The sequence below is a fragment of the Martes martes genome, assembly GCF_963455335.1.
Source record: "Martes martes genome assembly, chromosome: 12".
NCBI classification, from domain to species: domain Eukaryota; kingdom Metazoa; phylum Chordata; class Mammalia; order Carnivora; family Mustelidae; genus Martes; species Martes martes.
Genome location: NC_137900.1, coordinates 92,957,526 through 93,023,294, shown reverse-complemented (window position 1 = coordinate 93,023,294; position 65,769 = coordinate 92,957,526). Strand labels below are relative to the sequence as shown.

Below are 65,769 nucleotides of genomic sequence, written 5' to 3'. Positions count from 1 at the left end.
ACGCACCAAAGGGCCTATCATGGGTGGTGTCCAGAGCCGGGGCACCGCAGACCCAGAAAGCTGCCGGGGGCCGGGGGCCGGGCGGGGAGACTGTGAAGATAGGGTTTCTCCTGAGCTGATGAAAATGTTCTAGAATTGATTGTGGTGATGCCCGTATTTATGAACACACTAAAAACCGCTGAATTGTAGACTTTAAATGAGAAATTGTATGGCATGCAAAGTACATCTCACTGATGTCGTTTAGACAAAAAAAAGCTTTGCAGGCCCCCCGCGCAGGGCAGGCTGTCTCTCCATCACTGCGGCGCGGGAGCCAGGGGTGGGCGGCTGTGGAAGGCCAGATGGGCTGGGAGGGGGATGGCCTGGGCCCGGCTCCCATTTGCGGCGGGCACTGTGGTGTTTGTTCAAGAGGCCCAGGCCCTGCTCCTGACCCGGCTAGAGGCCTCCTCCCAGCCTGCCCTTCTCAGATCCTTCCCAGAAGGATGTTTTTCCAGCGACCTGCTGAGCAAATGGCATTTGGATTCTGGCCTGGGAGCCTCGTGGGGAGGGACCCCACGTCCCAGCCCGCTTGGGAGTGGCCTGTTTCCTCCGGACACTCGGATCTGGCCAGAGCCCGGCTCTGCGTCTTCTCAGTCCCTCTGAGCCATGGGATCCCTGGGCTGCCAGTCCATGGGTTATCCTGGGTGTCAGAGAGGCTGCGTGCAGGGCCTGAGCCCCTAAGTGGGAAGCTTTTTATCACTAGGAGGGCCTAGGGAGGGATTCAGGCAAACCCGATGTGGTCCTCCCCAGGGACAGCGGGTCCTGACTCAGCAGGAAAGGCCAGTGTGCAGAGCTGGGGAGGTCCAGGGCCGGGTAGCCTCAGTCTGGAGGCTCAGAAAGCCCAGCCCAGCGGCCCAGGAGGCCAGGAGGCATCTGGTCCCTCCCCTGGGTCCCCTTCTCCTCCGCCAGACCCCAGACCCTAATTATAACCACACTTCCCACAGCTAGCCCCCACTTGGCCAAGCTCCACACCATCCGGATCTGCTGGGGGGGTGGTGGGAGTTTTCCCAGAAAAGGGCCTGTGAGTCACCAGCCAGCCCAGGAAGTGGCTGCCTCCTGTCCAGCCAGCTCACCACTGGGCCTCCGTTTGGACCAAAGCGCAAGAGGCCATTCATGCATGACCTCAGAGTTGACCAAGAGCCTTCTGCACCCAGGCCTCAGAGAGCTTGGCGGGAGGTGGGCCTGCGAGGCAGCTGTGGTGGGCCCTGGGGGGCAGGGAGGGCCTTCCCAGTGGGATCAGCTGGTGGGGAGCCCTGCGGTCAGAGCAGACAAAGCCCAGAAGGGAGGCCCGGAGGCTGAGCTAGACCACTTCCCAGCTTGGAAGGACAGAGCCACCAGAGCCTTGCTTTCCTGGCCCTTAAGGCCCTCCGTGCCTACCCTGCAGCCAGACTTCCCCTGCACACACTGCTCCCGCACTACCTCCGAGCCCTTGCCCCCCTCTCACCCCTACCCTAGCCTGGAACGTCCCCTCCGGCCCGACGCAGCCTCGCCCTGGCCCTCGCTCTGTCCTGTCTCTCTCTGCATCCATGGCCCTTTGGGATCCGAGAGCACAGATGGCTAGAGCCATTGGGGAGCTTTCCGTGTACCTGGGGGACACTGAGGCAGGGGAGTCCAAGCGCTCGCCCAGCGGACAGACGGACCTCCGCTTGCCTCACCAGCCCAGCTACACCCATGTCCTGGTCCTAGCTGCAGACGGGGTGGGGGGCGGGGGTTGCACACCTCTTCCCGGTGCTCCAGAATGTGCCCACCCCTCCCCTGCTTTCCAGAGCCCCAGCCAAGGGGGGTGGGGGGCCCAGGGCAGGAGTTTCTCCGTCGCACCTGTGCCTGTCCTCTGCTGCCGCCCCACCCCCCGCCAGAGGGGACAGCGATGGAAAGGTTGTTGGGGGGCTTTGCTTTCTGGGGTCAGGAAAACATCGCTTTACCCCCCATCTTCCTGCAGGCCCGGCATGTGAGTCCTCCCAGACCCCCAACCGACAGCAAATTCCGGAGCCTCGCCCTCCCTCCTCCCTGTAGCTGAGCTGCCCTTCCCGATGGAGGCGATTTCCTCTGCTCCGTCCTCCCATGCTGGCCTCCAGAAAGACCCATTAAAGCTGAAGCCAGAGCCGGGCAGGTCGCGGGCCAGCTCTGGGACCTCCAGCTGTGCAAACACTCCGCGGGGCTGGGGAGGAGACCGCCTGACCCCACTCCCGGCTGCTGGGGAGCGGCCAGGGGATGGGATCAGCAGCCGGGGCCTCGGGCCCAGTCCTCCCTACACTGGCCTGGACTCCGCCTGCCCCATCCTGGCTGGGGTTTGTCACCATGGTCAGGTTTAAGCCCTGGGCTGGGGAGACCCTTGGGCTGTGGGAGGTGGGGGAGACCCACAGCTCTGGGCCACCACGAGGGTGTGGAGGAACAGAGGGAGGGATGGGTTTGGAGGCAGGGATCATCCTTGGGGTCCAATGGGCTCTGGGCCCAGGCAGGCCTGGAGACACAAACCCCCTAGTGAGGAGGCCAGACGTGGTGGGGCGCATGGCTCTGAGCTCAGTGTGGGACCCACGGCGGAGAGTGGACACGTCGCCCATGGCCATGGTCTTTGCGGCCTTGTGCAGTGGGGCCCTCCCTGGGGGGAGTGCTGGTGTACACGGGATCGTCCGTGTCTCAAGCAGGCACTGGGACCACAGTGGGCCCAAGGGGGTCTCCTCCGGGAGGGGTGGGCTTCGAGCAGGGATGGATGGAGTTGAATGTGCCAGGATAGGTGGCTCCTGAGCCCCCCGAGGGAGGGGACAGGGCAGCTGGGTGCAGTACTCGATGAACCCAGGGTTCAGGGGTGGGGCCCCCAGGCGGAGGCGGCCCAGGCGGCCGCTGGTGGAGTCCTCAGTCTACCAGGAATGGGTGCTGCCACGGCCCGGCTGCCTGGTCAGGCTGCCTGGTGCGGGTGAGCTCACGGCCCGGAGCCAGCCGTCAGGAGCTCGGGGGGGGGGGGGGCGGCATTGGTGTGAGTGTCAGTGCTTCACAGAGGCCGTGGGTGAGAAAGGGGCACCAGGAGGGGTGCCATCCGCCGGGTGACTAGAGTGCGTCTGCCCCCCGGTCCTGAGATCCTCTGCTGGGAGCGGGTGCAGCTGCTACATGAAGGAGATGGTGGAGAAGGGGTCCTCCATCGGGCACGTCTGCAGGGCGATTGCTGGGTTGGGGTGATCAGGAGGCTTCCCGGAAGAGCAGGCCTCTGAGCCTGGACCCTGTGGTCAACTGTTCCGGGGGCTCCCTGGACGGGGTCTGAGCCGGGCCACGCCTGCGAGGACGGCAGACAGGTGCAGGGCTGGCCAAGCTGGGCGAGGCGGGGAACCGGCATTTCAGGGCAAGAAACTCCCCCACCAGCTGAAAGGGAGGAAGGAGAGGGAGGCCCGGGGCCTGCCCGGGCGCAGGCCATGCGCCCAGTGGCCAGGGGACCAAGAGCGTGGGCTACGGGTCGGCCCCGCTCATTACGGCGGAGAGAGGCGTGGAGAGGGTCTGGTCCGAACAGGGCTTCATGCTTTCAAAGGAAAAGATGCTGGGAAATCAGATTTATTGTCAGGCAAGATGTGTCGGAGCCTCCATAAAACGGAGAGCAGGACCGCGACGGGGCATCCTGGCTCTGTGCGAACCTGTGGGGGCGGGAGGGGCAGTGGGGATGGCGGGGGCGCGGGGTCCCGACTTCCTCCCTTCCTGCCTCCCACCGCCTGGCCTGGCTGTGCCGTGATCAGGCCCCTTCGGTCCCCGGCAGGAGACCTCTCCACGGTGCTGCCTGTCCGGCTTCCATGGCGGGTCCTCACGAGGTGACCCTCCCCCGGGGCTCGGACCCCAGCCCGGAGCCCCCCACCAGCACGCTGACCCAGGAGCGGGAGCATCCTGGCCTCCGACAGCCCCGTCACCTCCTGCGTCCTCACCCCTTCTACCGGTGAAGAAGCCCGGGAGAGCAGCGAATGGTTGGGGAGGGGCTCATGTCCCCCAAATCCGGCGAAGGAGGACAGGGAAAAGCCAAATGTACATACAGGCTCCAAATGGCCCCAAAGGGACCACTAGTGGGTCAGAAGGGCTCAGGGTGGCTGTGAGCAGAGGGGCAGCAGCAGCCAGGACAAGACTCCCCTTTCAGGGAGGCTGAGACCCCTTCTAGGTGGAGTAGTCCTAGAGGACTTCCTGGAGGGGGAGGAATTTCAGGGGCCCTCGGAGGCTAGACATCTCTCTGGGCCCTAGTTTTCTCCCCTGTGAGATGGGAAAAGAAGCTTGTCCTATTTGCTGCCTGGGCTTTTCATAGAAGGGAGCAGGTGAGCTCATGGCCACCCACCCCTCCCCCCGTCACACCATGTGCAAAAGGGATCCCAGAGCCCTTGTGTCCCAGTGAACGCAGGGACCCTGGAGGCCGAGCCCTGGACAGACTGAGGCTGGCTGGCACTGGGGATCCCCCCGGCCTGCCTCACCGAGCCCGGGAGCAGCCTCAGGGCCTTTCCACAGGCTCACGAGGCTGAGCAGTAGGAGGACCGCACCCCCACCGGCCCCAGCCGGGAGAGCTAGGTCCCTGCTCTCTCCCGGCAAGGCGTCCGCAGAGCAAAGAGGAAGTGGGGCTGGTGCGATTCGGTCCTTCGTGCCTGCGACCTCACAAGCTTGTGCAATGAGCGCGGCCCGGAAAGCTGGCTGCCTGAGGCCGCACGCAACAAGCAAGCCCAGGGGTCACCCGGGAGGCAGCTTGCGCCCTGGGCGGCCACAGGTCACCCTCGCCCAGCTGGGGCCAGTGGGATCCCTGCTCCTTCGGCCCTCCTGGCTGCCGAGGCCCGTGCCTGCCCCAGCTTCAGTGGCCCCTGCCGTGGGCTCCGAGGGCTGTTCTCCCCACGTGTGCGCGTGTGGCCACTGTCCTCCCGCTGAGCAAAGCCGGCCTGTGCCCTGTTGCCCTTTGTGCCTTGACCCCCCAGCACTGAGCAGGAGCCTGGCCCTCCGGGCGAGCTGGTCTTCGAGCCATCCTGGGTTGGAGACCCAGCCCGAAGTCTGCAGCAAGACCCTTTCCACTTACGTACTCGGGGGTCATGGACGGATCCACCAACAGAGCCAGAGGGACAGCCCTGAGACAAGGCCAGGGCCACACACCGGCCCAGGGCCATGCCCGTGGCCAGGTGTGCCCTCAGGGCTCCTGCTGGAAGAGGGGAGCTGCGAGGGGGTCCACACGGCTCTGGGTGGAGCATAGGTGGATGGAGCCAGGAGAGGTCCGGCGGGCCCCACAAAGGCCAGGGGGCTGAAGATGGGCCCAGTCCTGCCCGGCGGGCTCTCGGAGGAGGCCCGGGCTGCCCCAGATCCACCGCCGGTACCAGTAACACGTGGTGGGAAGCCAGCGCTCCTCCCACGGCGCCCGGCAGGCACAAGCCTTCCCAGGCTTTGCCCTGGTACAGAGTCAAGATGGCTTGGGCACCCCCAGGTGTGACGGCCCCCCCAGAGGACAGCCCAAGCCAGCTCGGGTCCGGGCTTGGGAGGGGCCGCGAGAGACCTGGTTATCTAGGCTCCCCTGACAGGGTGCTGGATACAGAGCCCAGAGCCCCCAGCCCAGCCAGTTATCAGGGGGCCGCTGCCAGCGTGACCTCACCAGGCCCACGTCGGGCCCGGGGGCCGGGGGTGCCCGAGGCGTTCCCAGCCCGCCCGGTGCCGGCAGCCTCGCCCGGCTGGCCGGAGATAGCTGCCCCAAGCAGAGATAGGCTGGGAACCCTGCCACGGGGCCGGCTCCCAGCTAGGGCCGCCGGGAAGGGCTGTGGGCGCTGGGAGGGGCTTCGCAGACTGGGTCCTCGGAGCAAGAGCTGAGCTTGTGTGTCTGTCGGAGAGACCAGAAAAGGGAAGGGGGTTGCCGGGGGCCACCGGGGTGTTTGAGCAGGCCCAGACTAGAGTTTGGTCTCTGGGTCCCTGCCCAGAGCGCCCTCCTCCCAGGACCCTGGCCTCTGCAGGAATTGGCTGGGTGCTGTCTCCCTCCTCGGGGGGGTGCTGCAGGGCAGAGGGGACAGGCCCGCTCCCACGGCGCCGGCCCCACACGCGGCTCCCGGCCACACAGCTCTGCCTGGCACGGCTGGCTCGAGCCGGTGCCCGAGGCAGTGCCTCCTCCGTGCCAGGCCCTGCGTGTGACTTGTGGCCGGGGAGGGGGAAGGCCACACCTGTTACACGCCCACCTCGAGCCCTGGGGCCTGGCCTGGGCTTCAAGAAAGCAGAGTGGGGCCAGCCCCCCAGGGGGATCCCAGAAAGCCCCTCTTCCCATGGGGACACTGGGCCCACCTTCCCGCCAGCATCCCTGCTGCCCTCATGACACCAGAGTGAGTGCCGGGCTGTGGCAGAATCCCGAGTCCCAGCTCAGGCCCTACCGTGTCCCCTCGGGCCCGACAGTGTCCCCTCGGGCCCGACCGTGTCCCTGGCTGCTCTGTCTCCAGGGCACTTGTCCCTAGGCGAGGAGAGGGAGGGGGCACCCGGGGCTCGGTTCCCCTGCGTCTCCATAAAGGCCTTGTCCCGCCGGTGGGTAGGGGTGTGAAGGACGGGGTCTGGGTCTGAGTCAGCCCACTCCCACGTCTCAGACTCCCCGCCCCCCCGTGCCTGGGACTCTGCCCAGGAGCCCCGTTAGATGCCTCGGGGGGCACCCCCGGCCGCAGGGGAGGGGGCAGGCTGTGCCGCCCCGCCCTCTGGCACTGACCCTCACATTCGGGACCCACGTACTGCTCGTCTCTTGGGAGCCGCTGTCGGGTAGGGCCCACGGGAAGGGGACCCTGGAGGCTGAGGGGAGATGGCGGGTTCTGCCCGGGCATGTCCAGGAGGCTTCTCCAGGACAGGTGTGATCAGAGCTCGGGAGAAGCGGCAGGTGTGGGTGGATGAGTGGGTGCTGGGGCCCCCAGGACCGTCCAGCCCCAGGCCCAGCCTCTTCCTGCACCCCCGGGTGGGAGGGCAGGTGACCTGCTGCCCTTGGCTTCCTGTTCCCAGAAGTGGCCACCGCAGGTGGGGCTGGTGACAAGGGCCTTCCTTCCTCCACCACAGATGGCGAAGGAACAGTGGTGACAGGAGATAAACAAGCCGAGGCCCCTCCCTGTGGGGAAGCTGCCGGGCCAGGGTCTCCCAGGTGGGCTCAGTGGAGGAGGGGGTCGGCCCTGCGGCCAGAAGCCCTCTGGAGGCCAGCCATCTCTGCACATCAGGACCAGGGCCTGGGGCTGCGGCCCACGCTGAACCGGGCAGGGTTGCCCTGTGTGATTGTGCAGGTTGGGCACTGCTCACGGGCTGCAGGTTGTTGGTGCCGCTGTCCTGCCTGCATGAGGCGTCTTTCTACAGAGCTCTCTAGAGCGGCTCCAGCCCATCGTGGCACCCCGCGTCCTCTGCCGGCTTGCGCCTGCTCGCCGCCGCTCTCCCTGCGTGGCTCCTGGGGCCTCCCCTGCACCCACCCACCATGGCTCTCAGCCAGGGTCTCCCTCTCCCGGGGAGTAGGTCCTGCTGGCTCTGTGCCCGCTGAGACATCTCTCCCCCTCCCCCGAGACGGAGGCGCTGAGTGAGCCTCTGGGCAGGGCCTGAGGACAGCCCCTGCTCTAGGTCCCGGAGGCCCCCCGCCGCTGACCTGTGGGGAGCAGAGCCCAGACCTTCTGTACAGGGGCCTGGGCGTCCCCACGCCCGAACCTGGGAGGTGCCTGCCCGGCCACAGGTATAAGGCCTGCCTGTCCCTCAGGGATAGCTCTGTTCGGCTGCCACACCGGGCCATCCTGGCCTTTGGGAGGCGGGACACGGACCACTTCTTCCCGGGAGCCCCCTGGGGTTCCTGGCCAGAGCCCGTGTCTCCCCCAGGGTCGCGGGACTCCTGAGGGGCCTCTGCGGGGCCTAGCCGGGCTCTCGGGACATTTGAGGCTCGGGGAGCATGGGAGGCCTTTGGCCAGGGTCCTGCTGTGAGGCAACCACGCTCGCTGACCCTGCTGGGCCCTCTGGCCTGCCCAACCTGCGCTCCCAGGCAGCCCAGAGAGCGGGCGCTTGCCCGGGCAGGGCTTCTGCACCCAGCGGCTCCGAGGATGGCACTCCCTTCCCCCTGCTGGCTTATGCCCCCTCAGGGGTCAGCGTTCAAGGAGCTGCCCACCCACACGTCACGCCACCTGGCTCTGGGCCCCCCTCCCTTGCTCACTCCTTGTCTCCAGCGTCCCAGCGATGCATACAGGACCCAGCATCACTCACAGGACACAGACACCAGACCTCGGTGCCCCCCGGCCCCGAGATACCACCCAGGAGCTGGGGGCCCTCTGTCCTCCTCTCATGCTGGGGGGCAGGGGTGTTCTCCAGGGGCTCTGGTGCCTCTCAGGCCTGCACACCTGGCCCCAGGGGCCAGCACAGCTCAGACTTCAGTGACTGGGACCAGGAAGGAAACGCTCTGGCAACGGGGCAGCCCCTCGCTGGCCAGTGAGCCACGCTGCCTGGTTCAGCCTCCTGGTGGAGACAGGCACCGAGCACCTGCTGAACGCCGCTGGGGGGTACTTAGGGGGCGCAGGGGGAACTGGGGGAGCTGCAGCCAGGGGCCAGGTCTGGAGGGGCCGGAGATGGCCGTGGTGTCTCCAGGCCGGCTCCAGGAAGGGCCAGGGCTGGGGTTGACCTCCTCCTCCGGGCACGAGGAGGGTGGGGGCTTGCTGGGACCCACACCCCGGCCACCTGCCACATCGGCCTCCTCGGCTTGGGATTTTCTCACGCTTGAAGCTGGCATGGGGGAGCGGGCCAGGCTGGGACTTGTCCTCCCGATCCCAGGAAGGTGGGCGAGGCTTTTCCCTGAGCCCAAGGGCAGGGGCCGATGCAGGTCCAGACGCGGCCTGGGGCAGGCGGGGGGGGGGGGGTGGGGTGCGGCTTGCAATACCGGCTGAGCAGCTGTCCCGGCCCGCCCCGACACCCACTCCCACGAGCCAGGGGAGGAGGCAGATGGGGGAGAAGTTCCCCTCCTTCTGAGATCGGATGCAGGGACACCGGCCAAGGCCCTGACCCTCTCCGGGCCTCAGTTTCTCCCCTTTGAGACTGAGGCTCATCGGGGCGGTTTGGGCACCTCCATGGGGTGATGTAGGCCCCCAACTTGGCACCTTGACAGAGCCTGTGCTGGGCTCACCCTGCAGACCTCAGAGCTCCCCTCTGGAGAGTGGGGTGCTGGGGTCGTCACCCATGCTGTGGGAACACTCCAGGAAGAAAACCGTGTGTGTAAGGCCTTCACCCTCCTGGCACTCCTGGCTGTGCTTCTGGGGCAGGAAGGACATCCCAAGGGCCCCTTTCTGATGGGCAGGGAGTGGGGGGCAGAGGCGGGTAGGCCCTGAGTCCTGGGCCTCATCCAACCCCAGGCTGAGACGTGGGATCCCTCTGGCCAGAGCTGGGGGCGTTGGCCCCACCAGAGGGGCCCTGCCCCACTCACCAGCCAGTCCTTCCGAAGCTGCCGACCCTCCTGGTGAGGGACCAAGATCCCCAAGCAAATCCATTGTACTTGAGGTCAGGACTGCCCATGGGTCTCTGTGCATCCCACCGGGTCCTGAGGGGCAGGGTCCGTGGTTTTAAAGACCAACAGGCCCCTCTCTGGGCACCCCCACTGCAGCTCCCGTGAGCCCCTGGCTGTCAGACTTGCTGCGGTGGGACACGGGGCAGGCTGGGGGATGCACTAGACAGACCCTCCCTGATCTGGTGTCACATGGGGAAACTGAGGCCCGGGCCAGTGCAGGCCCCCGGTGGGGTCCGGGAGACAGGCTGAGCCCCCCTGAGGAAGCACTTGGCCATTCTGGCCTTGGTGCTCAGGCGCCCATCTCGCCTGCCCCCTCGCTGGGCAGGACGGTGGGCGCCAGGGTGCGGGGGTCTGGGCAAGGGACCCCACAGGCTAGAAGCTGCTTCTGCCGCAGTCTTGGGCTGCTGTCAGAGGCTGGGGAGGGCAAGACGTGGGTCCCCTGGGAGGCAGCCCCTCGACACTCCAGTGCTCCCCAGCAACTCCCCAGGCAGGCGTGGGAATGTGACCGGCGGGGGCAGGCCTCTCCCCCGGGAATGAGCTGCTGGGCGCCAGCCAAGGACACTCAGATCCAAAGAGGAAGCAAAGCGTCTCGCGGCAGTTCGACGAGAGCCAATGGGGCACAGACGGACCCCGGCCAACCCCGACCCCAGGCAGCCCCGACACCAGCCAGCCCCGACCTGGCCACAGACTGACCCCGGCCACAGACCAACCCCATCCAGCCCCGACCCGGCCACAGACTGAGCTTTGACCATGACCGTGGACTGATTCCTGGTCCCGGTTACAATTTGACTCTTCATTCCTGTCACAGACTGAACCCCGACCTCGGACTGAGCAGAGCCCTGATCCAAGTCATGGCCTGATCCCTAATCCCAGCTGTAGACTGAGCCTGGCTCCCAGCAGACTGGCTCCTATTCCCGGGTACAGACGGACTCCGGCTCCAAGCAGAGCTCCAGCCCCATGTCTGCAGACCTCAGGCTGCTCCTATGGCCCCGTCCCCAGCTCCTCACAGATGGAGACGCCCCTGGGCCGCGCCAGCAGAGGCCAAGCCCCTGCACCTGGAAGGTGACCGTCCAGTCTGCTGGGTGCTGTGTTCCCTCCTGGTCCTGCATTTTCAAAGGGGACTCAGGCCAGCTAAAGCAGGGTGCAGAGGGGAGACCAGAGGGCAGGGGCCGGGTGCAGAGGGGAGACCAGGGCTGGCCTGTGTGCAGATGGGAGACTGGGTCACCCTGGTGGGACCCGCTGTTTGCTAAGCATTCAGTGTGGGTCAGCATGTCCCTCCACACGCTGTCCTCCCAGCCAGCCGTGAAAGGTGGTGAGTGCCAGCCCCGCTTTGTGGAAGAGGAACCTGGGTCAGTGACAGGGTCAGTGCTGTGCAATTGTCACGTGGCCCCACTCAGTGTGACCCGAAGCCGGGTCGGTCAGCCGCTTACCGCGTGGAGCAGGGGCTGCTGGGGAGGGTGGGGTGCCTTCGGGGGAGGGAGGTGCAGCCAGGCACCCCTCTCTGGGAAGTCCCAGTCCCAGCGGGATGGGGGCGGGGGTTCAGCCTGGGCTCTCAGGTCCCTGCAGGCAGGAGCTCCAGCTCCCTGGGCCTCCCGGGGTCCAGGCTGGGAATCCTGTGCTCGGGCTGGGCGGGGGCGGGGGGGGTGTGTGCAGCTGCTTATTTGCCGCTCTAATCTCTGTGCCTTATCGCTGCCTATTTGCCCATCGAGAGTTCAAACACGGCAGAGGTCACAGGGGGTGTGGGGAGGGGCTGACAATATTTGCTCGGCTTCTCCCAGCGGCGTGACAAATAGCAAGGAGCGTCTTGGCTTGGAGGGATGTCCCGCGGGCACCAGATGCCAGGTGGCGAGCCCGCGGTGTTGACACTGCCCGGCTCCAAGGCTGGCTTCCGATAGCGTCCACCAGGGCGCGGCTAGAGGGGCCGTTCTCATAGGAAAACGCTGAGGAATGGCTACACCTCGCCGCCCCAGCCCACACCTGCCCGCTGGGAAAATCCACCCCCGGCCCTGGCCCCTTCCCCTGGGCTGCCGCCAGCAATGCCCCCGGAGGAGGCTGGGCCCAGCCAGGGCTCCGAGCTCTTCCAAAGGAGGCGGCACGCTGGGGGCTACGGTGCTGGGATGTTCCGGGAGCCCGCATGGAACTTGTGCGGCTTGCTTCCCAGCTGCTACATGGGGTCCCTGGGGCCCCGCATCACAGAGGTGTAGGGAGACTGAGCCCAGCGGGCTCTTGTCCATCTCCCTCCCCCAGGCTGCCCCGGCCCCTCAGCCCCTCGCGTGAGTGGGGCTCAGCCCGCCCTCCCCTGGAGGTGTGCTTGGCGGGCCCGCACCCAGCCACACCCTGACTACTTTTCCTTCTGGGTTTATTGGGGTTTAATCACCATCACCCAGTTTACGTGGCCTCTGGGTCGCTTCAACCTTCCCTGGGCCCCCAGCGATGGGTGTCTGCCTGCCGCTCCTGGAGGCCCGGGGGGCCCAGCACACAGGCTCTAGCCCCAAGGGAGCCGCCCCGCAAGGCTCCCCGAGCTCACAACCTCACAGGGGCCACTGGACCCACACGGGGCCTCCGCTGGTCCAGTGGGCGCCGTGTGGAGCCCGGGCCAGGCTCACAGGTCTGGGCAGGCAGGTCCGCCCCGAGTGAGGGAGCCCATGTGGCCAGCATGGGCTCGGGCAGCTCAGGACCTGGGCTGCAGCGAGCCCGGGATGGGCCCGGGCACTTGGCCTTCCCAGGCCCCTACCTCCGTAAAAGACAAAAACGGTGAAGGTAGGATTCTATGGCTGCATTGGTCTAAAGACAAATATATTAATATTATATGTGAAAGCACTTTCTTGTTCTAAAAGTTTCATATTTTCCTCCTGACTTGACTTTAAAGACTTGGCGGGGAGGCGCTGGGACTCCGTCTCACCACGAGATCGCGACCTGACCTGGAGTCAGGAGTCAGACACCGAACCGCCCCGGCCATCCAGGCGCCCCCTCCCGATTTTATTTTTTATTTATTTATTTTTTGGATTTTACTTATTTATTTGACTGAGAAAGAGAAGAGAGAGAGCGCGCAAGCAGCAGGGCCCAGCAGAGGGAGAGGCAGAGGGAGAAGCAGGCTCCCCGCCGAGCAGGGAACCCAACGCGGGCTCGATCCCAGCACCCCAGAATCATGACTTGAGCCGAAGGCAGACGCTTCACCGACGGAGCCCCCCAGGCGCCCCTCTCCTCTCCTGATTACCCTGAGCCCCTGAAAGTCTCTTGGGCCCTAGTCCCTGGGCGTGATGAAGGAGTCTGCCCTGGGGACTTGGAGGTCCCAAGGAGGGGCCTGACCTGGGCTGGGGGTCAGGGAAGCAACTCAGAAGATGTGACACCAGAGCCGGGACCCAGACTGGGGAGGAGCCAGCTAGGGACAGGGGGAGGGGGGAGGGGAAAAGGGGGGGCTCCTAGAGTTGGGCAGAGCCTGGAGGGGGGCAGCCTCCAGGTAAGGAGGTTGAGGTGGGGCCTGTGGGGGGAGGGGCACGGGGAGGCGCCCTCTTCCCCAGGGGCTGGGGCTGGGTGGGCGCTGTGTGATGACACAGGGGCCCAGGGGGCTTAAGCAGGAGGCTACTGGACGCGTGGGGGTGGCTGTGAGGTGAGGGTGGGAGGCTGAAGTCACAGCCTGATGTTGGGGTGTGGGAGGAGATGCAGGGGTCCCAGCAGGAAAGGAAGTGAGCAGGAGGCTGGCTTTGTCCCAGGCCTCGGTTTCCCCACCTGCACGAGGAAATGGGCTCCAGGGAGGCTCCTGGAGGCCCATGGAAGGATCTGTGGCCCTGGGGGGAAAGGCGGAAGTTATCCGGCTGAGGGGTCTTCACCCAGCATTCCGGGAGGAAGATGGGGGGGCGGGGGCAGGGCGGCTCCCCACTGAGGCGTCCCAGACACAGAGCTCTGCCGCCTTCTGCCCTCCCTCCTGGGGCTGGCTGCCCGGCCGGATCCCCCCTCCACCAACAAGCGCCTCCCCTCCCCCGTCCGGATCCCTTGGCCAAACCGCCATCAATCAGGCTGGCAACACCTGCCGCTCTCCGCGTTCCCACGTTCCGCTGCCTGCCCCGCCTCCCACTGGACTCAGGGGAGCACAGGCGCCCAGCAGCCCCTCGAGGACCCCGAGGCAGGGCTGCCCGGGCCTGGAGGTGATAGCTCTCTGTCCCGCTAACCCCGGGGAGCGCCCCCAACCAGAATACTTCCCAGGAGGAGCCTGGCCCTGCAGACCCTGAGCGGGACTTGCCATCCCGTCCGACAGATGAGAAAACCAAGGCACAGACTCCCCAGACTCGCCTCCCCTCGGCTTTGCGCCTGCAGAGGAGAGGAACACAGGTGGGAGAGGGTCAGACACCCCAGATAGATGGGGACACTACGGGGCCACTGACAAGTGCTTGGGGAGCTGGACAGGCAGGGAGGGGCTGTGCTGGCTCAAGGCTGCCTGCTCCAGGGTTCCCTGCATCCTATTGGGGGGGCCGTAGCCCAGGCACCGCCCTAACCAGCTTCCAACCCTGTACCTCAGTTTCCTGGGCAGTACCAGGACCTGTGGCATCCCTGACCCTAAGCACAGACTGGACGACCAGGAGGAGACCGGCCCCCGGACAAGACCGCGGGAGCTTCCCAGCAGCTTCTTTCTGGGCAAACAAAGGGCCCTGCTGACCATATGCTGCTGCTCTGATTTGTCTGGGCCGGGACAGCGGGGACCGGCGTGCCCCACCCGCCCACCTGCACACATCACAAGCTCTCCTGAGCCTGTGGAGGCCTCCCTACTCAGGGCTCCCACACCCCCCGACTCCCCCCAGCCAACCAGGCTCCTTCCCCGGCTGCCTGGGGGGTGGGATCCACACCACACGGTTGGCGGGGGGCGCGGCTCAGCTAAGTCTAGCAGATACGCTGCCCTGCTCTAGCCCTGGAGAGAGGAGGGCAAGTGTTGGCTCCTGAAGCGTGGCCTCCCCCCCAGGGCCCCCAACTTACCCCCTCTCCCAGGGACGGAGCCCCAGGTCACAGCGCAGCGGGGTCCCCACCTGCTCTGCCCTGCCCCTTCTGAGCCCTAAGCCCCCAGACTCCTCCCTGTTCCCCTGCCCTTCTCCCCGGCTGGGCGGGTCCCTCTGCTCCCCTACCCCAGCACGGAGGAGGGGGAAGGTCCTGTGCTCTGTCCCTATTGGGAGACCACTTGGTGGGGTCTGCGACTCCTACCTGGCAGATGCACCCCCAGTCCTTGTCTCCAGGCCCCACTCCCCCCAGCCTTCCCCCAGACCCCCCCCCAGGGTGATTTGTTAAAGACTATGGGACGGGAAAACATCTCAGTGAGGCCTGGAAGCACCCCCACACTTCAGACCAGCTCTTGGGGCTCAGCCCCCGGTTCAGAGGAAGCAGTCCCCAGTCTCTTACCGCAGAGCCCTCCCCTACCCACCCCTGCACCTGCCCGCAGGAGCTGTTCCCAAGCTCCTGACGCCACCTGCCGGGCCAAGTCGGTGTGGCTGGGGCTCCGGCCGGCCGGGAGGGCTTCAGGAATGGAGGGCGCTCGGGAGGGAGCGGGTTGGGGGAGGGGCTCAGGAGAGGAGGAAGGGAGGGGCTGAGGCAGGGAGATGCTCAGGTGAGGAGGGTGCTCAGGAGGGGCAGGGCCTAGATGGGATGGATCAGAGGAGTCCTGCGAGAGCTTTGGGCACACACACACACACACACACCCGGCTCTTCCTGGCCCAGTGCTGCCCCCGCATCCCCTACTCCCCACCACCAACCCCTGACTCCTGACGGTGGGCCGCTCAGACTCAGCCGCCCCATCCCAGAGGGCCTCCAAGGATTGCCCTGGGGGTGGAAGCCACGTGGGGTATGGAGACCCCAAGGTCTGGGTGAGGGCAGAGCCTGGCGAGACTGGGACCCCTTGCTCTGACAGTCTGAGGCGGGGACGGGGAACCCTGGATCCCACATCTGGCTGCCCACCTCCAGGTGGGAAAAAGGGAAGAAAGGAAAAACTCCTTGAAAGACACAAATGACGATCACAGGCACAGAAGGCACACCTAACCAGAACCCAGCTGCACCTGCTGCAAAGACTCCACATATAACTTAAAACCTTGCCATAAAGAAAATTCCTGGCCCAGAGGCTTCCCTGGTGAATGCAACCACACGCTCACGGGGGAAATACCAGTTCCACGGAGGCTCTAAAAGAAAATTAAATATCACAAGGCCACAATATCCCAAGACCAAAACCAGATAAGATATCCCAAGAAGAGAAAATTAGGGACCAATATCCCTCCTATACATGGACACAGACATCTTTTAACAAAATAGGGAATCTAATCCAACAAGGTACAGAAGGGCTTCTACACCTTGACCAGGGAGTTTCCCCCGGGAAGGCAAGGCTGGTTCAACGTCCTCAAACCAATCCGTGTAAACCACCACGCTACGGCCTCACCAAGAAAACCCATAGGATGTTCTCACCGGGTGGGGAAAAGCATTTGACAAAATTCAGCACCATACATGGTACGGACTCTTAGCAAACTAGGAAGGGAAGGGAACTCACTAGCATACCGAGAGCTTCTGTACAAAACTGATGGCTCGAGTCTCGTTCGTGGTGAGAAGCTGCAGTCCCCGAGGCCAGGAGCAAGGTGGGGACGTCGGCTCTGCCCCGCCACGGCGAGAAGGCGAGAACAGGAATAAGAGATGTGATCTTATGGGTGGATCCTCCTAAAATCACGACAACAGGTGAACAAACAAGACAGTCTAGCAGCCAATTTAGAAAAAGGAGTTACATTTCTATTGGCTAATAACAAAACCCTGGAAAGTGACCTCTGAAAAACTTTACAATAGCATCAAGACATCACATGCATAGGAACTAAACTAATGAGGAAAACAAGCAGAGAAGAATTTCCAACAGGAAACTTGGCTGAGAGAAACCACGAAAGGCCTGAGATCTCACCGAGGTTAGAAAACCCGGTGTTTCTAAGAGACTGATTCTCTCTGAAATAATGGGTAGACGCACTGCAAATTCTATCAAAATCCCATAAGGCTTTTAAAGTTTTCAAAGAGGGATGCCTGGCTGACTCAGTCGGTTGAGTGGCTGACTCTTGGTTTCGGCTCCGGTCGTGATCTTGGGGCCCTGAGATCAGGCCGCACGTCAGACACCACGTGCCACGGGGAGTCAGCTTGGGATTCTCTCGCTCCCTCTGTCCCTCTTTCTCTTTATAAAATAAATTAATTAATTAAAAACAAAGTTTCCGATGAGATGATTCTAACTGGAATTGGAATTGCAGAGGATTTAGAACAGCGGAGAGAATTCTGGAAAAGTAGACGAGACCGAAGGGCCTACATCGTAAAGACCACCAAGCAAAGGTTGTCTGGACAGCACGGCGCTGGCGGAGGACAGATGAAGGGGTTCGTGAAGACAGAGTGAGGACTCCAGGAACAGACTCACAAACACGTGGCCGTCTGATTTTCGAGAAGCCGCGTCAACTCAGTGGGGAAAGAAAATCTCGTTAACAAACGGTGCTGGAACCACTGGATATCCACACAGAAAAAAATTGGGCCTCAACTCTCAGTCCCCTCCTTGCCCCAAAACGAAATTGGAGTGGATCATAGAACTGAACATGAAACCCAGAACCTTCTAGAAAAAAAAAGCATAAGAGAAAAACTTCTCAAGCTTGGGGTAGGCGAAGATCTCTTTCAGGTCACAAAAGCACCAGCCATACAAAAAAAATAAATAAATTGGTTCTTATCAAAATAAAAATTTTGTAATTTGTACTCCTCAAAAGATACCACTAACAAAGTGAATAGGAAATCTGAAAGCTGGGGGAAAATTCACAGCACAGTCTTTGACAAAGGATTTGTGTTGGAACATGTAAAGAGCGCCAATGAACAAAATACAGACAACCCAATTTTTTTAAGCAGACAAAATATCGGAATCAGCATTTCACAAGGAGATGCACAAATGGCCAGTAACTCACAGAAAGGTGCCCAGCACCTACAGAGGTCAGGGTAATGCACAGGAAAATCACAGTGAGACACTAGTACGGACCCCTGGAAGGGCTGAAGTCCAGGCTGACAGCGCCGACTAGTGGTAAGGACCTGCGGCATGGGCAGCGCGCGGATTTTGCCATGGGAGCTAAGACAATCCAACCACTCAGACTCTGGGAGAAGTTTCCCGAGTTAAGTGTGCATCTGCCCTAAACCCCAGCAATTCAACGATCGGGTATGCATCCTGGAGAAATGAAAACACGTGTCTCTATCAGTTATCTGTTTCTGGGTAACAAATCGCCACCAGCTTGGTGGTGTAGCACAATCCCACTGGTCTGCTCAGGGGTCTGTAGGTCACAAGTCCCGTCTGGGCCGGCTCTCACAAGGCTGAAATGGAAGGCGGGGTCAGGCTCCGCGGAGGCTCAGGGCAGAGTTGGCTCCCACGCTCATCCAGGTTGTTGACCGAATCCAGTGTTTGCTTTGCAGGACCCAGGCCCCCATTTCCATGCTGGTTGTCTCTGTGCCTACCGGGCTACCCCCACTCCTTGGCAGATGCACCCCTATACTGAAAGCCGGCGGCAGAGTCCCTCCCTACCTCCACCAAAGAAAACCTGCTTTTAACAAAATTATGTGATTAGATTATTCTCACCCAGACGATCTCCTTTGGCCCCGCGCGGCAGCCTGGGGCAGGAATAACATCTGGTGGCATTCACAGGTCCCACCACGCTTGACTCAGAGGGGACACAAGGGCCAGGTCATCAGGGCCGGTCCTAGAATCGGCCTAGCACAGTCACCAAAAACCTTGTACTAGAACGTTCCAGGAAGCCTCACTCAGAAGAGCCAGAACACGGAAGCCCATCGAGCGTGGGTGGGCGGGTGGGCAGCTCGGTGTAAGGGCTGCCTGGGTCCGGGGCTACACTGAGCGCTAAAAGGACCTGCAGGTGCACCGAGAACAGCGCAGGGGCAGAACTGTTCCCCACGGGAGCACAGGCAGCGGTTCTGAACGCACGACGCCGCGCCCCGGAGCAAGTAGGGTAGCGGCCAACGGGCGGAGGAGGCGGGCTGGTCTCTGTTGGAGCAGGACTGACAGCACGGCGGGGAGGTGCTGGTGTGCCCCAGTGGGGAAAGGTCCGCACAGGGCGCTCATGTTAGACTCCTATAAATGCGGGGGCGGGGGGCTCCCTGGGGAAACGAGTGTCCACACACAGGTCCTTGGGTGCATATCCACTGCCCTGCTCACCCGCTGAGAGCGTCTGGAAGCTGTGACTTCCCGTGGAAGCGAGCGCACCCGCATCCAGACCTGGGTGTCCAGCGCCGCCCCCCGCCGGGAGGCACCGGGGCTCCTTGCAGCAGCGCTGACCCTGCGAGGGGGCGGGAAGCACGCGCGGGGAACCTAGAACCTCTCAGCGCCAGAAAGTAAGGAAGTGCCCGCCCCCCAAATAAATGTGAGGGGTGTGTATCCAGGGGGAGCCCCGGGGGCACCCTGGGACAGAAGAAAATCTGAACAGAGCACACACTGCTGTGCCCGAGTTTTCGCGTCTGAGACCACCAAGGAGCCAAGCACCGATGCAATCACACGAGGGTTGATTTGACGAACTCAAGCTTGGGCCCAAGTACACCCGACGCAGCGGAGCAGGGACTTGGACCCCGAACCAGATTACAGTCAGAGGTTTTTGTTTTTGTTTTTGTTTTTTTTACAGTCAGACTTTTTAAAGGCAGAGTAGGGGTGGACTCAGCGGTGGGTGAGGACAAAGGGGGTTATGGATGATGTAAGTCTCCAAGGAGTTTTGGAAGCGAGGTCTCCGGGACCGTGAGGGGCTGTTGTTACCAGTAATAAAAATCTTCTCATGAGACCCTTTAGATGTGTATCAGTGGGCCATATGCTTGGGAATGATTCTCGACACTATCTTGGAGGTTTAGAGATAAAGGAATTGTTAAAGTAGACTTACAGGATTCTGGTCGGACCTGTTGGGGTAGGGGGTCGGTCAGGCTAGGATTGTCCTTAGCAAAACCTCAAGGTGAGGGCAGTTGAGTCCCCAGGGGAGAGCCACTCTGTCTGTTTCAAGGGCTTGTCAGTAGGTAAGGAATTTTAATGATTTTCTTCTGCCTCTGTTTCCCACATCAGCTAAACCTGAGGTGGGATGGCCTTAATGTTCTCAGCCTCCACAACACTTAGAGCGAATGATAATGTACATTCAGGGCTCGGGTCTACCCGGCGCACTAAGCCAGTGGAAGGAGCTAATAACGGACGTGGGGAGGAGACGCGTGGACCCCGGCGCCGCACCGTTCTGCGGCTTCAGTGTGAGTCTCGCCCTGTCCTAAAACAAACCCTTCACTTAAAGTGTCCGCCGCTAGGCTGCAGCTCACAGGCCGGCGGGGCCGCCGGGGCAGGCGCAGACTCTTAAAATCCAAGCTGCACTCCCAGCAGCTCAAAGTTTCTGCTTCTGGGTCAAAAACGTCAAAATGAAACCGCACCACGGGCTCCTTGCTAACCAAGCTCAGGACAGGGTTCGGGTCTGGTTTTATTTTATTTATTTATTTTAAATGTTTTATTTAGTTGTTTGTTTGAGAAAGAGCTCTCAAGCAGGAGGGCAGAGGGAGAACTCACGGACGGGGCTCCGTCCCAGGACCCGAGATCGAGGCCTGAGCGGAAATCAAGGTTCGGGTGCTTCGGGCTGAGACGGCCAGGTGCCCCCCGGGGCTGCTTTTCAAACTGTCCTTCTGGGTCACACCAGAAGAGTCCTCAGTCCGCCTGGTCTCGGTGCAGGCCCCGGAGCCGGGAGCGCCCCCGCAGTCTTCCTCATGGTGGAGGCCGCTCCTCCCTCGGGTAATGCCTTCCCTGTGTCCACTTCACTTTTTAAAAAATTGTTATTTTTAATTGTGGTAAAATACACATGACAAAATTTATCATCTTCACCGCTTTCAAGTGCAGTCCAGGGGTGTCAGGCCACTCACACTGCTGTGCGCCGTCCCTCTGTCCATCCCCTCCGTCCGTCCCCAGAACGTGGTCCTCTGCCCAGACTGGACCGCGTCCCAGTCCACACGGGCCCCCTTTCCCAGCCCCCGCCCCTCCCCCAGTCCGCAGCGCCAGCGCCTCTTGAGTCTTTCTCTTCCCGCTCTCCCTGTGTTGCGGGAAACACAACATCGCGTCTGCTGTCTTGACCGTTTTTGAAGTTTTGTGGCTCAGCGGTGCCAAGTGACCGGCCACCGGCCACCTCCGGGACTTGTCCTCGGGCAAGTAGGAAACTGGTCCCCGGGAGACAGCAGCTCCCCTCCCCGTGTCTGTGGGTCCCACGGTCCCGGAGCTTCACGGGGGCCGGTCCTGCGGCGTTTGTCCCTCTGCGTCCGGCTGCTCTCACGGAGCGCGGTGTCCTCCTTCACGGAGCACCGCGTGGGCTCCCACCTTCTAGGGCTGAGCCACGTTCCACGCCGTGGACGGACCACGTCTGCTTGCCCATTTACCTGCCGATGGACACCTGGGCTGCCGCTGCCTCTGGGCCGTTGTGAGTGTGGGGTTTGGATATCTCTTCCAGACCTTGCTTTGAATTCTTTTGTGCAGACACCAAGGGTGGAGTCATGGGGTCATACGGTAACTCTGATTTTTTTTTTTTTTTTGGTAACTCTGATTTTTATATTCTGAAGACACTGCACGCTCTGCCCCCAGCCGCCTCCGCGGTCCTGGTCATTCCTGCCCACCGTGCACGGGCTCCCACTTGCCACCGCCGAGTTTCTGAGTCTTGCCAGTAGCCATCCTCCTGGGGCGGGAGTGGTGTGTCACCGTGATTCTACTTGACTTTGAGGGTACGGAATCCAGGTCTCATAACTGCCCCGACGGCCTCCGGTGCTGACCGGCTGGGATACCTGCGTCAGCTCTGGGCTGCTTTGGGGTGGCTGGTCCCTCTCCTTGTGCGTCACCTTCTCCTGCTTCCTTGCACATCCTCTCCTTTGGCTTGGATGCCAGACGTTGAGTTTTGCCTTGTCGGGTGCTGGTGTTTTGCATTTCTGTCAATCTTGAGCTCGGTTCTGGGGAAGCAGGTGCGCTACCTGGGAACGGTGTGTCCTTCCAACCCTCGCTTTTCTGGCTGGGTAGGTGCCCGGTCCGGGGCCAGTAACTCCGCACCCTAGAGGCAAGTCCTTCCTGAGAGCTCAGCCTACACCCTGCAGACGGTGAGTCTCTGGTGCAGCCACTGGGAGCCGGTGCTGGGTTGGGGCATTGTTCCCTCTAAGGCAGATGCTTCCTCCCCTGCGCCCGGGCACGCCCTCCCAGGCCGGCCAGCCAGTCCTTCACTGGGGGCTGTGGACGGCCAGCGCTCTGTGTAGCTCTCCCCCTCTCACACTCCCTGGTATGAGCTCTAGCCACCTGGCCCCCAGACTGTCATCCAGGGGTCTGTCCCAGGCCAGGGCAACCCCCTTGAGGCAGTAAGCTGGGACAGACGTAGGGCGCATCCCGTTCCTGCCCCCGTCTCTCAGGGGCTGTCATCGCGTGTCACCTAGTGTCCAGCCTTAGAAGCTGCTGCTTCGTGTTTTTTGTTTGTTTGTCTGGTTTTGTTTAGGGTTTCCGGTGGGAGGGTAAATTCTCCATCCCAGCTGGAAGAGAGTCTCCTAGGGTATGGAGATACCCCACGTCTGGTGCTGCGGTGATCACACGTGGTACTCGATGGACAAAACTCTGAGCTCGTGTGGCCCAGCAATGCCATCTCTGAGTAAATGACCGGCAGCACTGCACGCAGGAGCACAGACCCTCCAGCTCCACGGGGCGTCCCTCACTGCGGCCACCACGTGGAAGCAACCCAAGCGGTCATTGATGGAGGAGTGGCTGCGCTGGACGTGGTCCTTCCAGACAGCAATAGCAACACTAGCAGTAACGGTAGCAATGACAATAATATAATGACATAATAATAATGACAGTATTATTCCGGTTTAACGAGGAAGGGACTTGAGACACCAGCCACCCTGTGGATGAAACTTGCGGGCGCTGTGCCCAGTGACTATGCCACGAAAGGACAAATCCTGTAGGGTTCTGCTCACGATCGGTGTGACGGTTAATTTGCGTGTCGCTGTGACTGGGCCACGGGTGCCCAGTATTTGGCCAGTGTCGGGCCGTTTCTACGAGAGGCGTCCCTTCGGCTCCGCGGACGAGCGGCGCAGACGTGCGGGCCGCATCCGACCAGACGACCCGACCACAACAAGGAGGCTGACGCCCTGAGCGCGAGAGCGGTCCTGCTTCCTGGCCGCCCCAACGGGGACACCTCCCGCCTCGGACCCCCAGGAAAGCCGGGCCCCCCTGCGCCTTGTTCCTGCAGATCGGGGGGCTGGTGCGCCTTCTCCACTGCCTGCGCCAGTTGCTTGAAAAGTGTGTCGTCTGTCCACCTCGGCTGGTTGCTTCTCTGGACAAACTGACTGTGACCGCCCTCGAGTCGGAGACCCACAGACGAAGGGGGCGGGGCCGACGGAGGGGCGGGGGCGGGGCTGGGGGCGTGGCGTGGCCGGCGGGGAGGGGCTGAGGGAGGTGGCAACGCCGAGCCGGGGGCGGGGCCGTTGCCGAGGGGGGGCTGGGGGCGGGGGGAGAGAAGGGGCGGGGGGGCCCGAGGTTGGGGGGGGGCCAAGGCGGGGCTGAGGGAGGGGCGTGTCGGGGGAGGGGTGCGTGGGAAGAGGGGTGGGGCAGGGCCGCACTGAGGGAGGGGCCAGGAGGGCGGGGAGGGGCGAGGGAGGGGAGTGGGGCGGGGCCGCGCTGGGGGCGGGGCCAGGAGGGCGGGGCGGGGCCTGCAGGAGGAGGCGGGGCCGAGCCAGGCGGGGGCGGGGCTGGGGGTGCGGCGCGGGCGCGGAGGAGCTGCGGACGCCCCGGGCAGGGAAAGGCGTGCGGGGCTGGAGGAGGGGAGAGGTCCGTGTGCCACCGGGCAGAGTCCGGGGTGGGCGGACGGCCGCGTCCCGGGGGCGGACGGGGCCGGTGCCCGCCGCGGGAGCGCTGCCGCCCCGACGGTGCGCGTGGGAGCGGGGAGACGACAGGGCTGCGTCCGCAGACCGCGCCCGGAGCAGCTCCGCCCCGCGGGGAAGGGTCGCAGGGCGCCGCCCGCGGGCCGGGTCCGGAAGTCGCTGCTGCGGCCGCCAGCGCCCAGGCCTGAGGGACGCCGCGGCAGAGGCCGATGGCCCTGTGACCGCGACCTTGCCTGCCGGCTGCAACGGCCTCCGACTTCCAGCAAGACCTGCGGCCCCGACCCGCGGGCGGGGGCTTCTTGCCCGGCTCGTTGCCCAAAGCCGCGTGGTCCGCAGGAGGCCGCCGCCGGGAGCCCTTGGTCCCCTGTCCCCTCCGCACGGGCCGCTCTTCAAGCCCACGGTGGTCCTGGGACTGCGTTTCCCGTCATCGCGGGGAGGCCCCCGTGCGCTCCCGCTGAGCGTTAGGGAGTTAGAGCCAGACGGGCCGGGTGCGGGGCCACTGTCTGTGGGACCCCCCGCCCCCCGCGGCGCAGCACAGCGGGAAGCCTTCGGCGAGCCACACGCGCGGGCTCCTGGGGGAGCGCCGGTCCGCGTCCTGCCCTGCCGCTCCCCCCAGGTGCCCTATGACCAGGCAGGGCCAGCAGACATGGGGCGCTGTCAGGGAGCGCATGGCGGAGCCGCTGCGAGGCCCAGCGCCAGAGAGCTGGGGCCCTGGGATCCCCCTGAGGCCTGAGGCTGATGCGCTTCCAGCGAAGCTGAGATCCAGCCGCTGGCTACTCGCGGGTGGCAGGACCTCAGGCAGAGGCCCTCGGCTCAGGCAGGGGGTCTGGCACCGCTCCAGGGTGAAGCCTCAGGTGAGCTCCCTGGGAGGGTGCCCCGGCCGTTTGCGGTGCAGAGGGGGTGCCCCACGTGCAAAGGGCAGGTTCTCACAAGCAGAAAGAACTGGCCTTGGCCTTCTGGACCCCTGCCATCCTCCCCACCCGCCCCCCCCACACATCTTGAGTAACTTTGGCAAGAAAGGACACAGAGGACCGCCCTGTACAGTTGCACAGGTTGTCAGGGGAATGTGTCTGGCCATACGTGTTCCACACTCAGGGTCCCAGGGCTGCCCAAAACCCTGTCCAGGGTTAAAGTGGCCCTGGCTGTGCCCACCGGCCCTTGGATATTTCCATGGCCTGGGGCCTTGCCCACGTGGTGAAACACCGCCACCCAGTGGGCAGTGGGTGAACTGCATGGGGCTGGACCCACTTGCTCCTTGCAGACTTCTGTAGGGGGGCGGCAGGGTCTGTGGGGACTACCAGGCAGAGAACCCTCCGCCTAGGTGCCGGGGCAGGGGCCCCTCACAGGCTCAAGGCCCTCCCTGCCCCAGCCCCTTCCTCCGGGCCTGGAGAGACAGGAATGGACAAGCCAGCCTGTGTTGACCCTCAAGGCAGGAAGGCTTGGGTGCCCCTGAGTGCCAGGCCCCGCGTCTGGGGTGTGTGCAAACACGTGACCATGTGCCAAAGGCCTTGCTCCCAGAGAGGCCCCTAACATGGCAACAGGCGCCAAATGTCCTGTGAGCCCCTAACCCTTCTCCGGGCAGCTAGTCCCAGAGATCAGAGGACAGCAGGGGGCTGGGGACAGGTTTTCCTGGGACACCCGGGTGCCCCCAAAGCAGCCCAGACAGCCAGGGTCAGCAAGGGAGGCCAGAGGCCATCAGGGACTTCCTCTGTCCCCTCGGGTCAACAGCAGCAGGGCCTCTATCCAGACTGGGTCCCAAGTGCGGACGTGCTCTGGACACAAGTCCCAGCCCCTCTGTGGCCCCCGTATGCACCCTGCCCGCTAGCACGGCACATGGCTATGGCCCACGCTGCTCGAGCTGCCGCCCTGGCCCCACTGGGTGGGGAGTCAGGCCCGGCAACAGTGCAGGGCCTCTCCGGCGGCAGCAGGAGCCTGGGCTGGGCCCCCTCCACTCCGTGGGTCAGAGGCCCCTGCCAGCACGAGCAGGAGGGACTCTCACAGCCAGACACTGGCCGAGCGCTGCCCACAGAGGGGGCACAACTGTCACCTGATCCTAGGTGAGGTCACGGAGGTCACATCCCACAGCAGAGGCAGGACGTGAGCCCCACGACCAGGCCCCCTTTGTTCTCCATGTTCAAGTGACTGGCCGGCCCCTCCCCACCCGCCTGCCCCGTTCGCCCAGAAGGATAAGCATCTGGGGCTCCTGCCGACGCCTCTGGGGCCTTCTTGAAGTCCGTGTCACTGGGACAGCCTGCGTGAGCGCGGGTGCCTGGGGCGTGGCCACCAGGACCCTGTTGTCCATGGCTGTGCACTACACTTCGTCCTGTCCCCCAAGGCCCGTCGTCCATTCCCACCGAGACAGGAACTCCCCACCCTGGCCTCACACGGGCACCCTCCAGGAGCTCCCAAAGCCCCCACTGGCCAGCCCCTGACCCTAGGGTCAGCTTCCCCAAGCAGCAGGACTGAGAAATCTCTCTGTACTTCGGTCGGTTTCTTAGGGAAATGGGAATGACTAGCCCCCTGCAGTTTACACCATGAAAGGGCATAGGAGCTGGAAAACCTTTCAGACAAAGCCTCAGCCCAGCCACAGGGGCGCCCCAAGAGACCCCAGCCTGAGGCCCCAGACAGGCTTGACCTGGGGCCACCAGGCTCCGGCAGGTGTGTAGGGGGAGGGGCGGAGCAACATCACCTCCAACCCAGGGCTTGGTGCTGGGGGGCAGCCACACCCACCTTTGGGTTTAATGTGCTGGGGAGATGGGGGGGACCATTGTACTACTCCTGACATGCCCCAGAGGACCAGCTGCGTCTCCTCCGAAGTCCCCAGCTGCTCCTGTGTCCTCCAGGCAGTGGCGGGGAGGGAGAGGGTCTTGTGGGTTTCACCTAGGGTGGGACACATGGGGGCTCACTGGGAGGCCTGCCGCAGCTGGGGTACAGCTCTGCTGATGGGCTTAAGGCTGGGCCTGGCCCCCCACCTCAGGGTGGGCAGTCCCCCGGCAGATTTCACGCCATACCCCATGCGCAGAAGGTCCCAGAAGACCTGGCTGCTCTGGGTCCCCCCACCCTCACCTGCCCCAAATCCTGCAAATCTGCACTTAGGAGGGAGGGGGAGGGGGTATGGATGCGGCCACCACGGGCCCCAGCCTCAGCCTGACCCAGTAAAATCCTGCATCCACCAGAGGGCAGCTGGGGCCTGGGGTGGGGTCACTGGGCAGCCGGCAGGAGGCTGGCTTGGCTGGGACCTCGCAGTTTCCTCTATAAAATGGAGCTCATGGCGCTTGCCCCCCAGGGTAGTAGGAAGGGTCCGCAGGACAAGGCTGGCCGCCTGTCCCCCCACCCCCACGGCTGATCCTGCGTCCTTGCGGGAAACCCCACCGAGCCCCCAACACCCGATACCTGCGGCACCTCCTCACGTGTGTCAGTCGGGACGCAGCAGGGGTGTGGGGCAGAGGGGGAGGGGGACGCAGGCTCCCCACTGAGCACAGAGCCCGACATGGGACTTGATCCCAGCACCCTGGGACCATGACCTGAGCCAAAGGCAGACACCTCACCCACCGAGGCACCCAGGTGCCCCAATCAAGACAGTTTTTATAAATAAAACAGAATGTGCAGACCCTGGGTGTACAGTGGGGTGGGCTGTAGCAGTGAGCTTCCCCAAGGGAGCCCCCATCTGTGCCCCCCCATCCCTGCTGCATATTCCCAGAGGGACCGGAGTGCGAGCTAGGACCTCGTCAGCCGCAGCCGCAGGATTGCTGAGCCTTTGACGGCACAAGGCGTCTGCCCGGCCTGGTTATTGTCCCTCGGTTAGGCCACAGCTTCCTCCTCTGCCCGCTGGGGGGTGGGGCGGGGGGACCGTCGGCTCTCCCGCAGCGGGCTGCGTGAAGGACGCTGACACTCCCTCGAATCACCGTCCAGAACCCTCGAGGCCAGGTGGCCTGCGCCCGCCCCCCCACCCCGTCAGCCCTGCCAGCCTCCCCTCTCCCCTGCCCAGTGCCTGGCGGGGTGGCCAGGCGCAGGCAGGAAGGCCGGCAGAGAGGAGCGTTTCCGCAGAGACCCGGCAGCCCGGCGGGTGCAGGCCTGATAAGGGCCCACATGGCCAGCCGCACGTCCGCCTTTTGTCCCCAGCCCCGGTCAGCCTTTCCTGCCGGGGCGGGAGGACCAGCGCCCGGTAGTGGCCCTCCTCCCCCTCCCCCTCCCCCCCACCACTGTGCTCAGAGGCCTGGGGGAGTTTGAGGCCCTGGGTGGCAAGGGCTCCAGGCCCAGCCAGGCCTGGGGCTGGGCACCTGGACAAGCTGCCCACGGCCACCGAGGCCTCCTGCCTGCCTGGCCCCCCGCCTCGGCCAGGGCCCTCTCCCAATTCTCGGGAAGCGGCAAAGTGGATCCCCAGCTCTCCCAGCCCCTCTAAGCTCACCGCTCCTGTGACTCAGGCCTGTCTCAGGGGCCCTCAGGTACAGATGCTGCCCATGCCCCCGCTTGGGGTCCCAGGGAAGCCTGGGCCTGGCTCAGCCCATGTTCTGCCCCTGGGGACCCACCCCCCCAAGCTATTCCACCTGCCACCTGGCCTAAGATGACCTGGTCATCATGAGTCTGACGACGGGCAGAGGGAGGACCATCAGCCGCCCCCCCACTGCCCACAGTGACCATGACTCTTGGCCACACAGCAGGTGTGGCGAGCTGGGCTGAGGGAAGGATCCTCCAGCCCTAGAAGGGGTCTCGTCACCCCCGCGGACTCCAGGGGTCACCCTCAACTGGGGGCCACCCAGGCCCGAGGTGGGCAGTGGGCAGCACGGGTGCTGCAGACAGAGCCCGGAGAGCCGGGGCCACACCATGCCCCTGATGTCTATTTCTGGAGCCCGGACAGAGGGCCTGGGTCCAGAAGATGTGCCCTCCTGTGCTGGGGTCCCCCTGAACATGCCCCCACATCTGAGGGGGTTAGTAAGAGCCAATCCCCAGATGCCTGCCAGGCCATCAGCAGGACCCAAAAGTCTGTCCTCTCCCCAGCCGGAAACTCCGGCACCCCTCAAACGCTGAGTGCCCAGGGCCCGCCCCCAGCCCCCACGAATGCATTTCCTGTCCCCACGGACTTGCCTCCGCCCCACAGCTCCTGTAAGTGGAACCAGACGGTGTTTGTCCCCGTGTCCGGCTTCTCTCATTCTGCAGGTCCTTGAGGCCCGCCCCCGGCTGTAGCGAGGGTCTGTATGTCTTGCCCTTTCATGGCTGAATAACGTTCCACAGTATGAAAAGGCCCCGGTCCCGCTCACCCGTGGACGGACGTTCGGTTGCGGTGAACCCCGCAGGCCCTAGGTGTCCCGCGCGTCTACCCGAGCGCCCGCGCCCAGCGCCTTCTGTGCGCACTCGGGAGCGGAACGGCCGTGTCAGACGGAAACTCAACGTTTGCTCTTGGAGAAACCATAAGTGAGCCACTGGTTTTCGAGTGCATCCGTTACAAACCACTGTCTGACCGGGGAGTCCCACCCGGCCGCGGGCAGGAGCCCGGCCCAGATCCACGCACAGCACGGAGGGTCTCAAAGGCGCCGAAGGAGCCGAGGGGGGGGTCTGCGGGGCAGTTCTGAGCAGAGTGAGTCTGAGGGAGTGTGGGGTGCTTTGGGCCGGGCCGGGAATGTCCCGAGATTCCGGGGGAGGGGAGCCCCTGGGGGAACACGTTGACCAGAGCCATGAAACCGAGCACCGGGCACACGCGCCTCTCAGGGTGCTTGGGCAGGAAGCACACGGGTCTGTGCCACCACACGTCCGCCCAGACCTACGGGTGGACGCCCTGGCGCGGCCCTCGTGCACACTCTGGACTCTGGGCGGTGACCGCGCGGCCCTGTGGAGTCGTGGCGACTAGTGCAGCATGTGGCAGGCGCTGATGGGGGCAGCCAGTGGGGGAAGGCGGGGCATCGGCAGGCACTCTGCGCTTTCCTCTCAATATTGCTCGGAACCCGAAACTGCTGTAGGAAGTCAGATCTACCCGAAAACGTGCCATGCCCGGTTGTGAGCGCCGAACGTGACTTGGAGCCTGGTGCACTGGACCTCGAGGACGCAGCGGGTCCCGTCAGCCACGGGCCTGGAGCCGCCGTGCGCACCCGGTGCTCTCGCTTCTGGGCCCCGCAGGGCACTGGGGCGTGCAGGAGCCCCGAGAACGGCGGTTCCTCCGTGCTCCGAACGCACCAGCTCTTTCGAAAGCTGCTCGCGTGACTTCAGAGCCTGGACAACACACAGAGAATCTTTCATTTTGGAACAGCAAAACATGATCTAAATAAGGGGCCCCCGGCCCAGAGAGGCCTTCCTGTCCCCCCCAACCAGGGTCCGGCTGACTCCCCAGGGCAGAAGCCTCGTCCCCGGCCTGCGTCCCTCTGCGTGGAGGCTGGGGTCCAGCAGCACCTGGCCTCGGGGAATCAGCCCGGGGGAGGGGAGAGGCGCATGTCTTCCTTCTCCATTTGGCTCCTTTAAAGTGGGGGGAGCTGATGGGGGTGAGGGTTGGGGCGCTCCCAAGCGTCCTGAGCTGGACCATCCCACACCTCCCCAGCGTGGCCCAGATGACAGTCCGGAGCCCTCTGCGCTTCGCCCCATGGACCTGGCAGAGCCTCCTGGCCGGGACCTGCTGGAGCGGGGGGGCAACCCTCCCTGACCACAGAGTGAGGGTGGGCCTTGGGCATGATGGCCGGCTGTGGCCTGCTTCCTGATCGCCCAGCCAGCCCCGTCTCCCATGGGGCGGTGCTGTGGTCCACCCAGAGACGGCCAGCCAGCAGGGCCCTCGGGGCCACCGGGAGGGCTGGCGCTCCCGCAAAGCAGCCTTCCCACCTCTCCCAGGGCCACACGTGGCTGCCTGGACCACGGCCTGAGCAAGGCGTTTCCGGCCATTGTGCAGAGCAGGGCTGGCTCAGGAAGCTGAGATCCGCAGGCAGGGCCTGGAGGGGCTGCCGTGGGCTCCGGGGCATCCTGGCTGAGAGGCTGGCTGGCGTCATCTGGGACGGGATGGCGGTCCCCAGACTTGGGGCGACCCCCTCACCTGTCGCCTGCTCGGATGCTGCAAGCAGGACTGAACGGGACTAGGGACAGGACGGCCCTGCTTCCCCTCCCCCACCCAGAGAAGGGCACGGGGACACCTTCACAGGGTCATGCACGGGGGCAAGTGGGGAACGTCGAGCTGTTCCCCAGAACAGGGATGGGGTGTTGGTGGAGAATACACAGGGGGTCAAGGACACTGGGGACCCAGCAGCAGGCACCCGGCTCGGCTCCCCGGGGACTGCTCTGATCCCAGAACAGGGTGGGAGGACAGTGAGTGGGCTCCCGCTGTGTGGAGGGCCCAGGGTGGCTTGGATTCTAATCCCAGCTCTGCAGTGAGCCACACGACCTGGGGGGCACTTGCTTCTCTGAACCTCAGTCCACTCCTGGCACAGGGGGGGTCAAGGAGGAACCCTAAGATTTACCACGGGGTGGCTGACGAAGGACCCCGGGGCTAGAGAGGATGGGGGCTTGCCCAGGATTGCCCTGGACCCAAGGATCCTGAACGCACAGCCACACACCAGACCCCAGCTGTCCCCAAGCTGGTGGAGGGGCCCCGCCTTCCTGTCCTGGCTTCAGCTTAGGGAGTGAGGCTGGAGACACTTCCCAGGCTCTGAGAGGGGACAGCGAGACGTTAGGCAGGGCCGTCCAGAGGACGTTCTGAGGGGCTGCTAGGGAAACCTGCGCCTCACAGGGGCTCCACGGCCAAGTCCAGCACGTCCAGGGCAGAGACAAGCTCCCGTGGGGTCCAGATTTGACCTCTGACTCCAAGTCTGCAGAGAGGGGACAGCCCACAGGCTGCGTGACATCCCCAGAGAGCCTCCTGGGGCCTCAGTTCCGCTCCGAGCTGGCCGGGAGGAGACCACAAGGTCCACACCTGCCTGTGCTCTTCTTATTCCGTCCCAGGGTCCCGACGGGAGCGGAGCGGCCCCTCCAGCCGTCCTGGGGCTGGGCAGGGGCAGAAACCACTGGGTCGGGAGGGAGTTTGGGGCAGCTTCTCAGACAAGCAAGCACAGAGCTGCCACCCGACCCCGTAACCCACCGCCAGCCACGTCCCTGGGAGAGGCAAACACACGAGTCCACACAGAACTTCGCACAAGGGCTCATGGAGGCAGGGCTCACGACAGCCCGTGGTAGAAACCACCCAAACGCCCCTCAGCTGGGGGCCCCGCACACAGGAGGAGGCAGACCGACACGGACACATGCGGACGTGCACGGACACGCATGCACACGCGCGCACACATGCCCACACGCACACACGCTGTGGCGTGCACGAGCCTCCAAAACAGCAGGCGCAGTGAGAGGAGCCGGACGCCAAGGGTCACACAGCACACGACATCACTTGCGCGACCTTCCAGAACGGGCACGTCCAGAGGCAGGACAACAGTGGTGGCCTAGGGCTGGGGGTGGGGACAGGACCTGAGGGGGAGGGTAATGACCGCTAAGAGGTTCGGGGTGCTTTTGAAGCAAGGAAATGCTCAAACTGGCGGGACAGTGGCCGCCGGGCTCTGTCACTGGACTGAGAGCCGCTGCCTTGCACGGTGGAAATGGGCGCACAGGGTGCTGGGTGAGCTCCTACCCCAGAAAGCTGCCCAGTGCTGGAAAGAAGAAGCCGGCAGCTGCGTCTTGGTTCTGCAGAGTCACAGCCCCCCTGGAGCCCCTCCTGAGGTCACACCGCTATGGGGACCGAGCCAGGCCCGGCACAGCGCCAGGCTTGCTTTTGCCCTCCTGCCTCTGGGAGTCCTGCTTTCGCTCAGCGGGGAGGCACAGAGCTGCGCACTGGGGCAGGGTGCCCAGCAGGCAAAGGGGCACGAGGGGAGGCATTTCCGCTGGCGTCCTGGGCCTGGGGCGGGGTCTCTGTCCCCCACACAGGGGGGCCTTGCTGGAGAGGATCTGCGACCCTAAGCAGCAGGCCGGGGGGCTCCTTCCCCACACCCCAGGACCCCGGGGCCAGGCTCCTCCCCTCTGGACCTCGGCGTACCCACAGGGGAGAGGAGGACATGGACCCACGGACCGTAAGACCCCAGGAGCCACCCAGGGACCGAGGTGGGCCTTGTGCCCCCTTCCCCCAGCAGTGGGGCATGCGAGTTTTTCATCAGGAAAGACCCAGACTAAATTTATGCCTGGGCCGGAGCACGGCTGCGGGGAGGTCAGGCTCAGCCCCCACCCTGGCCTCCTGACGCAGTTCCCCTTCCCCTGGGGGGGTTTCCATTGTTCTGGTGGCTCCCAACCGGCGCACTCACTTCCCGTTCCCCGCTGAGAGGAAGCCGGGATTCCTGGCCCCTTTCCTCGCTCTCTCTGCGCCTGTCAGGAAACCGAAAGCTGATGACACTACCAGGCGGCTGTGGAGCCGAGGTCGTGGACTGGGGTGCTGGGGGACCTCAGGGCCCCTCCCCCCGGCTCTGTACTTGGGATCACAGGCCCCTTGGGCATCTGGTGGAGTCTCGGACCCCTGTTCCCTGCGTCCCAGGAAAGCCCCAGCACAAACTGCCCGGCGTGCTGGGGTTCAGAGGCCTCCAGACCTGTCCCAGGGCTCCCAGACCCTCCATGCCCTGATCTGATACTTAGGGAAACTGAGGCAGGGAAGTCTTCCGGCTCCTAATGCCCCTGACTTCACTGGTGCCCATGACGACCCTAAGGGTGCCAGCTGGGCTCCCTGGGGAGGGGACTCCCGCGCCGCTGTCCGCAAGCCTCCACTGACCGCTGGGGTGGTAGGCGGTCACGGACAGGGTGCCAGCAGCCGGCCTGGGGGACAGGGACCAGCTTATCTGTCCCCCAAGGCTGGCGCACCCCCCACCCATGCCCCTCACAGAGGCCGGGAGTGTTTCGGCTCTGGGTTAGAGGTCAGGCTCTGCCAGTGACCATCTCTGTGGCCCCGAGAGGTCATTCCTCCTCCATAAACAGGGTCCGATCCTGGCCCCAGGCTCGCTCGCAGGGGGAGCACGAGCGTGGTGCTGACGGGCCTCGGCGGTCGCTCCTGTTAGCTTCGCAGCTCTCCCTCTCCCTCAGCGGGCAGGGCGGTGGGACAGGATGGCCCCTCGAGCGGGGCTGGGCCCTCGCCCACTCCACCCACCTGCCCCCTTCGCAAGATCTTCCCTTTCTGTCCCAGGAGATAGAGTGTTTTTTCCCCCGTCCACATGGATGGCCGCCCCACCCGCCAGGCTTGGCAAATTGCAGCCGGACTCTGAGTGGGGCTTCCGTCCAGGGAGCCGGGGGGGAGGGCAAGTCCCCCTTCCTCAGCCCCCACAAAGGAGGGAGCCCCAAGGGGGTGGTGGTGGGCTCCACAGCCTGGAGGAGCCGGGGTTCCAGGCGAAGCCGGCACTGGGACAAACTGGGGGGTTGGGACTGAGGACCCTGAAGGTGACCCTCCAGGGTCCCAACGCCGGGCTTTGGCCTGGGTTTGGCCTGACCACAAATGCCCGCCCCCGGAGCTTCCAGGCAGGACCCAGGGTCCACCTCAACCTCAAGCTGACCAACAGCCCCGGCACAGTGGAGGGGCGTCTCCTGGAGGCGCCCGGTGGCCAGGGACACACTGCACACTCACGGCAGAAGGGGCACAGGGGGACCCCCTCAGCTCACTCTCCAGTGGGCAGCCGCTTCTCTGCCCACTGCCCAGACCCGACGCTCTGGGACATTCACTGGGCCTGTAGCTTGCAGGCGGCTCGGCCACGCCGAAGCCCAGAGCTCGGCACCCTGGGGACCACATGGCCCCCCACGTGCCCCATGGCTGGCTCTCAGCCCACCCAGGCGTCTCGTCTATAAAAGGAGTCTTCTCCCCATGTACAGAAAGAATAGTACGGCGCTAGCCCCGCGAAGTCATCAGAATGGCTGAAGTCAGACACAAGGCAGTAGCAGGTGCCAACGAGGGTGTGAGGCACCCAGAACCCCCCAGCCCTCGGGGGTGACCTGGGCAGTCCCTGGTGTCGTGTGTCTCCTGAGGCCAGTAATTCTCCTGGAGAAGGCCCAGATATAGGCACCCAAGAGAAATGCCAACACCCCGGCACAAAAATGTTCAGAACAGCACGGCTGGTAACAGCTAACAGCGGCAGTGTGCGCGCGGCCCTGTCCTCCCCGTGGAAGACGGAGCTGCCCAGAGGACGGGCGAGCCGCTGCCAGCCACACAGCCGCACCGAGCGTGCGCAGACACGCCTGGAGTGGGAGAGGCGGGACGCACGGGCGCACCGTGCCGCACCATGTACTTAGAACTCAAAGCGGATGAACCACGCTGTGCGAGTGGGGCGCGGGCACCTGGGCGGGGACGGGGCATCCCCTGGGGGGATGCACGCTCCCCCTCCCCCCACACCTCCGTGCACAACTGCATGGTAACACGTACATGGAACTGCTTCGGCCGGGCGCCCGTCTGGGTGGGGCGGTGGCGGGTGGCCCTTTGCACCCCTGCTAAGGGCCAGCTCTGTCCCCGAGGGAGCGAGGCAAACGGGGTGTGTCTCTGCTCCAGGGAGCTGGTGCTCAGGAAGGGGGTTCAGGCCACAAGTGTGAGGGATCAGACACGGTCCCCAGTGCCATGGGAAGCCCTCAGTTCTGCTGAAGCTCGGAGGTCACATGAACTGATGTCACCTTCACAAAGAACTGGGGTGCGGCCAGGGGTGCCCCACAGGCTGAGGAGGAGGTCCCCCAGGCAGGAAGCATGGTGGCCCAGACCAGAATGGGACAGCAGCTGGTGGGACATGCTCTGGCGGCAGAGCCCATGGGGACACAAAGACAGAGTGAAGGCTGTGTCCTGGGCCTCCGGCCTGAGCAGTGGCGGACCAGCGATGGGAAGGTTGTCCTTACCGGCAGCTAAGGTCTGGGAAGCAGCGCAGAGAAGGGTCTCCCGCTGCTCGCCCCCACCCCTCAGGCTCCCCATCTGGCTGACCCAGCTCCCAGCTCCCACTGGCTGACCTTGGACGAGCACGGTCCCCTGGGGGCCTCAGTCACATCACCTGAAGGTAATTTCGTGAGTGCCGTGCACAGCGCCTGGCCCGGGGCGCTTCCAGCAGGCGCACCGGGCAGGGGGCAGCGGGCAGTGGGGGAGACGATGGAGCACAAAGACCCCCAGGCTCCCTAGAAAACCTCCGATTCCCTTTGGGACCTCACCCAGCTCAGGTGCAGACCTGGCCCAGGGGTAGCCAGCCCCCGCTGCGGATGGTCACTGGGCCGCCGCACCCCTTGGTGAAGGCTCAGCACATCTGGTGAGAGGCCGGGCCCAGCCTGGCTGACGGAGCCACCCTGTCCTGAGGCCGCGGCCGCTCTGGGGGGGAACAGGAAGCCCCATCTCTCTGCCGCGGCTCTTCTCCCTCCTTCCTGCAGCCCGGCTCACACACCTCGCCTGGGGCCCCTCGGCCTCAAGCCGGCCTCCGCTGGGGGCCTGGTCTACCCCCTCCCGGGGCTGCAGAGGCCCAAAGCTCAGGGGTGGGGGGGTGCCAGGAGGACCTCGAAGGCCCTGGCGGATCTCTGCCACGCCCCACGGCCTGACCAGCGCGCTCAGGGAAGGTAAGGCGGCGAGACCCCTTTCCAACAACTTCGGAACATTCACAGCTGGGGAGGCAGCTGCGACCATCCAGCCCTACTGACCATGGGGTGGATGGGGAAACTGAGGCCCAGAGCCTCCGGCAACAGAAAGTGAAGCTGGGACCAGTTCCCCCAGCCTTGGACGCCATGCCGGAAGCCGGCTGGGCTCTAGGCCCAGGTCTCCGAGCTGCCCAGGTGTGGACAGCGGACTGCCGGGGCCCACCGTGCCCTCAGGGGACGCGGGCCCAGGTCAGACTCCCAGTGATGACTCCCTGCCGGTGAGCCGTGTGTTCCCGGACCCTAAACAGGGACCGTTAGAGGTGGGAGGAGGCCCTGCCTCTCGTGGGGGGGAGGGTAGCCCCGGCCTGCCCCGGTGGAGCCCCCTGCCGCCGTCCTAGCACCCCGGGGGGGCCTGTGGGGCAGAAAGCACATCTCGCCCCTCTCTAGGGCCCCAGGACCTCCTGGAGTCCAAGGAAGTGTCACCTTCCACCTCTGTCCTCCACCTGTACCCCCCCGCAGGGCAGACCCCGAGGAGCTGAGCCCCGTTTAGGGCAGGACCCTCGGCCACCTCCCGCACTGGCCCTTGAGACTCTAGGAGCCTGAGTGCAGCGCCTGGAGGGGCGAGTGGCAAGTCGAGGCAAGGCCGTCCCTTGGCGCCCTGATCCAAAGCCGGCTCTCCGTGGATTGGTTCTGATCTCCGCTCAGGGAGGGGCTGGGGGCAGGGCAGAGCGGGTCAGGAGGCAAGCGCGGACCCGTGGGGGGCTCACAGAGCCTGCTGGCAGCAGGCAGAGCCGGCGCCCCACCCTGGCTGGCTCCCAGGGGCTGGGGAGACCGACTTTCTTCCCTCTCGCCCTGTATGTATTGCACGTCTGTGCTCTGGAGAGTCTTTCCAGAAAGTTCCCTCACATGGCCGAGCTTTAACGGGAGGCGGAGACATTCACCATCCACTGTTGGGCTCCTTAGCTACTCCCAGGTCAGCCTGCCCTCGGCAGGGAAGGTCGGGGGACTGGGGGCTGCCCCCGGGGAAGCCCCGTCTGAGAGAAGAGAGCAGCTGTCTTGATCCTGACCCGTTCTAGCCCTCTGCCTCGCGGCTCACCTGGGGCAAGTGTCTTCTCTCTCCCAGGCCTCAGTTTCTCTGTACACAAAAGAGGCTGGCTGCAGCCGGCCCTGGTGTCTGCAGGGGCTCGGAGCCCATCTCTGGGTGTGGGTCTGGGTGGGGCGGGCAGCGGGGGCAGAGCCCAGCTTGGACCCTACCCTCTAGTGAGGCCCCCAGCCCTGTGCCCACAGCAGACCCCCAACCCTGCAAGCTGTGGGGGTGGGGAGGAGGCTGGTCCCTCTTGCTCTCAGCATTCCCGTGGGGGATTTTCCAAGCGGCTCCCCCTCCTCCCTCTTGGCCAGGACACCCAGCTAGGTGGGGCCAGAGGGAGGTAAGGGCGAGCAGGGGTGTTCCGGCTGTGGGTGGGCACGGGCTGATCCCAGAGCAGGGCACAAACCTCCGGGACAACCAGCAGAGGTCTGGCGTGGCCCTGCTGGATCGGGGACCCTTGGCCAACTGTGTGGTCCGGGTGCGTCCTCAGGAGCTGCCCAGGTCCTCTTGGGTCTCCAGCCACCCACGATCCCAGCAACCAAGGCCCAACCTGCAGGCTCCCAGCACCACCTAAACAAGGACACCGGAGTCAGTCAGTCCAGGGGCTGGGGGTGAACCCCGGGGCCAAACAGAGGAAGCACCCCTGGTGGTCTCCCAAAGGCCCTACGTTCCTCCATCTCCATGCCCAGCCCTGGCACTCACTCCTCTGCCTGCTGGAGGCCGAGGGAGGGGAGAGGGCTGGGGGATGTGCTCTGCCTGCCCCCGGGAGAGGACCCCGGCGGGTGCACCTCCAGGAGCAGGGGCTCACTGCCCCCCGGGGTAGCCCCTTCCTGGAGAAGGCCCGAATCTCTGGGCTGGTGACTGCCCTCCCTGACCCCCCCCTCAGCCACTCTGGGCCTCAGGGGCTGTGTCCGGACCACCAGCCTACCTTGCCCATCCCCTCCCAGGGTGGGGGTCCCTCCAGATTCCCACACTGGGCATACACATCTGGGGGTGCAGGTGCCTGGCCTGGGGAGAGTCCAGGGTCAGAGCACAGACAGTCCCTCCTGCGGAACTTCAGTAACATGGCTGATGGGCCCAGAAGGTGGCTTCCCAGTGTGCCACGTCCTCTGTCACACGCTGAGACCCGCAGGTTCCAGGCTTGCCGGCCGGGCCTTCGCCTGGTCTCCGGCTGCCTCGGAGATAGACTCTGAAATCCCAGGGGACCGCTCCCCCACCCCTGCCCACAATCCGGCCAGGCCACCCCCTGGATGCCCCCCCCCACCCCCCGGTCCCAGGGCCTCCTGTTTGTTCGCTGGCCGCTCCCTGTTATCAGCGAGGGACACACACAGGAAGTCCGGCCGGGAAGGGCCCATCCCAATCCTGATTTACACGGGATGGAGCATAAAAAGCCGCCCTTCCTTGCCCCGGGAGGAGCCTCCCCGCCCGCAGACGGCTGCCCCGCACGGCCCAGCTGAGAGCTCCGCGGTCAGGCCAGGCAGGCACCTCTGGAGGCGCTCGGAGCGGCCAGGCAGGGCAGGATCCACCTCTGGCCTGAGCGGGCAGTGATGGGGGCCGTGGCCAAGCCCTGGCCCGGGCAGTATCAGGTATGGCAGGGGTGGCCTCGGGGACAGGGAGCGGGCCAAGCGGGGCGAGCACGCCCTTGGCTCCCACCGACCTGCTGGCCGAGGCACCTGTCGGCTGGGTGCCTGCCCGCCAGCTCTGCACCCTGGCCTCCGGGCCGGGCACCATCTTGCTCTTCTCCGTGATGGTGCCATTCCCACCGCGTTGGGGACACCCAGGCCCCTTGGCCAAGGGCCCCCGTTGTGGGTGGCCTGGTCTAGACCGATTCTGGCCTGCTTGGCTGGGACACTGAGCTCTGGGTGGTCCAGCAGCCACTGTGACCCCTGAGAGGAGAAGCCCGATGCGGCCTGTGGCCTACCCCTCCACACGCCCTCCCGGCCGACTGCCTTCCTGGAGAAGCTCCTAAGGTTGGCTGGGCTCTCCTCTCAAAGCTGGGGGTCCCAGGGCCACCCAAGTGTGGGCAAGCCCTCCCAACATGGGTCTGGGAGGGGAGGCGGAGGGGGCCCTGGCCTCACGCAGAGGAAGCCCAAAGCCAGATCTATGGCCAGGCTCCTTGGATGCGCTGAGGGGACAAGAGCGGCCCCCCATGTCCTGCCGGGCTGGCTTCGGGGGCACGGGTGAGGTCCTCAGGCACAGGGACGGCCCACCTGGGACCCTAGAGGAGCCCCGGCTCTCCCTCTCCCCTCCTCCAGCCGGAGTGCCCGAGTCCCCAGCCAAGACCCCCGGCCCCCACTGGAGGCCTCCGCTGCTGCCGTGGTCCCACGGCCACGGCCGCGGTCTGTCTGGGGAAGCCCCGTGGTTCACATGAAGAAGCAGAACATGAGGCCTCGGCCCGGCCCCGGGTTAGCAGCCGAGTGAGGGCCAGGGGCCCAGCTGGGCTGCAGGGTCAGGGACAGGATGGGGGCAGGGGACTGGGTGGGGAAGGTCTCCCCTAGGCCTGGCTCTTAACTCTTCCCTGCCCGGGTCTGAGTGAGGGCTGCCCTGCTCAGGTTCAGGGGCCAGGGGACCTGAAGTCCTCCAGCGGCAGGAGCCTGTCATGATTACAAGCGTCCCAGCCACAGCTACCCCAGCTGCCCTCAGACCATCTGCCAGGGGGCTCTCAGGGCCCTCTCATCCTGGGGGCTTCTGTCCAGCCATCGGGGTCCCCTCCTGTCCTTTAGCTCCCATGTACCGAAGTGGGCCCTAACCTGACACCCCAAGCTACTAGCTCTCCAAGAAGCCCTCCCCTTCCCCAAGAAGGACCCTCACCCAGCATCCTGGGCTTTGCAGTCATGCCCAGCAGCCTGTCCATCCCCGTCTCCTGGGACCCGAGGCAGGTCTGGCTCCGCCTGGAGGCTGAGGGTGTGAGCCACAGGCAACACTCGGAAAGACCCATTCAGCTCTGGCCGTCGCCGCCATCCCAGCCCCTGGGCATCAGGGTGACCAAGGTTGTGCGCTAACCCACAGTATGGCTCTGACCAGCAGAGTCCGGCTGGGGGGAAGTACCAGGAGCCCTGCCCACTGGAAGAGCAGCTGCCACCACTGTCCGGGGGAATGACAGAGCCCCCTTCTCCAGGTGAGTCCCACAGCAAGCTTCAGATGCTCTGGGCACAAGGAGGGGGGTCCAGCTGGGCCTGGGAACATCCTACACACACATACACTTAGGTGACCGGGGTCCAGGCCCCGCTTCAAGGGCAGAACCCGCCGAGGGGAGCAGGCCCTGCGCCTGGCATGCAATGAGGGCCGTGAGAGTCATGGTGTGGATGTGACCAAATAATTCCTGGCGGGTGGGGCGTGACTGCTCCTGGTTCCGGTCCCCCCCGCCTTGGTGGGCACTGCTGTCGGGAGGGGCTGCTTTAGCCCACCTGACACGTGCAGAAATGGAGTCCAGGAGGCCCGGGGGAGGGGGGCTGCCGGGCGTGGTCTTGACCCTAACCCTAACCCAATGGGAGTCCCACAGAGCCCCTCACCTGACGCACTGGTTGAGAGGTCGCACCTAGGCTCTGGCCAGGCTCTGCCAAGCCACAGCTCTCCGTGTGACCTCGTGCAAATACGGGTGCCCGGGCCTCAGGGGTCATTCTGCCCACCCTACCGTGACTGCAAAGTCGCGGTCCCCTTTAGTCCGTGCCTGCTGCCTAGTGAGCTGGCCCTTGCGACGGCCATCCGCACGGTTCGGTGCCCAGCCTGCGAGTTCGAGGGCCTCCCCCTCCCCCGACCAGAACGGGCTCCCCACGCGGCCTCCGGACACCTGACCGCGTCCCAGTCCTGCGTCCCCTGCGGCCGCGCGTCCTGCTGCGGGGTCGGCGCCGGCCCGGGAGGGGCGGTGGCGCGCTCAGGCGGGTGCGCGTCCGGCGTCCCGGGCTCGGGCTGACTCACTGCCCTGCCCGCGGGGCGCCGTGCGCCGCGGACCTCAGTGTCCCTATCTGCGCAATGGGGGCGGGCGGGGGGGCTCGGAGCCCACCCGGGGCGGGCGGGGGGCGGGGTCGGGGCGGGGCGGCGGGCGGGGCCGGGGCCCCTCGGCGCGGCGGCGGCGGCGGCGGCGGCGGCGGCGGCGGCGGCGGCGCGTGCGCGCCCGGCTCGGGCGGTGAGTGCGGAGGGAGCGGGCTCCGGGCCGGGGGGCGCGGGGGGCGCGGGGGGCGCCGAGGGCGGGGTCCGCTCGCCGCGCGCTGGGGGCGGGGGAGGCCGGGGGCCCGGGCGCGCGCGGAGCCGGGGGGCGACGCAGCGCGACCGCGGGGAGCCGAGAGGTGAGCGGGCCGGGGGCGCCGGGGCTGCGGCGCGGGGGCGCGACCCCAGCCCTGCCCGGCCGCGCGCCGGGTCCGGAGAATGGGCCCAGCGGCCTCCGGGAAGGGCGCCCCCTGCCGGTAGCAGGCGACGAGCCGGGCCGCGCGGGGAGGGGGGGTCGGGGCGGGGGGGGGGCGCGGCAGCCCCTCACTCGCGTCGGGCCCTGAGCGTCCCCGCAGGGCCTGGCTCGGGGCCTCGCGGGCCCCAGACCCCGCGCCTGTCTCCATCCTCACCCGCACCCCGCGGTCCGCCGCGCAGGGGGAGGGGAGCTGGGGCCGGCGGCGGGGAGGACGCTTCCCCATGGCCTGTCACCGCGCCTTTCCGCCCTCCCAGGGTCCTAACGTCCAGGGCGGCCCTCGCGGCGGAGGGGGGCCCGGGGCGCCGCTCTGCGGCGAGGCCGGCCCCTCCCTCTGCGGCCGCAGCCCTCCCGGGGGGCGCTGCGGGGACGCCGCGCGGGCAGGTGGGCGGGAGGGGGCGGGCTGGGCTGCCGCTGACCCTCGGGGAGGGCGGGACGCGACCGCTCATCCACCTGAGACGCCGCGGCCGCCCCCGCCCGGGCGCCCCCGCCCCAGCTGGGCTGCAAAGGGAAATGAGACTGTGGCCCAGCGCAGGCTGGCGGGCGGCCTTCGGGGCCCAGGAGGAAGCCTGACTTGGAGAATTGAGTCTCCGCTGTCACAAGCGCGGGCCACTTCTAAGCGGCTGTCAGTGAGTGGGGGCGGGGCTGGGGTGGGAATGGGGGGCCCAGTTACATCTGCCGGAGGCGAGCCTCCCCCTACCTCGGGCAGGCAAGGCACAGCCTCCGTGGGACCCTCGTGTGCGCCTGCCCAGCCCCCAGGCACTGCGGCCACCTCTGCCTTCCCAGGGCCGCTCCCCGCAGGGCCGCTCCCGGGGCCCACTTGTTCCCGGCCGTTCAATTCTTGCCTAGACCCCCAGGAATGCCCCCAAGAGTGTGCTCCCCCCAGGGTCCACTCCCAGAGTTCCTCTTCCCACGCTGGCCCACAGGACATGACCCTGCCTCATACTAAGTCCCAACACTGCGGCTTCCCTTCTTGGGCCCCACAGAGAACAGGGTGCGGGAGGGACTCTCCTCTAGCTGCCTTCTGCCTCACCCGGGTCAGTGGGCTGCCGTGGGCCAGGGCGACCTTCTGCCTCACCCCGGTCAGTGGGCTGCCGTGGGCCAGGGCGACCTTCTGCCTCACCCGGGTCTGTGGGCTGCGGTGGGCCAGGGCGACCTCCTGCCTCACCCGGGTCTGTGGGCTGCCGTGGGCCAGGGTGAGGGCTCCGCTCCCAGCTGACCGCGTGACCTGTCACGGCATCACTCTCCCCGTGCGGTCAAGCTTGGCCGGCCTGAGCGCTCAGCAGCGGCTCATGGTGGTCACTCCGTGTGGGACCAGTTGTCAAGTAGAGGAGGGGCCTCTGAGACCCTTGTGGTGTCTTTGAGGAAACTGAGTCCCAGAGAAGGGGGTGACCCCACCCAGATTCCACGTCCTGCCACACAGAAGTCCAGCTTTCTTCCATGTCCTTCCTGCTGGGTGCCCTGCAGGGCCAGGGGCTGCCTGCCCGGCCAGACCCAGCCCCTTGGGGGCCTCGGTGGGGTGTCTGGAGGGCCCCGTCTACCCAGGTGCTTGCCGCACGTGCAGACAGCCGCCCCCTCCCCCCCACCGCACAGGCCCCTGGGCTCGTCGCAGACCATTCCCTCTGGGTTGGGCTTTCTCACATTCCCAGGAATGCTCTCCCGGGTCCCTGGCGTCCATCCCCAGAAGAGAAGGATGGCATTTGGCTCCACTGGCCTGTGGGGAGGGCAGCTCCAGCCCTCCCCCCGCAACTGTCCTGGGAGCCCTGGAGCAGACTGGTCAGACCCCAGGGCAGGAGTGCCCCCTCCCACGCAGGCTCTACCCCACTCTGTGCAGGGCCATATGGCTCCTCACGCTGACCCCTCCTAGACTCCCAGGCCACCCCCCGCGGCCGGCTCCCCGTGCGGCAGGTGAGGGCGTTGAAGGCCAGAAGGACCGAGCCAGCCGGACTGGGGTCTGGCTCTGCCCACTCCCATCCCGTCTGCAGACCGGGATGGGGACTCCCCTGCCGTGACACGAGAGCACTAAATCCAGCCCCGGTGCTCCCCCTGGGCCCCCACCTTCCTAAGTGAACGTTGCTGGAGCTGCAGCTGCCATCAGACGGAGAAGCCTCTGGCCCCAGGAGAGGGGGCCGGCTTCCGTTGCTGCCATCGGGGCCCTTCGTGCTGGGGAGAGGGCTGGCCCGCCTCGCTGAGGGGGCGGGAGGAGGGGGCGGCTGCTGCCGCCACTGCCCCCGGGGGCTCTCCTGCAGTGGGAGGTCCCAGCAAAGCGGCTGAGCGGGGCAGGTGTCCCAGAGCCAGGGAACAGGCTCAAGGAGGGATCTGCAGAGGGGTTTACGGGGTATGCCTTGTGCTCCAGGCCCCCCTGAGGAGAAGGCCACCCCCCCCGCAGACGCGGGCCATGTTCAGCCCCAGGGAGCTGCTGCTGCTGTGGCTCCTGGTGCCGGCGGTGGGTGGCACTGAGCGCGTCTTCCGGCCTGGGTGAGTCAGAGTGTGGGGGCCTGGGCCTCTGGGTGCTGCTGTGCCGAGGGTGGGCAGCCAGGAGCCCTCAGGGCAACCCCCAGTACGGGGGGGGGGCATGGCTCTTCCTTGTCACTCTTGATGAGGGTCCTTCCTGTGGGCACGCTGGGAAGCCCCTTCCCCAGATCCTCGGCTCCCTTGGTTCCGGGGCTGGAAGACTCTGGGCTCTGGGCTGGGACCTGTGGGACTGACTGGCCGGCGCCCGCATCTCTGTAGCCGCAGGGTGTGTGCCGTCAGGGCTCCCAGGGGCCCCGAGTCCGAGTCCTTCGTGCAGCGCGTGTACCAGCCCTTCCTCACCACCTGTGATGGGCACCGAGCCTGCAGCACCTACCGGTGAGCGCCCTGCCCCCGCAGTGCCCCCACCCGCCACACATCAACGCCCCCCACCCCCGCCCAGGCCCTCGCAGGAGGGCTGTGCTACCCCAGGTGGGAAGCCTGGGCCCACGTCCCAGTGGATGGCGGAGGCCGATGCCCGTTTTGACTCGGGCAGTCTTGGCCTCAGGATGTGGCCGTAGTAACGTCAGACGTCAGCCCCTTCCTGCTCCCCCACCCTCATCTCTGGGGGGGCTCACTATCCTGTCTGCTGCCCTCTGCTTTTGGGGTGCTGGCTACAATTTCTCATCCATTTGACATGATGCCTGCCTCGCCAAATCCTGCCTCGAGCTCCGGTGGGCACCCCTCTCCCCATGGCGGCCCCCGACGGTCACCCCCCTGGCTGGCCCCCTGCACAAGGGGTGTGTCCTCCGGCGCTCAGCTGTGGAAATGCGGCTTAATGAGATTCCGCTGTCTGTGGTCTGTGGGGTTCTCAAAGCCCTTCCTGTGGGACATCCCACCCCCCGCACTGGCCAAGAAGGTGGGGGCAGTGTGGGTGGGGCCCAGCAAGGGGCGGGGCCCTGCTCCCTGTCCCTTTCCCTGAGCCGGCTGGCCTAGGAGGGGCCCGTTGGTGAGTGCCCCCCTTCCCCACCTGCTCAGGGGAGGGCCCGGGAGTCTGGGACTCTGACGCTGTGGTTTGAGCTGTGCTGGTAGGGGGCACCCTCAGCGTCCATGGGTCCAGCACCCAGGGGGGAAAGGCGGGCTGGAGAACCTGGGAGACCACCGGTGCTGCCACTGACTCGCTGTCCCCACCCACCGCGCAGGACCATCTACAGGACCGCCTACCGCCGCAGCCCAGGGCCGGCTGCCCCCAGGCCCCGCTATGCCTGCTGCCCCGGCTGGAAGAGGACCAGTGGGTTCCCCAGGGCCTGCGGAGCAGGTGAGAGGGGCACAGCTGTCCCCGGGCCCCGCAGACCCAGGCGGAGCACCTGCTACTTCCATCTGAGTGGACTGCCTCCTTGCTGTGCGGCTCCCCTTCCTTGGCTGCCCCCCGCGGCGCCCTGGGGACCTCCCTCCATTTGTGACGGGCCCTCCCTTCGACAGCGATATGCCGGCCACCCTGCCAGAACGGAGGGACCTGTGTCCAGCCAGGCCGCTGTCACTGCCCTGCAGGATGGCAGGGTGACACCTGCCAGACAGGTGAGGCTGCCTGCCGTCCTCCTGGGGGGTAAGGGTCCTCTGGGGCCCTCGCCAGGTGTCGGGGGTGGCCCACGAACAGGTCCGTGTTGAGGGGGATCGGTGTGGGTGCCACTCCCTAGCAGACGCCCCTTTTCCTGCAGATGTGGATGAGTGCAGGGCTGGACAGGGTACCTGTCCCCAGTACTGTGTCAACACTGCGGGCAGTTACTGGTGTCAGTGTCGGGAAGGGCACGACCAGTCTGCAGATGGTGAGCTCTGCCTGCCCAAGACAGGGACCCCCAGGGTAGCCCCGAACCCCACAACAGGTAAACTTCCCAGGCGTCCCCCATCCTTGCTGCTCTGCTTGGAAGGGGTCGGGGAGGGCGGGGGGAGGAGGTGGGCCTCATCCTGCCAATCGGTGCTGGGCGCACTGGGGGCTGCTGGCCATCTCCCCAACCTGGGCAGAAGTGGGGGTGATTCTTGGGGGGGCACTGTGGGGAGGGTTGCCGAGACGGGGGCCTCATCTCAGCCGAGAGAGTGGAAGCCGGCGCCGCAGGGTCTTCTCCACATCCTGCCACCGCAGCCGGGAGACGCCACACCTTTGCTGGCGACGGGACATTATTACTTTTGGTACGCGCTGTGACACTTCAAACTCGTACCGTGAGTAATAATGCGCTGTCGGCAGCTCGGCACCAGGAGCACCCGGTGGACCTCGGCTTGGACGGCTCAGTGCAGCAGGGACCCTGGTGCGGAGGGGCAGGGCACAGCTGCCTGGGGCGCTAACGGGGCAGGGCCGCCCCCCAGACTTCAGGCCGCCCCAGCTGCCTAGGATGGGGGAGGGGCTTAAGCCCCATCCGCACCCCCCCAGGGCTGTGCCACCTCACTCTGCGAGGCCGAGAGGCCTCGGCATGGGGACCAGAAGCCAGGCTGGGGCGTGGGCCTGGGAGCCCGGCCTGCCTGACTCGGGGCTGGGATCTCCCCAGGCGTGGACAGCGCCGTCGAGGAGGAAGTGCAGAGACTCCGGTCACGGGTGGACGTCCTAGAGCAGGTGAGGCCTGGCCCCACACTGTCTCCTGTGGTGCAGCTCAGGCCCTCGGGGGTTGTGGGGCTCCGTGGGGGTGGCCCCGGGAAGAAGGCCTCCTGGGTACTGACAGCCCAGGCCAGGCAGGGCGAGCAGGCCTGGGGGCCCCAGAAGAGGAGGGGCCAGGCTTGGCCGTGCCTCCGCCCCCAGCAGCACAGAGTTCCTACCCCTACCTTTGTCCCTGCAGCCCAGGGGGCCGTTGGCCTGGTAACCCCTTGGAAGCTCTAGCACACCCCCCCCCCCAGCTCCTCTGACCCGGGGCTCCAGGCTTTGGGGACCACTGTCTGGCAGGCTCGCGAGGTGTCCATCTGCCCATGCACCTGGCTCTCCTGGCACAGACGCTCCCTCTGGTGGACATCCAGGGCCCTGCAGAGCCTTTACTGGCCACAGAGGTCCCTAAAAGCCTTGTGGGACAGAGGGTCTCTTCTCCTGGGCCCACAGAAGCTGCAGCTGGTGCTCGCCCCACTGCACAGCCTGGCCTCGAGGGCCCTGGAGCACGGGCTCCCGGACCCCAGCAGCCTCCTGGCTCACTCCTTCCAGCAGCTGGACCGCATCGACTCTCTGAGCGAGCAGATCTCCTTCCTGGAGGAGCAGCTGGGGTCCTGTGAGTGCCACCCCCTCCCCACAGATCTCCCTGGGAGCGTGGGACCTGCGCCCAGTCTGTGCCCACAGAGACGAGAGACTGGGGCAGGGCAGCCGTAGTCTGAGGGAGCGGATCTGCCTGGAGTGGGGGAAGGTGGTGGAGAGTGGTGACCCCTGACCTCAGCCCTTCGTCTGTCCGCAGGTTCCTGCAAGGAGGAGCTGTGACAGGTGGCCCGGGTCCTTGGCTCTGGCTACTGAGAGCCTCGCCCACTGTGCTGGGTCGGGCGGGAGGGGGGTTTCCAGCCAAGGCAGGGTGGGAGGAGGGGTCCTCCTAGGTGTGATCCTGCCGCAGCCGGGCCCGCAGCAGCAAGCGGGCCTGGGGCTGGGGGTGGGGAGACACGAGGGTCTCGCTTGCCGGGGGGCATGTTGGGGGACTGCTCATCTGTGTCAGAATAAAACAAAGGTTCAGGAGCCACTGTGTCCTTGGTGGGTTCTGGAGGGCATTCTGATGGGAGGCCCCCCGCTGGCTGGCCGGAGGGCGAAGGGGCAGCCGTGGGGCACAGAAGGGGCTCCGGCCACACGGGGCTTCCTCCTGCATGGGGTCTCGGTCCCCCTCTCCAAAAGGGGCTACGGCCAGTGCTTTCCGGGAACATGACAATGGCTTCTCGTTGACAATCTCTCTCCAACCCCCCCACCCACCGTGCCGGCAGCCAAAGAGCAGACCTGTCTCCTCCTTCCCCAGACGCCCAGCATGCCCGCCACCCTGAGTGACCACAACTCACCGGGCGTTTCCGAGAGTTCATTTATTAAAAAACCTGGACGGAGTGCAGTGCCCACCGGGCGGCTTGCTCCCAAGGCCCGCGGAGCAGGGATGTCTGCTCCGTGGCCCAGGCTGCACGGGACCGGGGGTCCGGCCGCCCCCCCCCGCAGAGTGCCGTTTCTCCTCGAGGGCTGTGGGAGCCGCCCAGCCTGCCTCCGCGCCCCGCAGCCGCAAGAAGGAGGGTGCAGCGTCTCCCGAGGCCGTGCAGCTCAGCCTTGCCTGTCCGCCCAGCTGGTCCCCAGCCTGCTCCCTCGTCCAGGAGGCACAAGCGTGGGCTTCCTGGGGAGCCTCCAGCCGACTCGCCTTTTGGGGGAACGTCAGAGGCCTGGATCCGAGGCCAACCACAAGAGGCAGCCTCCTGCATCAGAGCCCTGAGTGAAAGCAGGGGGACCCTTGGGGACACAGTGATCTTGAGCAACAGGGCAGGGAAGACGTTCCTCTGTCCTGTCGTCTCCAGCCAGGCCCTGCCCCTGGCCCGGCCTGGCCTGTCCCCAGGTCCTGCCCCAGCCCAGGCCTCAGCTACTGGGCTGGCTGGGAACCAGGCCCCGCGGTTGCCCCGTTCTCCTGGGGTATCTTGGACACACGGAGGAAGGTGGTCCTCATGGCCCGGTGGCAGGTGTCCATCAGCTTGGGGACATCGGCCACCGTGAGGCCTCTGGTGGGGACGGCATCCAGCACTTCCACCTTGATGGTTCCTGTCGGGAGCGGAGCGGCATCAACGGCCGGGCCCATGCTGCAGCCTGCCCTCGCTCCCGCGTCAGCTGAGCCCCCTCCTCCTCCTCGGCGACCTACTGGCCTTCCTGGGGGGCCGCCCGAGGCAGGGCCGGGGTCTCTCCCGGACACCCTGGGCTCAGGCAGCTGGTTTTCAAGTGCGAGTCATCGGTACAAGCAAACCCGCAGCTCCCGACCCCGCACTCCGCAGATGCTCACCACTATGTGCCCCCGCGAGCCCTGCCCGAGGTCCAGAACATTCCTCTCCCCGTGAAGTTGCCCCCACCCCATCCCGGGCGCCCCACACCCACCGTTCCACTTCCATCCTCCACGCTGGTCCAGGCGGGCCCCGAGTCTCACGTCGGGGGAGGGGGGGAGGCAGGGGGACGAAGCCCAGCTCCTCCCGGCCCCCGCCCTTCAACCTCCCACCCCTCCTGCCCAGGCACCAGGTGCCCACATTCAGGAGCTGGAAGGAAGGGGAGTGGCCCCCGAGCTCCACGGCAGGTGGGCACGGGAGGGGGGTGGGAACAGTCAGGACACCTGGGAGGCTGCTTCGCAGCCTGGGCCTGGGTGTGCGTGAACCCGCCCCCTCGGGATTCCAGATTCCTTCCTCTCCTCACCAAGGGATCACTGACCTACAGCAGCCTCCCCGAAAAGGGAACTGCCCCACAAGGGCCGGGGCGTCTGTCCCAAGGACTGAGAATGAGCCACGCCCGAGGCAGTGCGCAGGTGGAGGGTGGGCGCGCAGGTGGGGGGCATGCAGGTGGGGGGTGCACGCAGGTGGGGGCTGATACCTGAGGTGAAGAGCTTCGTCTTGGGGTTGTAGAAGGAGGAGAAGCTGGAGTATATCACGGGGATGATGGGCACCTGTAGACAGCAAGCCGTGGTGCCTGAGGACGCTCGGGAGCCCACCCCCAGCCCCCCTGAGCCCCAGGATGCGCTAGTGGGGGGAGCCTTGCCACCTGCCTGCCTTCTGCCTGAGGAGGTCCCAGGAGTCCCTGTGGCTGCAAAACAGGCAAGGTGACGTGCCTCCGGGCCCTCCCAGGCACTGACCCCGTGGCCTGGGACACCTTCCATGCCCTGCGTTAATGATTACCCCGGGGCCTCTTTTCGGCCCGGGTGCTTCCAGGAATACCAGCAGGCCCTGCCTCCAGCATTCTGTAAACCCCTCCTGCACGTCACTCAAGCATCCTCTCCACCAGGAAGCCTTCCTGGGCTGGCACATGTCCCTGCGATTCACGTCTGTGCCCCCACTGGGTCCTAAGATTGCCCAGGGGGGCAGGGCCCTGCACAGTTTAGCTGGAGGTCACTGAGGTCGTCCTAGGGAGGCTGGGGGTGGGGACAGCAGAACCTGTCGCCAGGGAGGGGACAGGTTCTGCTGGTGCTGCTGGAAGACAGTACAGTCAGAAACGGCCCCTGGGGGTCATGGCTAACCCTGGAGGTCGGGGAGCCTCTCCCTGATACCAGCAGTGCTCAGGCTTGGAGCACTCGTAGGCTGCAGGCCCGGAAGCCCTGGGAGGAGACAGGGTGGGGAGGGGAGGGGAGCGGAGAGGACAGGGAATCGTGTCCCATCTCCCAGCTGAGACTGCACTAGCCCAGCCTCACCAGGGCCCCCTCGGCATCCTCTCCCCTCTCCCCCGAGGTCCTCTCTCCCATGCCAGCAGCGAAGGGAAGGGACATCAGCCCCAGGCGTGTGGCAGGGGTGCTCTCCACCCCCAGCTGGAGGGGCCGCAGGCCCGGGGCTTCTCCTCCACCCCATTCACCGACTGCCTCTACCCCCCCACCCCCAGGGGCCTGAGCTGGAACCTCTGCAAGGAGGGCTCGCTGCTCAGGGCCAGACACCAGGGGATGCTGGAGGTCACTGTGCGGGGATTGGGGGTGCCAGGAGCAGACCCTGACTAGGCAGCACGGAAGCCCCTGACCCTGACCGCAGACGACCACTGTCCCCTACACAAACTGGGCCAGACCACCCTTTCCCCCCCAGGAGACGCTGCCCCGGGGCTGAAGGCACCCCAGCTCAGCAGGTGTCACGCCTGGGGCAGACTGCGCCCTGGAGCTCAAGGACGAGTAAAGCTGAAGGGTCCAGTGCGGGGTTCCAGGTCGCCCGTCCAGGAACCGCTCCGGCTCTGGCTGGCCCCCCACCCCAGCCCCAGCCTCAGGCCCCGCTCATCGGCCCCGCCCACAGTCGGCAGGGCCCAGCGAGCACTTGGCCTGCGCCTCTGCCCGCCCAGGGGCCCTGCCCGCCAGCGACCAGAGCGGTGCCGAAGCCGGGTGCTGGCCCCATCGGCACTAGCCTTGGTGCTCAGAGTGGGCAAAGGGCCCCCCCACTCACAGGTCAGAAGCCAGCTGCTCGAGGGGTGAGGAGGCCTGGCGCCTGCCCAGTGGGAGGTGGTCCCCGAGCCCCAGTGGCCCCAGCCTGGCCAGACAGTCACCTTCAGCTTTAAGCCAACCTGAACCCGCTTCCCCGCCCCGCTAGGAGGGCAGTGGCCTGGCGCACCTGGGTCTGAATTGCCAGGTAGAAGGCGCCTTTCTTGAAGGGTAGCAGGTCCCCGTTGTCGTTCCGTGTGCCCTCAGGGTAGATCCACACTTTGAGCTGCGGGGGAGAGAGGCGGCGGCTGTCACGGACTATCCCTCATGGCCCTGGGCCGCCCCCTCCTAAGGAGCCCCACTTCTCAGCTGGGGCCACCACTGTGAATGCGCCCGCATGCCAGCGAGCCAGCGCGCAGGCTCAGCCCCCCGACCTCGCCGGGGCCCGCGGGCAGACGTGCTGACTGGCACCTGCCGCCGGTGGGAGTGTTCGCACAGCCAAGCAAGCCCGCAGCCCCACACTCACGTTCTCCCTGACCATGCGCTCGCCCACGTCGGCCATCACGGTCATGGCGGTCCTGGAGTGCTGCCGGTTGATGAAGAAGATGCCCCCGAGGTACATGATCAGGCCGACCGGCCCCAAGAAGATCAGCTCCCGCTTGGCGATCTGCACGCAGCGCTCGGGCAGGGCCTCCATCAGGCCTGCAGGTGGCCACGGGACACCAGGCAGGTGGGGGTCGGGCTCAGAGCCGGGCAGCCACCTCCCCGAGGAGGAGAGAGCCAGCCCTGGGCCTCAACCACCAGCAGGCCTGGGCCAGGTCATGCCTTCCTACGGGCTACCCGGCCAAGTCATGTGGACTCGGCCTGTTTCCCGCCTGTAAAGGGAGGGGTGAGGCAGAGCCCCCGGCTGCCAGAGTGAGGGCAGCAGAGCCCCGTCCCCAGCCTCAGGCACACACACAGTTTTGTCATGCAGCGGGAGGGAGGCACGGGTCTCCCTGGCCTGGGCTGACCCCCCTTGCCCACCAGGTCATCTGACCCAGGCTCCACCTCTCTGAAGCCCCCCTGCCCCCCCCAATCCCGCAGAGGCCAGAGCAGTGTCCCGGGCTGTGCCTGCAGCCAGGAAGGGCCCGCTCTCCCACCAGCCGCCCTGCGGCTTACCCATCATGTCCAGAATGCTCTGGTGGTTAGAAATGATGACACAGGGGTGGTCCACCTCCAGCTTCTGGAGACCCTTTATCTCGAAACGAAGACCGAACACGTACTTGAACTTCGAGACAAACCATTTGATGATCCTGAGAGGAGATAATGTCGGTGAGCAGGGGCCCCCTGCCCTGCACCCCATCTTGGGCTCTGGCCGGGAGCCGGGAAGGGCTGTCGGGAAGAGACAGCAGACGGAGCCCAGCGGGCCCTCTCGTGGGCTGCTGGCCGGACCCTGAGCTCGCCTTCCCCTCCAAGAGCCTTCGGCTCCGGTGAGCGCAGCGGGAACAGGAATGAAGCCTCTGGGAACTGGGCACCTGGCAAAGGGGGGGGCGTCCTCTTGTATATTTGCTTTGGGGGAACCTGCCGTGGGGCCCCGCCCTCACACGCCCTGCTTGTTTAGCCAGAGGCAGCCAAAGGGGACCGGAGGCTGAGAGCCCCCAGGGCCGGGCTGGGTGTGGTTCTCAGCCGCATCAGCACCAAAGAGCCCTGCGTGGAAGGGGAGCATGGGGTTCCCGATCTCAGGGTCACAGGCTCGACGCCATGTTGGGTGCAGAGATGGTTTTAAAAATCTTTAAAAAATAATAAAATAAAAACCCATCCGGGAGAGAGGGATCCCTGCTCCCTGCAGAGGCGGGCCCCCACCTGTAGGCTCTGAGGAAAGAAACCTGGCAGGGGACGTGACCGTCCCCTTAGGGCAGGGCCACACCGGGAGGAAGGCGCCCACATCAAGGGGAGGCCTTCGCAGGGGCTGACGACTGCTCGGGAACGAGGGGACGTGGCCCCCCCGCCATGAGGAGAGCAGGGCAGCAGCCAGGCTGAGCTGGCACCCTTACCCCCCCCCCCCACTGCAGCACCTGCAGGGGCTGCCCTAGGCCATCGGGGACCTTCAGGGTGGGCGTGCATGGCTGTGGGTGCACGGATGAGTCCACAGGCACTGTGGCCTTGGAGGACACGGCAGGGACGAGCGCTCTACCTGGGACGGCCTCTGGTAGGGGTCAGCCCTCGGGGCGAGGCTCAGCGCCCTGTGACTCCCTGCAGGGCCCCAGTCCTTCCGTCCCCGGTGGGGGCTGACCCACTACTGACCCAGGACCCTTGCACTGCTCACAGAAGGCTCAGGCATCTGAGCCCCTCAACAGCGCCCACGGCGAGGGAGCGATTTCCCATTTTACACACAGGGGTGAGTAACGAGCTGCCCAAGGCCCAGGGATAGCCCTCGAGAGAGGAGAGCCCTAAAATGCACCCTCCGAACTGCTGTTTCGGGGACAGCTCGGGGACGTCAACGCGCTCCCACGGAGCCATCCGCCCCTCCGTCCCCGCAGAACGCGCTCCCCTTCCCAGACTGGACACGGTCCCGTTAGGCACAGACCCCCTTCCCCCGGCCCCGCCCCCGCCTCTGTGGATCCGTCTCCTCTCCTCCTCTCCTCTCCTCTCCGGCCTTAGTGAACGCCTGCGGACCTGCCCTCTGGGTCCGAAAGCCGGGCTCTCACTCAACTGCCCTTTTGCAGAACAGACTCCCGTGGGAGGGCCGCTCTCCCACCATCCCATGCTGCAGATGGGGACACTAAGGCTCAGGGAGGTGCGGCCACAAAGCCCCAGCTGTCTGCACGATCAGACAGGCCATCCTTCTCCCTGGACCTGCCAGTCTTGGCCAGCTCAGGCCAGATGTACCCCCTTGTCCCTTCCCGCTCGGGGACCTGCGTCCCAGCCGGCCCTGGACACAGGCTGAGCGGCTGACCAGCTGCTTCATGTCTGCAGGCGCCACTTCTCATCTGCAGAGACCGCTTCTCAACCACTAGGATGACGGAGGGGACACGGAGGGGACACGGAGAGGACACGGCGGGCACTTCACCCAGGGGAAAGACGGAAACGTTCGATAACCATGAAAAATCTTCCCTCTCACTAGAAATCAAAGCGACGCACATTGAAACAGGAGCCCCGTTGTCCTTCTTCAGGCTGGCCCGGACCAAAGAAAAGGCCGGCAACACGGGGCTTGGCCGGGATGTTGGGGCGGCCCCGCGGCTGCTCACACGGCTGCTCGGGGAGGACAGGCCGGCAGCACCTGGGCAAAGCCACGTAGAACCTGGTCTTGCGGCGCCTGCGGGGGTGGAGTGGGTCGAACGTCCACTCTTGGTTTGGTTCAGGGTCATGATCTCAGGGTCATGGGATTGAGCCCAAACCTCAGGCTCGGCGGGGAGTCTGCGTCGCCCTCGGTCCCTCCCAGGCTTGTGCGTGCTCTCTCAAATAAATACATCAAGAAAGAAGGAAACAAAGGGAAAAAAAAAAGGGAAAAAAACAGGAAAAGGGGAAAGGGAGGGAGAAGAGGAAGAAAGAAGACAAGACATCTGGTCCCCGGGGCCGGCCTGCAGTCCTCAGGTGTGGTCTGGTTCGAGGAACCCGAGGGCCGCTGCCTGCCACTCTCGATCTCAGGGTTTTGAGTTCGAGCCCCACGTGGGGTTGCAGGGATTACTCAGAAATAAAATCTTTCAAAAAAAAAAAAGAAAAATCCGAGACCATGTGAACGTCCCCCACTAAGGAGAGGTGAGGTGGCGGTCGGATCTGGCGGGGGCAGACACGGGGAGACCCGGACGCACGTGCTGCAGGTGCCGGTGGCGAGCGCCCCCCCACCCCACCCCCCGCCGGCCACGAAGAACCCTGGCCACATCCGCACACGCACCGTGTCCTCTCTGCTGGAGGCGTCTGCGGGCTCCTCTCTCTTTCCCTCTTTCAAAATTGTGGCAAAAATACAGGTCACATGAAATTTATCATTTTAATCATTTTTAAAAGATTTTATTTGAGAGAGAGGCAGAAAGAGCACGAGCAGTCCCCACTGAGCAGACAGCCGGATGCAGGGCTCGATCCCAGGACCCCAGGGTCACGACCTGAGCCCAAGGCAGACGCTTCACGCTTCACCAACAGAGCGGCCCAGGTGCCCCCATCATTTTAATCATTTTTAAACGTCCGGTTCAGTAGCATGAAATCCCCCCTGGGTGCTGTGTGACCGTCCCCACCTCTGTGTCCGGGACTCCGCCCTCTTCTGCTTGCACTCCTTGGTGCACTTCGTGTAGGGACTGACCACAGACGGGGTTTCTGGAACCGTGGGAGATGCCGGGCACAGACCTCGGCCAGCGGCCTCCAGGGGACAAGCGTGCGCACCTGCTGCTGTGGCGACGGGCAGCGGACGGGCCACAGGACAGGCGCCGATCACATGTGGACGCCTGTCCACCTGTCCTCTTCCCGAAGCCACACAGTATCAAGGTTTTTTGTGAAAGTGGTGACAACGTCTATTGTTTTCACAGTTTTCTCAATGCAGAAGGCGGCCAGCCAGGCTCTGCAGCAGCTCCAGGGAGGGGTCCCTGCCCGGGAGACGGAGCGCACAGCCCACGGCCCAGGCCCACCGTCCAGTCGCTCACACCACCTGCCTTGGGCCAGGGCGTGACAGGAAGCCTCCGGTTTGGCTCAGGGAGGACCCCACGGGGTGGGACACTCAGAGGTGGTCTAGGCTGAGTGGAAGTGACTTGCCCAAGGTCACGCAGCAGGGACGCCAGGATGGGCCAGAACCACCTCCTTACCCGGTTTTTGGAAAACACGTGAACACCACCAGGCAAAGGGCACCCTGGAGGTGGGGTGGGGTGAAGATAGGATTGCGAGACGGCATTCCAGGATTGCAAAAGCAAACCTGTCGGTCTCCCTTCCCCGAGGCTCTGTGGATGCCGCCCAGCGCCCAAAGGACTGGAGGAGGTGGCCGGGCCCTTGGCCAGCCCACAGCAGCATCCCCGTCCCGAGCACCAGCCCCACTGCGCCGAAAGCCCACCTAACCTGAGTGCCCCTCCACCAGCCGCAGGGCTCAGGAGCTGCCCCTCGGGAGTCAGGATCCCAACGCTTGAAGCAGGTGTCCCTGGCACTGGCCCTGGGACATGTGCACACACCTCTGGCTGCTGCCCTCCCTCCCTAGCCCCCAGACCCCCAGGGCAGGTGGGCAGGGGTGCAGCCAAGGCTACCCGAAGCCCAGGCGGCCTGCGATGCCTTGGGTGCCTGGTGCAGCACTCCAGAGGCACCCACCAGCAGTCGGTGGGGTGACTGGTGCCCCCTCTGCACTCAAGGCCCCGGGAGCAGGGCCGTTCCTCCAGCAGATGGGGTGTCCTGGCCCTTCCCGATCTTTCTCGGGGAGCCTCTACTTAACCCCAGACAGGAAGTGCCCAGAACGCCCACGCGCTTGAAACACCACGGATCTTTCCGGCGCCCACCGGAGTCCAGCCAGCCTCCTTGGACCTGGGTTCAGCCTGAGGACCCCCCGGGGCCTTCCCAAGCTGTGGGTGAGACCGATCAGATCCTGGCTCCCCGCGCCCTAGCCATGGCCTTGGGCACTGCCCTGGACCCCACCCCCGGAAGCTTCCACTCCTGCTGCTGAAAGGGGAAGGGCGTGGAGATTGTGCCCAAGAGGCTGGGACCCCGGGGACAACGACCACGGTGACTGGTGACGTCACAAGCAGATAAGAAGAATCCAGAAAGGGCGGCCACGGAGCCCCCACCCCGCCCCTCCCCCCCACCAGCCCATGCCCCGGCGGCGCCCTGGCGGGCCCTGGCGGCTGGAAGGAGTTCAAGGCCAGGCCCTGGCCACCTGTGGACCTTGCCCTCAGCCCCTGGCCTGGGGCTAGGTTGCTCCCAGGCGATCTGGGCAGCGAGTCCTCGGCTAGACCCCGCTGGGTTTGCCCCAGAGAGTGAGGGGTCTGGGTGGGGCCCACCTGAGGGCAGCTCTGTCAGGAAGGCCACAGAGAGCCATCGATCTGCTCGGGGACAGGAGGCCCCAGAGAGACCACCTGGCAAGAGCAGGAATGTTTTCTAACAAGTGTCTTTGAAGCTGGAGCAGGAGAGGGAGAGTGGGAGGGACTGGGAGCCCGGGCGGGGCAGGGGCCGGGGTGGGGTGGGGCTTCCGGCCCACCCAGAAGCCCGGAGGTCGCCGCCGGCGCCGGAGGGGTTGTGGGGAATGGGGTGAAGGGCAGGGGGCTGGGAGCTGGTGCCGCCAGCGAGCCCCTGGTCCCGACCCAGGATCTCCGGGGTTCCGGGGAGCTGGGCCTGCAGCCGCACGTCCCAGGGAGGGCGTCCGCCCCTGGCCATCCTACTCCAAGAAAAACAAAGCCAGACTTTCCTGCAAAACCAGGGTCCCCTGCCAGCCCCCATGTGCCACGGGGCCCCCCCAAATGCACTCCGTCCCCACCCGTACACCCCCCGGGACCACACAGTGGCTGGGAGCGCTGCCTCAGAGGCTGGGCTGTCCTGGGTTCAAGTCCTAATCGGCATCAGTAAGCCCCAGGTCTCTGGCCCGAGCGACCCCGTTCTCCCCCGCTCGAGGTTCGGCGCCTCCCCGCCCCACCTCCCCTGAAGCCAAGAGCCGCGCCACCCGGGACCTGGCCATTCAGAGGGACTCGGAAGCATGTGCCCCAGCCCTCAGAGGCCCTGCCGAGGTCGTGTATGCACACTGGCCCGCCATCGTGGTAGAGCCACAGCGTGGAGGCTGGAACTCGTCTGCAGGACATGGGCCACCCAGCTCTGGTCTCCTTCGATGCAAGGAAAAAGTGGTCTCCTGGTGAGGCCGCCGTCACTAGGGTTTCCCAATCCTGCAAACTGTGTTGCCATCACACAGCTGGGCCTCACTCTCCTCTCCCAGGGCATCTGCCTCCTGCGACGAGCGAACAGGGCCTAGGGACTCCACCGTGCTCAACCAGCCTGGGAGGGATCCTGGGGGGGTCTCAGGCCCCAGGGAGTCAGAGGCTCCTTGGCTTTTCTGTTCCCTTCGCTGTTCCCTGCACACTCGGAACTGGAGTCTAATAGGCAAAGGCCTCCTTGGGTTGCGGCCTGGAGCTCTGTGGGGAGGGGCCGCTGCTGCTCCGGGGGAAGACAGGAAAGCAGGGAGCGGGCAGGGCAGGGCTGCTCCCCCCGCCCCCTCCAGCTCCGGGCACCCACAGCTTGGGTCTCCAGTTCTCAGCACTGCCGCCGCCCCTAGCGCTGGTGGGCACAGAGGGAACACAGAAAACATGCGCTCTGGCGGCCCTCACGGGGGGTCTGCACCCCAGCTCTGCCCCGTCTTAGCTCTGGGAGCCCAAGTAACGGCCTCCTCCCCCGCCCGCCCTTGGGCCTCCCGAGGCCTTGGCTTCAGGAGCGCCTCAGACCGTTCGTCAGAGGAACGAGGCACGGAGCCCTGCTCGTCCCGCGGGGGGCACCTCGACACGCCGCCGGAGATGGGAGTGGACGCTAAGGCACCCAGCAAGGTGGGCAGTTTCCAGAAGTCAGAGCAGGGCCGGAGAGAGGGGCAGCCAGACGCCCAGGGCGCCCAGGGGTCCAGGAAAGACTGATGGGTGAGGACGGGGCACGTCCCTGCCCCTCACCTCCATGCTCCCGGGTCCTGCCCTGGATCCCAGAGCCACGCAGCAGCCCCCCAGTCTGTCTCCCCAGGCCGTACCCCCCCGGGGGAACTTTGTTCACAGCAGGCCCCGCCCGTACCCCCACTTCAGCTATGGCTAGGGGCTCTTCGGTACCATCACCATGACCCGCCCTCGGGGGCTGGGGCGTCCGGGACAGGAGACTGTGGCCTCTCCCTGGGGAGAGCAGAGCGCCTGCTCTCACCCCACCAGCATCCTGGGGTGGCCCCTTCACAGAGCCTGAGTCCGGGGGCCGCCCTGGAGAGGGGAGAGCGGCAGGAAGCCCCCAGCCTCCGGGGTCCCCGGGGGTTCAGCCTAGCTGGCCAGAGTCTCAAGCCCCAGCAGGCCAAGGGAAGGCCGAGTGTGACCAGCCCCCAAATCAGAAAGCAGACTGGTGACTTCTGATGTGACCCCGGCAGGCAGCTTTGAAGTGTGAGTCAGTCCCTTTAACAGGCGAGGAAGCTGCTTGTACAGACGCTTCCTGATGACACCTGTGGGGGAGAGGGACGAGGACCGTCACCTCCTGGTTGCCTCCCTTCTGCGGCAGACCTGCTCTGGGGCCAGCTCTCCACCAGCCTCCTGCCCCCCACCCCCCGCTCCTGCCACCTCAGAACCACACATGCCGTCCCCTGGCCTGGCGCCGGGGTGGGGGGACAGCACCGCCTCCAAGTACCCACCGGCCTGTGGCTCCCTGAACCCACCGCCCTCCTCTGGCTCGGAGGCCAGCCCCCAGCAAGGCTGAGCAGAGGCTCCTGCCGCCCATAGGGGCTCCAGGGATCCAGGACCCTAATCTCAGGCCCACCTTCGGAGAGGTGCACGGCCTCTGGCTTCCGCGCCCTCGAGTGGTGCGGACCCAGCTTTGAGGAAGCCCCTGGAACAGGTCTTCACATGGGAAAATGGCCATAAGGGCCACAAGAGGGCTGTCCCGGGGGTCCGCACTCGCTGGGATGGTGATCTGGGCTCTGCTGGTGGTGGGCGGGGCCACCAGAGACCCACAGAGTGTGCTCTGCTCTGGGTACGGCAGGAAGCCACAAATCCCTAAGGACAGGGCCACGCAGTGTGGGACAGGCCCGGCAGCATCGGCCCACCTGGATGGACAAGGCAGAGGTGGCAGGAAGTCAGCAACCCTCACCCACTGCCCTGTGACCACATGGGGGCGGGGGGCAAGGACCACAGTATCCTCACGGCAGGCCACAGCCAAGAAGCCATTGCACAAGCCACAGAGAAACGTTAGCAACAGACCTCCCGGGATCAGACACGGGGAGACAGGGCAGGAAGAAGCCCCCACCCCTTAGCCTCTGACCCAGTGAGGCCCACCACTCTTCAGCTGGGCCTGACCTACCTACCCCACGCCCACCAGCCCGCACCACTGTACTGCCCAGTTCAGATGTGTCCACAGAAAAATTCCAGCCACTCCTCCCTTCCTTCCACCCTGAGGCTGGACGTCAGGGGTTAAACCCACCCTTGCCCTCCAGGAGCCTCCCCCCTCCTTAGGTGGACAGGCCGAGAAGCAAAGAGAGTCCCATCCGGGGGCCATCTCAGGTGCATTCATCGCCCGGGGCAGATAGGCCGGCGGCGGTGCAGAGGACAGGGATCCCGGGATCCCCCCCCCCCCCGCCCGGCCGCCTCCTCCAGGCGGGGGCGGTGCTCCAGCAAAGCCCCCCCCACCCCCCTCGCAAGCCCCGCGGTCCCACCTGCTCCTTCCCGGCGGGTGGAGCCGGACGGCGCCTCGCCGCTGGCCCAGCGTCCTTCCTCGCCCAGGGCCGCTCCGCCAACCGCCGCCCGAACGCCCTCAGCATCCCGCGGGGCCCTTGGAGGGTCGGAAGGACGCGGCGACGCTGGAGACCGAGACCTTCTGAAATCCCTCGGTGTCCGCGCGGGGCCGGCGCGGAGACATTGTGACGTGGGCTCTCGCGGACCCGTGCGCGCCGCCCGGGAGCCCCGAGATCCCCGGGCGGGGCAGGAAGGAGGGACGGGACAGTAGAAAGTTAGGAAAGCGGAAGCGGGCTGCTGCGGCCTCGCTCTGCGCCCCGCCCCGCCCCGGCGCTGTCCCCCCGGCCGGCGCAGTCCCCGTGTCCCCCGCGCCCCGCCCCGCCCCGGCGCTGTCCCCCCGGCCGGCGCGGTCCCCGTGTCCCCCGCGCCCCGCCCCGGCGCTGTCCCCCCGGCCGGCGCAGTCCCCGTGTCCCCCGCGCCCCGCCCCGGCGCTGTCCCCCCGGCCGGCGCGGTCCCCGTGTCCCCCGCGCCCCGCCCCGCCCCGGCGCTGCCCCCCACCCCCGAGCCCAGGCCCCCTTGCCTCATGTTCTCCACCGTCCGGCCGTGGTGGCGCAGCAGGCAGACGACCGCGGCCACCGTGGAGGCCGAGACGCAGAGCGCGCAGTACAGGGTGATCCTGGCGTAGAACCGGGCCGAGCGGCTCAGCTGCACGAGCAGCAGCAGCAGCAGCAGCGCCGCGGTCAGCCACGGCCAGAGCTCCATGGCCCCGCCACGCCCGGACCGCGCCCCGGCGGCGGCGGCGTCCCGGGAGCCCCGACGGCGCGGGCCTCGGCTGCCGCTCTGAGCTCCGGCCGCCGCGAGGACGACCTGCGGGCCGGCGCCCGCGCCCCTTATTGCGACGGCGGAGGGGCGGGGCGGCCCGGGGCGGAGAGGGGAGCGAGCGCGCCCAGGAAGCGGCTAGGTGAGGCGCGGCCCGCCCCGCCCCGCGACCGCCCTCCCGCGGCGCGATCCCGGGCGCCGCCCCGCCCCGCCCCGCCCCGCGACGCTCCCCCTGCCCCTGCCGCCGGGTCACCGAGCTCCTGGAGGCGCGATCCCGGTCCCAGCCTGGCCGCGCGCGGCGAGTGACCCCGCGCTCGGGGCCTCCCCGCCCCCTGCCCCCCCTCGTGTTCCGCGCATCCCCGCGGCCCCTTAACCCAGAGCATAGCTCCAAAGTTACTCAAGGACGCGACCTCCTTGGCAGCCCGGTCGCCACGCAAAGGAGCCCCTGAACCTCGCCCGGAAGGACTGCCACCTGGCCACCTGCTCCTTCCGGTCCCCTGGGGCAACTTCAGGGAGAGGGGGCTGGCCCTGGGGCGACCTCACTCTGCGGTCCTGATGGGCACACACAGTCCGCGTGGAGGCAGCAGGAATGGGGCGGGTTTCTGGGCGCGGCTGGGGGTGCCCGCTTTGGGTGCCAGGACAGTGTGTCACTGCGGCCAGGACCAGATCCAGCCATTGTGCTCACACCTGAGCTCCGTCGTGCTCTGGCCGGGGTGGAACGAGGGCCAGGCTGGGTGTCCTCCCGGTCACAGAGAGCAGACTGAGGTGGCACCCGGCCTCTTCCGGCTGGCTCAGGTCCTGGGTCTGCTGTGATTTCCAGAATGCGCGTGGAGGCCCGGCCCTCCTAAGGGCGGCAGGAAGTATCTGTGCGTCTCTGGGGTTTTCGGGTGCTGAAGCAGCCTGGTACTGACATGCTCTCCTGACAGCCCCGAAACTACCTGGTTTCTTTTCTTTTCTTTTTTCTTCTTTTCTTCCTTCCTTCCTTCCTTCCTTTTTCTTTCTTTCTTTTTTTAAAAAATATTTTATTTATTTATTTGACAGACAGAGATCACAAGTAGGCAGAGAGTCAGGCAGAGAAAGAGAAGAAAGCAGGCTCCCTGCCAAGCAGAGCCCGATGCGGGGCTCAATCCCAGGACCCCAGGATCACGACCTGAGCCGAAGGCAGAGTCTTTAACCCACTGAGCCACCCAGGTGCCCCTTTTTCTTTCCTTTCTTTCTAAGATTTTATTCATTTATTTGACAGAGCGAGAGACACAAGCAGGCAGAGCAGCAGCAGGAGAGGAAAAGCAGGCTCCCCGCTGAGCCGGGAGCCCGATGTGGGGCTCCATCCCTGGACCCCAAGATCATGGCCCGAGTCAAAGGCAGTCGCTTAAATAACTGAGCCACCCAGGCGCCCCAATCTGTTTTCTTTTTTGTTTTTTCTTTCTTTTTTCAGTGCAAAATGGTGGTTTCGTTAAAGCACAGGGACAGGGCCGTGGGAAACGAGTTGCTGTCTCAGAGCGGATCTGTGCACCCGCAGATACAAACGCTTCGCTCCTGGGCTCAAGGGGACCTCTTGGTCTTGGGCAGGTGGGGCTCCCTGAGTGGGTGTAGAGGCCGTTCACGATGTTCCCGACGTCCCCACGGGAGGATTGCTTCACGTGAGTTCCATGCATGGTGTTTCTCCGTGGGACCAATGAGAGACTCCTGGCTCCGTCTCCGTGCATCTGTGGGGACACATCTTTGTGTCACACCATCAGTACAGCCCTGGTCTCCTTCCAGTCTTGCGACAGGCTCATGCTGCCCCTCCAGGGGAGGCCGGGAACCCTCCAGGGAGGTTGTCGGATCCCTGGGCCCCTGGGCAGGCGGCAGCAAGACCAGAGAGCACATGCGTCGGTGGGTGTGGGGTGGCCACCACGCAGGGCTGCAGCCGCAGTCGGGAGGGGACTGGGTCGCAGTGGGCTTCTCTGCGGCTGCTAGCAACGCCTGCGGATGTAGCCCTCAGGGGTCCCAACAGGGTGCACGGAATGTGGGTCTCACCAGCCGCGTGGGGCTGAAAGGGCCGCGGTATCCAAGGGGACTTCCTTCTGGTCCCCGAGCAGCACCCTATCCAAGGGGACCCCTCCAGCTGTAGCTCCCCCACCCTGCCCCGCCTCACCCTGACCCCATTCCCAGCACTTCCTACGACTCGGTGACGCGTTTGCAGGCCTGTGCTGAGCCCCCCTGACCCGGCGGGGCCCGTCTGTCCTGCTCACAGAGGCATGACCAGAGCTGAGACCCACGCCTGGCTGGCGGTGGGTACGTACTCCCCCGCAAGTGCACCCCACTTTACAGGTGGAACCTCCCAGAGGCGAGGGTCCAAGGGTCGCCCTGCTGGAGTGACAGGGGAGGAGCCTGGTCACTGTGTCCACACCTGCTGCCCGAGGTGGTCAGTGGCCGGGGCCTGCCCTGTCCTCTGGCTCCCGGGGGCAGCAGTTCTGGGATCACTGCTGTGTCCTCATACAGACAGAAAGTCTGTTACCCAATCTCACCTTCTTCCCCAGTTTCCTCCTGGGGAAACGTTGAAAGAAAAGAAAACATTCTTCCCCTGATGGGATGGGGGGGTTGGGGGCTGGGGACTGGGGACAGGCCCCTGGTGTGGGGCGTCAACTCCCCGGGTGTGGTCTGGTCTGAAAGAAATACTCAGTACCGCCCAGTCCTATTTGGAAAGCTAACAAAACCCTTTTTGTCTCTAGAAAGTGAAGCCCGGGAGAATCTTCTGGGTTGGTGGAGAGAGAATTTTCTCTTAAATCAGTGGTTCTCAGCTAAGTAGGGATGGACATTGCCCCACTCGGGTTCCACCCCAGAATGGGGAAGCCTTGGTCCGATGGGCAAGGATGTGCAGTGTCCTGTCTGATCCCGCCAGAGGCCCGGGGTCCCTACGATGACCTGGGGGCATGCTGGAGAGCTCCGGACTAAGTCGGCCCCAGTCCCTGCCGGGTAAGAGCCGAGAGCCCTGCTGGGCCCTCCTGGGCTCATCCAGATGCCAGCAGACTCGACTGAAGCTGAGCCGTCCCACCTCCCGAGGCCCACAGGAGCTCACAGCCTAGGAGAGGGACCATCACTGGGTGCCAGGTGCCGGGTGCTGGGCCAGGGGAAACCAGCTGGCTCCCATGGGCAGAGCCGCCGGAGACTGACCGGCCCACCTGCCCATGCACCCAGGGCCTCCTCCTGCCAGCGCCCGGGCGGGGCCCTGTGTTCTCCAGGTTTCTCTCCGCCTGGGTGGCATGTCTGAAGGGAAGGGCCAGGGCTCTCCCTGCCTGAAGCCGAGATAAAGTGAGCACTGAGTGACCATCCCCGCCACATGGCATCTGGGCAGGGCCGGGGCACCGGCCTCCGATGTTCCAAGATGTGGCTTCCTAGTGCAGTTGCCGGAACCACCCAAGCCTCGGCTTCCTAGCCTGTAAAACGGGCTGGGATGAACCGGGCCATGGCCTGGTCCGGCCTGGCAAGGGCCTCTCCCGACGTCGCCTTCTGCGTGTGGAGGTAGATTCCTCGCTCGTGGAAACTTCCGGGGAGGAAGCGAGGCAGGAGCACGGTGACAGCTCAGGGAGGGCTTCCGGGCAGTTCTGCGAGATCAGGGGTGCGGGCCGGGGAGCCACGGACGGTACAGCTGGGCAGGGGCGCGGTGGGGGGAGCTTCCTATGACCCCTGCTCCCTCTGGGGCACAAGACTCCCGGAAGGCAGGCGTCAGGCTGGACGGGAGGAAGCGAGGAGGCTCGGAGAGCCTGGCGGGTGGGGGGGGGGGAGCACTCGGGCGGAGCCCCCCCAGGCCTGCAGGGCTTCAGACCTCTCCGTGGCCGAGGCCCTCCGCCACCTGTAAATAAAGCAGCCCGTGAATCTTTCATGGACTTGTGCTTAAAAATAGATGAGGTAAGGCCTCTGGGCGGACTCCCAGGTCTCTGCTGTGGGCAGTGTCCGGTGTCCGGGCCACAAACTCCCCAGGGAGGCAGGGAGGGAGGGAGGGAGGGGGAGGGCTGCCAGGCCGGGGCGCTGGGGACGGAGCTGGCCCGGGCACGTGGAGCCTGGGACATGTGGCCCTGAGCTCAAGGGCCAATGGAAAGTCACCATCTGGTTGTGCCCTCTGGAGCAACTGGGTCCCAGGCTGGGGGAGGAGGGCCTGGGAGGGGCGGAGCAATGGACCCATGGGGAGGTAGGACTCTGGGGCGGAAGAGGGGAGAGCAGGACCCAAGAGGAACCGGACCTGGAGGTCCTGGTCTTGGGGCTGAGGCCCGTCCAGCTCTACAGAAGAGCTGGGCCCCCCATGCGGCGCCCCCCCCCACACCCACGGCCAGTCTGACCTCCACCCTTGCGTCAGCAGGCTCACCTGAGGCTCTCACGGCGACCAGAACCCCAGGTTCCAGACGCGCCCTTGGAGGTGGCCTTGCCCGGCCCCCACTGGATAGACAGGAACACAGGGTCCTGGAGGGGACAGCCCCGGGACTCCAGTCGGCAGGACGGAGCAGGAGCCCCCTGGGTGACCTGGGAGCAGCCCTTGCTCCCAGGGCCTCAGCTTCCTCGTCTGAGCTGAGGGGACGTGGATGGGCCCCTAGGGGCCTGGGAGGGTTAAGGGGGTGGGCCGTGTGCGGGAGGCCAGGCCTGCCAGGGGCTCCTCCTCAGGCGGCTGCTCTCGGATCACCTCACCCCTGGCCCAGCTGGCATCTGGACCGGATCAGCTGCCCCAGCACTCCCCGGCCAGCGCACTGAGTCGACGG

General features: G+C 65.6%; 2 protein-coding genes and 1 long non-coding RNA gene across 4 annotated transcripts; 2 read left to right on the top strand and 1 right to left on the bottom strand.

Moving 5' to 3' along the window:
* The first annotated feature begins 35,700 nt into the window (after positions 1–35,700).
* Positions 35,701–47,520, top strand: EGFL7 (EGF like domain multiple 7). 2 transcript variants are annotated; one of them, XM_080820753.1, is made up of 10 exons: positions 35,701–35,875; positions 40,008–40,098; positions 43,736–43,857; positions 44,113–44,229; positions 45,033–45,148; positions 45,313–45,408; positions 45,549–45,713; positions 46,371–46,435; positions 46,910–47,072; positions 47,253–47,520. In XM_080820753.1, exons 3-10 carry the CDS (start codon positions 43,778–43,780, stop codon positions 47,273–47,275), a joined length of 825 nt encoding a protein of 274 aa, XP_080676879.1. In that variant the 5' UTR covers positions 35,701–35,875; positions 40,008–40,098; positions 43,736–43,777; the 3' UTR covers positions 47,276–47,520. The 2 variants fall into 2 exon arrangements, with proteins under 2 accessions (XP_080676879.1, XP_080676878.1); XM_080820752.1 differs by lacking the exon at positions 35,701–35,875 and adding an exon at positions 38,345–38,566.
* Positions 47,521–47,834: 314 nt separating this feature from the next.
* Positions 47,835–61,204, bottom strand: AGPAT2 (1-acylglycerol-3-phosphate O-acyltransferase 2). The gene is made up of 6 exons (XM_080820751.1): positions 60,798–61,204; positions 52,047–52,180; positions 51,415–51,590; positions 51,079–51,174; positions 49,376–49,448; positions 47,835–48,565 (listed from the first exon to the last, which is right to left on the bottom strand). Exons 1-6 carry the CDS (start codon positions 60,977–60,979, stop codon positions 48,390–48,392), a joined length of 837 nt encoding a protein of 278 aa, XP_080676877.1. The 5' UTR covers positions 60,980–61,204; the 3' UTR covers positions 47,835–48,389.
* LOC308353740 lies at positions 51,412–54,573 on the top strand. Its single transcript, XR_013967806.1, has 3 exons — positions 51,412–52,199; positions 53,127–53,265; positions 53,844–54,573. It is a non-coding gene; the product is annotated as an uncharacterized lncRNA (long non-coding RNA).
* Positions 61,205–65,769: the final 4,565 nt, after the last annotated feature.

Excerpts from the sequence above, each read along its gene's own strand:
- EGFL7 (XM_080820753.1), top strand. The coding sequence starts at position 43,778 with ATGTTCAGCCCCAGGGAGCTGCTGCTGCTGTGGCTCCTGGTGCCGGCG. Across the intron at positions 45,714-46,370 it reads AGCCCCGAACCCCACAACAG|GCGTGGACAGCGCCGTCGAG; the intron begins GTAAACTTCCCA and ends GGATCTCCCCAG. Across the intron at positions 46,436-46,909 it reads GGGTGGACGTCCTAGAGCAG|AAGCTGCAGCTGGTGCTCGC; the intron begins GTGAGGCCTGGC and ends CTGGGCCCACAG.
- AGPAT2 (XM_080820751.1), bottom strand. The coding sequence starts at position 60,979 with ATGGAGCTCTGGCCGTGGCTGACCGCGGCGCTGCTGCTGCTGCTGCTG. Across the intron at positions 51,591-52,046 it reads GAGCATTCTGGACATGATGG|GCCTGATGGAGGCCCTGCCC; the intron begins GTAAGCCGCAGG and ends GGCCACCTGCAG. Across the intron at positions 51,175-51,414 it reads AGCGCATGGTCAGGGAGAAC|CTCAAAGTGTGGATCTACCC; the intron begins GTGAGTGTGGGG and ends TCTCCCCCGCAG.